Source organism: Bos indicus x Bos taurus, chromosome 5 (genome assembly GCF_003369695.1).
Source record: "Bos indicus x Bos taurus breed Angus x Brahman F1 hybrid chromosome 5, Bos_hybrid_MaternalHap_v2.0, whole genome shotgun sequence".
Lineage (NCBI taxonomy): Eukaryota > Metazoa > Chordata > Mammalia > Artiodactyla > Bovidae > Bos > Bos indicus x Bos taurus.
The window spans coordinates 89336393-89398173 of NC_040080.1; the positions used below are offsets into that span (position 1 = coordinate 89336393).

The 61781-nt window shown below is 50.5% G+C and overlaps 3 protein-coding genes across 8 annotated transcripts; 1 reads left to right on the forward strand and 2 right to left on the reverse strand.

Moving 5' to 3' along the window:
- The first annotated feature begins 282 nt into the window (after positions 1 to 282).
- CACNB3 (calcium voltage-gated channel auxiliary subunit beta 3) lies at positions 283 to 12614 on the forward strand. 5 transcript variants are annotated; one of them, XM_027542718.1, is made up of 14 exons: positions 3046 to 3785; positions 5046 to 5081; positions 7413 to 7535; positions 7727 to 7849; positions 8291 to 8406; positions 8708 to 8772; positions 8971 to 8990; positions 9188 to 9268; positions 9469 to 9527; positions 9695 to 9804; positions 10108 to 10259; positions 10466 to 10561; positions 10660 to 10809; positions 11260 to 12614. In XM_027542718.1, exons 1-14 carry the CDS (start codon positions 3741 to 3743, stop codon positions 11572 to 11574), a joined length of 1491 nt encoding a protein of 496 aa, XP_027398519.1. In that variant the 5' UTR covers positions 3046 to 3740; the 3' UTR covers positions 11575 to 12614. The 5 variants fall into 5 exon arrangements, with proteins under 5 accessions (XP_027398521.1, XP_027398523.1, XP_027398519.1 ...); XM_027542720.1 differs by lacking the exons at positions 3046 to 3785; positions 5046 to 5081 and adding an exon at positions 283 to 422; XM_027542722.1 differs by lacking the exons at positions 3046 to 3785; positions 5046 to 5081 and adding an exon at positions 775 to 1295.
- An 884-nt stretch (positions 12615 to 13498) lies between these two features.
- On the reverse strand, positions 13499 to 28112 carry DDX23 (DEAD-box helicase 23). 2 transcript variants are annotated; one of them, XM_027542717.1, is made up of 18 exons: positions 28008 to 28094; positions 27463 to 27530; positions 22902 to 23110; positions 22383 to 22493; positions 20789 to 20882; positions 20607 to 20672; positions 19926 to 20064; positions 19515 to 19648; positions 19287 to 19399; positions 18915 to 19058; positions 18593 to 18818; positions 18145 to 18290; positions 17607 to 17784; positions 16669 to 16911; positions 16096 to 16247; positions 15760 to 15868; positions 14829 to 15003; positions 13499 to 14397 (listed from the first exon to the last, which is right to left on the reverse strand). In XM_027542717.1, exons 3-18 carry the CDS (start codon positions 23108 to 23110, stop codon positions 14174 to 14176), a joined length of 2463 nt encoding a protein of 820 aa, XP_027398518.1. In that variant the 5' UTR covers positions 27463 to 27530; positions 28008 to 28094; the 3' UTR covers positions 13499 to 14173. The 2 variants fall into 2 exon arrangements, with proteins under 2 accessions (XP_027398518.1, XP_027398517.1); XM_027542716.1 differs by lacking the exon at positions 27463 to 27530 and having other exon boundaries at positions 28008 to 28112.
- Positions 28113 to 32021: 3909 nt separating this feature from the next.
- On the reverse strand, positions 32022 to 39030 carry RND1 (Rho family GTPase 1). The gene is made up of 5 exons (XM_027542724.1): positions 38808 to 39030; positions 37959 to 38046; positions 35292 to 35401; positions 34080 to 34214; positions 32022 to 33134 (listed from the first exon to the last, which is right to left on the reverse strand). The coding sequence occupies exons 1-5, from the start codon at positions 38925 to 38927 to the stop codon at positions 32889 to 32891; spliced, it is 699 nt and encodes a 232-aa protein (XP_027398525.1). The 5' UTR covers positions 38928 to 39030; the 3' UTR covers positions 32022 to 32888.
- Between the last annotated feature and the right edge of the window lie 22751 nt (positions 39031 to 61781).

The window sequence follows — 61781 nt, forward strand, 5'->3', positions numbered from 1 at the left end:
AAGGCGAGATATGTGGATGGAAGGACAGCGGCAGGCCCCCAGATAAACAGAGAACTGGGATCGTAGAGGGGGTAAGAGACGGAAATGGAGAAAGCTGGGCTGAAAAGCGACAGGGGAGGGAGAGAGTGACAGAGGCGACGAGAAAGGAAGAGAGAGGGAGGAAGAGAGGAGGGAGGGAGGGAGGGAGGGAGGGAGGGAGGGAGGGAGGGAGGAGGGAAGAGGGAGGGAGCCCGGAGAGAGGGAAGAGAGCGCCGTGGGAGCCGGGCGTGGGGCGAGGCCAGGCGTGCAGGCGGGAGCCAGTGTGCAGAGCAGCTGCCCGGTCCTGCTCCCGCCTCGGAGCCCCTGGCCCGGGGGAAGGGGAGAGGCCACCAGCCCAGTCTATGTCTTTTTCTGACTCCAGTGCAACCTTCCTGCTGAATGAGGTAAACGCGAGGGCCCCTTCCCCAGTGGGTGGGAGGAGAGCCCACTCCGAGCTAGGGAGAGGGCTGGCATTTGGGGGAAGACTGCAGTGATGGGGAGGGAGGCGGAGTAGGTGAGGCTAAGGGTAGAGGTGGCAGGTAGGAAAGGACGGAGCGCCAGTGCTGGCAGCCTCTGAGCACTGGGACTGGAATGGGTGGGGAGGACTGTGTGGGGGCCAGAAAGGGGTCTAGATGTGAGGACTGAGGGGAGGACTCTGCAAAGCTCCCCTGGTGCTCCTGCCTGCATTCCCTGGGAGCAGCCCAGCAGCTAGAATCCTAGAGGCTTTGGCTTTCTCCAGATCTTAAATACTGCTGGGAAGGACTTCCTAGAGGTCCTAGCTTCTGCCTCAGTTTCCTCTCTTCAACACTCTGTGACTGGGATCCACCCAGGTTCCTGGTGCACTTATAGGAGAAGCTAGAATGTATTCTGGAGATTGCCAAGAATTCCAACTCCCAAACCTGGTTATTCAGGCTTCCCCCCAGCCCCGACCCCATGTCCTGCTTCCATGCCTTGGGTATCTGCCAGCTGCCAGTCTAATGACGCTCTCCTAGAAAGAGGAAGGCAGGAGGAATCCTGTCCATGAATCCTCCTCCCACCCCAACCCCCAGCTCGCTCTCCTTATGCTTAGCCAGAGAAAAGAAAATGGATAAGGGACCACGTGGATAGTGACCGGCACATGTCTTGTTATAGGACAGGAAGCACTAGGCTGGCATGAGAACTAGAGCAGGCAGGTGTGGGTGAGGTGAGAAATGGAAGAGAGCAGTGAGTAGCAACTCGGAGAGAAGTGAACCAGGGAGAGGCTCTGAAGCTCCTGCAGGACCCAGGAGATGGCCCAGGTATGAGGAACTTGAATACATCTCCTGGGGGTGGTTGGCATGGCAATTCATGCTTCATGAGCAGACTTAAGACACCACTGTCCCAGATGGGGATGAAGACAAGGTGTGTAAGACAAGAGTGAGGTTGATAGCAGATCCACTGTTACCTACAGTCCCCTGGACACTCCGGTAGTGGGTAGAGTCCCAAAAGGAGGGGCCACGAGAGTAAATTTAGGGATGGAGAGAGAAGCAGATGCCCCGGTAGCTGTCATCTTCATTAGAACCATCTCCCAGGAAAGAGCACCTTAAGGTCTTATTGTGTCACATTTAATGCCCCCTTTCTGCCCCTCTGGAAGGACAGAAGAGACAGAGAATAAAAGAGGCTATGAGAAATACTGAGCAACTGGGAGAGGGCACAAAGCAAGAAGACAGTGTCTGGGAACTTCCGATACAGAAGAATCCAACATATAACCAAGCCCCAAATGGTGCTGGACTCAGGAGTGGGAGCTGTGAAAGTACACTGCCTCCCCCAATAGTGGGCCACAGGGGCTCCAAGAAAGTTGTTCGCCAAATCCCTGCGGGAGGTAGATGCTGAGCAGGGCTGGACTGCACCATTCACAGGGTGGTGAGAGACTAAAGGCAGACCAAGACAGTCTTAAGATGAGACCCCCTTCTCTTTTTCTTGTTAAGGAACACGAACAAGTGACCTAAGTGGGAAGCCAGTTGGTTTGGGTGGTCTTCCTCTCTCTCCCAGGCACAGTGTTTCCTACCACAGATCTCACCCAACCCTGTCAGACTTTTGGTTTTCTAACTCCCCTGAAGCCCAGGAAGAAAAGGGATGAGCAAATATCAGATTCACCCTCCTGGGTGTGAGACTCTGGGAGAGGACAAGGACTGAGACCCAGAAGCTGTCCAAGAGCACCCCTCTATCTCACATTCCTCATCCCCGCCACCGGCCCCAATCTCTGGGAGGAGGCAGAGAGGGGAGGAAAGGGTAGGGAGGCAATCAAAATTCAAAGGAATAACTTTTCTCTGGAGTTCAAATGGGTGGATCTTTGAGGAAGTTTCCTCAAGAGAAGGGCTGCTCCTCGGGTCTCTAACCTCAAATCTTAGTGCCCCTTTGAAGGAGACTGACTGGAAGAGTGGTAAATGTGGCTCCAACCCACACACTGGCCACCCGGACCACCCTCATCCTTTTGCTAAGGAGAGTATCTGGCCTTAGACTAGTGACTCTGAGGAGACTTGCTCCCCACGCCAACCCCGGTGTGGCCAGGCTCCCTCCTTCAGTCCCAGCCACAACCGTCCCCCTATCTCCACTCTCTGGCTTCTTTCCCCCTCCCTTTAGGTTCTCCTAAAGCAGCCCCTCCCTACGCCAGTTCCCACGATGCCTTGGCAATGCCTGGCACAGTCCTTGGCAAGGAAGTGAGGAAGGGAACCCCCATCCTGGCCAGACTAGGATGAAATCTGCCCGCGCAACAGGTGTAGTAGGGTGGCCGGGCCCCAATCCGCCCGGGTTGGGCAACCACCGAGGCCCTTTGCTGCGAGAGAGTCCCAGCACTAAAGGGGCCGAGCGTCTGGCGTGAGGGGGTTGGGGAGGCGGGGGACAGGGGCTACTTTTCGGCATTTGGCCGGGGGTCGCTAAAGCCACTCCCCCCCAGGACCCCTGCGGGTTTGCTTTTGGAGTCTCCCGGGCCTCCGGGGCGCAGACACGCCGCCCTCTCACCTGCCGCCCGCCCCCGCCCCCGCCCCGCCTCCTCTGTCTCTCCAGGCTCCCACTACCCTGCCTCCCCTCTTCCTCTCTCGGCCTCTGCCCCTGCACTGTCTCCCTCTCTCCGGCCTCCCCTTAACCTGCGCCCGCTCCTCGCTAGCAGGGTCTCGGCTCCGCGGCGGTCTCCACCCCGCCCCTCCCCCGCGCCAGCCCTTTGTTTCCCGGCGGAACATTTCCTGGGTTGCCGAGCGTCTCGGTCTCCGCGTCCCTCCTCGGCCCGCCTCCTCCACGCCGGGATCCGCCCCGCCCGCAGTCTCTCCTCCCCTTCCTCCCCGCCGCCCCTCTGCCCCGTAGGTGCTCGGGGACCCACCTTCTACCCCGCTGGCGTCGGCCACCCCCGGAGGCCGGGCCTCGGGCTCTCCCGGCGGCCGGCGCCCCCCGCCGCCGCCCCCTCGCCCGCTCCCGGGGAGGGGGGTCAGGTGGGCGGGCGCTATTGTTGTAGGAGCCGGCGCCAGATTTCCTCAGCCGCGCTCGGGGTGGGACCGGCAGGGTTTTGGGGGGTGGGGGGAGCGGTGATTTGAGCTCGGAGCAGCTGGTCTTCGCGGCTCGCTCCCTCCTTCGCTCTCTCGCTCTCCGCCGCCGCCCGCAGGGCTGCGGGGCTCGGTGGCATCTCCCGGGCGCGGCCCGCTGTCATCGCCCCTGCCTCCGGGCCGCTCCCGCCCCCGGCGCCGCTCGCTTCCCCCCACCCGGACTCCCCCATGTATGACGACTCCTACGTGCCCGGGTTTGAGGACTCGGAGGCGGTGAGTGCCCACGGGGAGGGTGGGGGTGGGGACGTTGGGGTGACACCTCCTGTCCCTCGGACCCTTCCCCCAGTTCAGGACTTTGAGGAACGCCTCTGTGGCGGGGCAGGGCATGTCGTGGGGGGTGGGGGGGGGGGGTGGCGCTCCAGCAAAGTGGAGCGATGGATGTTCACGCCAGAGGCTTCCCGGTGCCCCCGTCCTAGAGCAGGGCGCATCCGGTGTGTGCCGAGAGGGGCTCGGGTGGAGGGAGGCTCAGAGCAGGTGGCTCCACAGCCCAGGACAGAAGGGTAGAGGGAGGCGGGGCTGGAGACTGAGGGCACGGAGGCATTAGAGAGGCCTCGGGCAACGTCTGGAGTTCCCCGAGGGAGGGTTTCTGTGGTCTGAACTCAGCAGACACAGGAGATGCGGGGGTTCTTACAGAGGGGGACAATCCAGCCCTCCTGTGCCTTAGTAAAGAACAGATTAGGGAACCTGGAGAAGAGCAGAGGATCCCATACCAGCCCCTTCAGACAGAAGGATCATAAAACTTGAGGACCTCCATTATCGCCTTCAGCTGGCTATCCCCGGGCACTGCCTTACCTCCTCTCCCCCCTCAGCCCAGCTTCTCTCCCAGGCTGGAAACTGGGTGCCCAGCACATGGGTGGGCCGGCTGACTGTGCCCCAGCCATCCCACTCCTCCTGCTGAGGCATCCCCAAGCAGGGGGGCATCCTGAGCACCTGCTCAGCAGGGAGGCCGGGAGATGAAGCCAGAGAAGCCCAGGGCCTGGGGATGGAGAGAAAGCTCTTTGCTCAGAGAACCAGGCAACTGATAAATATTTAATTCTCCTCTTTGCTTTTATCTCCTGACCCACTGAGACAAATCAGCTCATTAGGCAGTGATTCCCGGAGCTCAAGAGGGCAGGGAGAGTGCCTGGAAAGATGGGGCAAGGATGGGCAGCACTGTCTCAGTCCCTTCTCTCCAGCATCCTACAAGAAGGCCTCCTTATGAAAGCAGCTGGATGGCTTGAGAGGGGTCTCTGATCTGATATGAAGGGTAGGGTGCTCCAGGGTCAAAGGGGGAGTGTTGGCGTCTTCTCCCGTCTCCTGCTGCCATGCCCAGGATAGATGAGTTCTGGGGCTCAGGAAAGACACCTATCTATCAGTCCTTTTCGGGGACTGGGCCCCTGCTGGGCCCAATTCCCCACTGGGCCTCTGGGGCTAATTACATTGCAGCTAGAGCAGATGATTTTCAAGGCTCTGGTGAACACCTCTTCCTGACAGTTGAAGGGACAGCTGGCCACGGCCCAGGGTGCCAAGGTGAGCTGGAGAATGAACCTCCCTCTGTGGGGCTGGAGGGCCCTAGAAGGTTCTTCCCATCTCTAGTTGAGAAGGCTTGGACTGTTTCAAGGTAAAGCCTGACATAGGGATGGTGTTTGGGGCAGCCTGCTAACCCATTGCTGGTTCCCCACCCCTCTCTGGTTCCTGGATTACCCTCCCCCACTTTCCTTTCTCTTGCCTGGCTCCTTGCTCTCCCTGAGGCCCCCTCTGAAGCAGTAGGAGGGAAATCAGGCTCTAAATAAATCCAACGGCTCATCTCCCTCCTCTCCTTCCCCCGTGCCAGGCAAGAGTAGAGCTGCAGCCTGCCCACACACTCACCAGGCGAGGGGGGCACCACCAGGGCACAGTGCCAACTCCTGGCAGCTCCAAAGCACTGAGCCTCTGGCTGTTTTGGCATAACAGGGGGTGGGGGAGGCAAGACCCCAGGGTCTGCTTGGTGGGGCAGCCCTGGCTTCCCTGAGTCATGGGTGAGCTCTGAGGACCTGGGAAAGATGGAGAGGGGATTGCATTCTGAGCATGACTCACGGAACATTAGGGAGAGACCCTGTCATCCCCGTCTTAGTCCAAGAGGTCAGGTAACCCAGGTGCCCCAGGCAGGAGCACAATGACTCAGGCGAGAGCCTGGAGAACAGAGAGGAAGGGTCAGGCTCCTCTCCCATCTAGGAAGCATCTGGCGTGTACTTACCAATGCATGTGGTCATCCTGCCTCACCTGCCCCCTTGCCTGCTGGCCCCTGTTCACTTCACACAGCTGTTTCCCACAGAGGCATCTCCTGTGCCCCGGGCCCCTGGGACGAGGTCCCCTCCTCAGCTGATAGAGCTAAGGTTCTTCCTGGGGCTCAGCTGCTCTTTATCCTGCTCCCAGGCCGGGCTTATTTAGTTCTCAAGGGAGATGGGGAACGTGCTCTGTGAAATGGAGGCCCGTCCCTCCTCATGCTGTCTTCATGCCTTGGGTCTAGCACGGACGTTGTCGTGAGCTTCCACACTAGGACCTGGGCTGCCCACAGGCTGACCAGCCCTCTTGCCCACGGTGGGCTAGTGTGTGAGTTTGTCTTCCCCACCCAGAATCAGGCCTCCGCTGCCTTCTGTGGTGGTCATGCACAGTGGGTCTGAAGGAATGTTCCTCAGCCTGAGAACATTCTACTACACACGCACACATGTGTACATTCCCACACGGTCCCTTTATCTAGGCTCCTGCCTGATCTCTGCCCCCTGGACCTCAGAACTGATGCAAGTATCCCTTCAGGCTTCTGCTCATAAAGAGGGGAAACTGAAGCAGGAAACAAAAGACTCCCTTTTCCCTAGACTGAGGGGGAAACCCAGACATTCTGACTTCTTCCCTCCTGCCCTGAGGTCCAGCTTCCCTTGTTCATCACCCTCATGGCCTTGAAGGTGAGCTCTGCCACCCTCCTAAGGCCCCTCATTGCTCAGAGGCCCTTCCTCTGAGCAGGACTCAGACACCCTCCTTCCTCAGGTTACCAGAGACCCCTCCCTCCATCCCCAGGGTTGCTCCTGGCTGGGTTGCTGGGCACCAGCACTGCCTTCCTCCAGGGCTGATATCCCCCCCTGGCAAGGGGTGGAGAGATATAGGCCAGGTGGTAGGCATGGCCAGGCTTCATCTGGGCTCAAGGAGGTAGCTTTATGTTGCCTCCTCAGTCTGTGCTGCCCACACCTGGCCAGTTGTCCCAGCAGGTGTGAGAGGAAAGAAAGTAGGGGTAGGGAGAGCAGGAAGGGAGTAACTGCCAGAAGTTGGGAGCCCCATGTCCTCTCCTTCACCAAGGATAAGAGAGGGGATCTAAGGGGGTAGGCAGCTATATCCTGACACTCAGGACCAGCGCCATGCCAACCAGTGTCTCTTGACTGCTCCTGGCTGGCTATACTCCTGCCAGGCATTTTAAGGAAATAGTTTCCAGGCTGCTTTGCATGCTGATGTGAACAAGAGGGTTGGGTCTTCTGGATTCCAAAGATTCCGAATCATCCCTAGTATGTCATCTTCAGTACATCTCACCTCCCTCTGCCTCACAGGACATGGTCAAGGGGAGAAAAGGGAGGAAGGAGGGAAATGAAGGCTCTATTCACGGCTGCAGTATTAATAGGTTTGGGAGGAAGAGCCCAGATCTCAGCACATATGGGTTGGACTGGCTTTCCCGCAGCCCCAGAAGCACTGGTGCCTTTCCTGGGGAAACAGGAGGGACTGACAGGGCCAGCCACCCCCATGGAGCTGGAGAGGCTGAGGTTCATGGGGTTTGGAGGCGCCTTTCTAGTGCCCAGCACTCCTGAGCCCACAGGTCACCGCGTCTCCCCACACCAGGGTTCAGCCGACTCCTATACCAGCCGCCCATCTCTGGACTCAGACGTCTCCCTGGAGGAGGACCGGGAGAGTGCCCGGCGTGAAGTGGAGAGCCAGGCTCAGCAGCAGCTGGAAAGGGCCAAGGTATCCTCTTGCCGGCTGGGGGCACAGTGGGCCAGGGTGGGTGGAAACTGGTGCCAGGTCCTAAGTCTCGAGGGGTCAACAGACAGGATGTGCGAATGAGTATGTGTGTGGTTGGGTGGATGGATGGGCCCTGAGCCTGGAAGGGGTGCTTTGAGGTTCCCCTCATTTGCGCCAACTGTTGCGTTCCCCAGCACAAACCTGTGGCGTTTGCTGTGAGGACCAATGTCAGCTACTGTGGTGTACTGGATGAGGAGTGTCCGGTCCAGGGCTCTGGAGTCAACTTTGAGGCCAAAGACTTTCTGCACATTAAAGAGGTGACTGACCCCCTCCCAACAGAAGCTGCTTGGTTTCTCTGCTCTTACCCAAGTTCCCAGGCCTCTTGCTTCAGTCCTCTTTAATAAACAAGTCCCGAAACTCCAAAACTCATCGTTAACACCCCTCTGTACATACACATACCCCTCATACCCGAGACCTAGTCCTCAGGGTCTCTGTCCTCCTGAGACCTGGGCCTCAGCTCCAATCTGTACAAGTGAGCAGTTAGCTTAGTTGCCTCTGTGGCTCCCTGTGACCAGTGTGAGGCCTCACACACAAATCTTGGGGGTCTCAGACATGGCTGCCCTCCCCTCTGGCACCTTCTCCTGACCCCCTCCCCTTGCGCTGCCTGGCTCTCCCAACGCCTCCTTTTTCGTTGAAGAGCCAGCGCTGAGGCCTGGACCGCCTCCTCTACCACCCCTTCCGCCCCACCCCACCCCTAGAAATACAGCAATGACTGGTGGATCGGGCGGCTAGTGAAAGAGGGCGGAGACATCGCCTTCATCCCCAGCCCCCAGCGCCTCGAGAGCATCCGACTCAAGCAGGAGCAGAAGGCCAGGTGAGAGCAGGGCTGAGACTCAGTAAGTACCTCCCCACGTGTGCTCTTTACCCACAGTCCACATCACCACACAGGCATGCATACCGCCCCCTCTCCGCAATATGCAGTGTGCACACTCAGACCTAACGTGTACATTCACAATGCACAGGTACAAACGCACACGTATTGAAGCTCACACACAAAGGCTCACATCACATGCACTTCTCTCACTAGCAGAAACATAAGGAGATGTATACAGCTATTGAGTACTGTGTAGAGCAGACACACAAAGACTCTCACTGACCTCCCTCTCTGCTCTCAGGAGATCTGGGAACCCATCCAGCCTGAGTGACATTGGCAGCCGACGCTCCCCACCTCCATCTCTAGGTAGCCTCCCCTCCACCCACCTATCTTGGGTAGGTGGGCCACTCAGACACAGGGGGAAGGGAGATTCTCCCAGTGAACAGTGTGGGAAGGGGTTGGAGCTGGGAGAAGCCCAGGGTTTCCCCTGGGGACGGGAACACCGTGCCCTCGGGGTCTTTCCCCCTTCACCAACTTTAATCTTTTATTTCCTTTTCCAAAAAGCCAAGCAGAAGCAAAAGCAGGTGAGTCAAGGAAGGGACTGGGGCTTGGGGGGCTCATGGCTTCTGGCTGTGGGGACAGGTTTCTGGGCAGTCATTGTTGAACGGGCAAGAAAACACAGAGGGGAGGGGGCCCAGATGTCTGCATCTGCCCCACCCCACTCAAGTGAAGGGCAGGCCACATGGCCATGACTTTGCCTGACCTCAGGTCAATTCTGCAGGCGGAACATATTCCTCCATATGACGTGGTACCCTCCATGCGGCCTGTGGTGCTGGTGGGACCCTCTCTGAAAGGTTATGAGGTGAGAGGTCCCTGACCCCAGAGTTGTTTCTACCAAACTTGCCACAAAAACAGTGGGAGGGGATGTTCCCTATGCCCATCCGTCAAGGTCTGTGTGGAGGGGGTGAGCTCCATGGCCGTACCTGGGGATGCTGCCCATCTCCAAGAAGGCTCCAGTCAATTACACGCCTTTCCCTTCACCCTCCCCCCACCCCAACCCAGGTCACAGACATGATGCAGAAGGCGCTCTTTGACTTCCTCAAACATAGGTTTGATGGCAGGTAAGCTACTCTGGCCTGGGGAGGCATGAGAATCAGGGAGAAGTCCTTGCCTCCTTCCAGGTGCTGTAGCCAGGTCTCCTCTAAAGTGAAAGTTGGTGGGACCTGGGTAGGGAGGGCCCTAGGCTTGAAATTTAGAGGCGGGCTGTGCTTCTCCCTGCCCACGCCAGGATCTCTATCACCCGAGTCACCGCAGACCTCTCACTGGCAAAGCGATCCGTGCTCAACAATCCTGGCAAGAGGACCATCATCGAGCGCTCCTCTGCCCGCTCCAGCATTGGTGAGAAGTCACCAGTCCTGCTTCTTTGCCCACTCATGCATTAGTGAAAACCTTCCTCATACCTTCCTCTTTCCTGGCAACTTGCATTCCTGCCCAACCCCTTCTCCACCTCCCCCAGGATTGGCAAGAACCCACCCTAGTCTCAATGCCCCAGTGCCTCTGCCTGCCCAGGCCTTGATGAACATCCTCTCCCTCCACCATCCCTTCCCATCCACCATTTGGGAGACCCCAAAGCCCTGTTGGAGTCGGACGGGGGTGGAGCCACCAGTGAGCATTGCGGCTCCCCTGTCCCTCCCTCCATAGCTGAAGTACAGAGTGAGATTGAGCGCATATTCGAGCTGGCCAAATCCCTGCAGCTAGTAGTGTTGGATGCCGACACCATCAACCACCCGGCACAGCTGGCCAAGACCTCGCTGGCCCCCATCATTGTCTTTGTCAAAGTGTCCTCACCGAAGGTAAGGCAGCTGTGGCGATAGAGGAGGCCTACAGGGCTGCCCTCTTAGAATGCGGTACAGCTCTGCTTGGTCCCTGCCCAGGGGCTCCTCGGCCACTTTTCCTGCTGCTGCTTAACACCGCTCTGAGTCCTCCTTGCCTGCTCCCATGCCATGAGTTGGGGACATGCCCAGTGCTTCCTGGGCCCAGCTCTGCCCTTGCCCCTCAGGTACTCCAGCGTCTCATCCGCTCCCGGGGGAAGTCGCAGATGAAGCACCTGACCGTACAGATGATGGCATACGATAAGCTGGTTCAGTGCCCACCCGTAAGTGGCTGGGGCACCATTCCTGTGCCCACTCTTGCTTTTCCAGGGCTGGGATGGGCTGATAGAGACGGAACATTCCTCCTTTCCCTTCCTTCCAGGAGTCATTTGATGTGATTCTGGATGAAAACCAGCTGGAAGATGCCTGCGAGCACCTGGCTGAGTACCTGGAGGTTTACTGGAGGGCGACCCACCACCCAGCCCCCGGCCCTGGGCTTCTGGGCCCTCCCAGTGCCATCCCCGGACTTCAGGTAACCATTTCCAAGGGCACTGATGCTCAGGCTGAGCCAGCCAAAGCAATGCCCCCTCCCCACCTGGCGGATCATTCCTGACCTCCAATTTGAAGGCCAAAGGATCAGAGAGCAGAGCAAGGGGGTGTGGGTGAAGGCAGTTCCTGATGAGGGAAGAAAGCAATGAGACAGGTAATCAGAGGCCACTTTTCCTAGGATTCCAAAGAAACACGCTCTCCAAACTCTTCTCCTAGTCTGTCTTGAAGGCAGAGTTTGGATTTGGCAGGAGTCAAAAGTTCCAGTTTTCCTTGTCTGAAGTGGAAGAATGCTCCGGGGTGCTTCTCCTTCTGGATCATTTCCTGTACGCAGGGAACAAGAGTTGAGGGCAGGAATCCTCACGCTGCCAGAGTGGGGAGGGAGACTGAGGCGAGGTCCGCATGGCCTCACTTAGAGCTGCTATCTTGTCCCCAGAACCAGCAGCTGCTAGGGGAGCGTGGCGAGGAGCACTCGCCCCTGGAGCGGGACAGCCTGATGCCCTCAGATGAGGCCAGCGAGAGCTCCCGCCAAGCCTGGACGGGATCTTCACAGCGCAGCTCCCGCCACCTGGAGGAGGACTATGCAGATGCCTATCACGACCTGTACCAGCCTCACCGCCAACACACCTCGGGGCTGCCTAGTGCAAACGGGCACGACCCCCAAGACCGCCTCCTGGCCCAGGACTCGGAGCACAACCACAATGAGCGGAACTGGCAACGTAACCGGCCCTGGCCCAAGGACAGCTACTGACACAGCCTCCTGCCGCCCTGCCCCGGCAGGCACAGGCTGGCTGGGGCCCCTGCGCCAGGCAGGTTGGAGTTAGACTGGCATGAGGCTGGCACTAGGCTCAGCCCCCGAAACCCCCTGCCCAGCCCCAGCTCCAGGCCTGCCTGCAGTCCCGAGGTTCTGGGAGAAGAGCAGGGGGCCCCCTCACCTCCTGGGCACAGTGACCCCTCCCCAGGCTCCCATTCCAGGAAATAGCTGTGTGTGCTGCACCCTGGCACCTTTCCTCTCCTCCTGCACAAGAAACTGCCCCACTGGGCAGTGCCCTCAGGCCAGGACCCCCTTAGCAGGGGCCTTCCCACCAGACTCAGGGAAGGAATGCCACTCAAAGTGACAAGAGGGTGGGGCGTGGGCAGCATGGCATAAGGAAGAAACAAGGTCCCTGAGCAGGTACAGTCCTGTCCTAACCTGAGGGACTCAGGGGTTGTGCTTTGGGGTCTGAGGGCCTCTACTCACCTCACTGCCACACATGAGACATGAGACAATCGAAGCCCAGCAAGGTGGCACTCCTGGCATCAGCTGGGGTGGGGCATCCACACAAAGGCTGGAGCATGGACGGCTGGGCTAGGGCCAGCTGAAGCTCCAGAAGGGAAGGGCTCTGCTCACCTGCCAGGAAGCAGCTTAACATCTGAAGGGACCAGGGACTAGGAACACGGTGGACTGCGGGCTGGGGAAGGGAGGGCGAGTGTAGCAGAGAATATATGGACGGCTTGCTTTGGGCGCCTCCTTGCCCCACTCATTCTTTTGCTCTTGCATCCTATCTTTTCTGTTCTTGGTCTTCATGCCTCCCATGCCCATGGGATATGGGCCTCAGACTTTATTCCCTGATCTATAGCTGCTGCTCGTTAAGTTAGGATTAGAGGGGGAGATAGGACCCAGCGGACAGCCCCCAGAGGCCCTGTCAGCCTGGCTACCCTTGTCTTAAGAGGCTCTCGTGTGTGACCTACAGAGCATGCTCCACAAGCCCCTGCCCCACCTGTCATCACTAATAAACACCATGCGCAGACCCTTGGGCTCCTGTTCTGTCTGCTGGCTCAGGGAGCCAAGGCCCTCACTGCATGGCCCAAGTCTGGAGTTGAAGACGTATCCTCGATGTGCTCTCTCAAAAAAGACCCACTGAGTGGGAAGAGAAAAGGACAGAGCTGGGGGAGGCACTAGACTCCCGGGCGCCCCTTTACCCACCCGCTCATGCCCAGGCCCTGGAGGGAGACCGTCAGCAGCACAGAAGGGACTTGTTCAGGGAGGTGGAGAAGAGGCTGAGTCACAGCCTCACACTGTCCCAGCCTCAGGCCAGAAAGGCCCTGAAGGAGCTGCAACTCGAACTCCACGTCCTTGCCCAGCTCTTCGAGGGGTAAGGAAGAGCATGTGAGTAAGACGGGGGAGGACCCAGGCCTTGCAGCCCCCTCCCCACACGGAGACTCAGCCGGGCCCAGCTCATCTCTCCTTGCTGTCTCTGCTGCCCATCTCCTCACCCTCCAGAGCAGCAATCTGGGAGCCACAAACAATGGTCCTGAAGACTTGGGGTCAAGCACACTGTTCCAGGGTGGGAGAACGGTTCTGACTGTGCTGCTCCTGCCAGAGTTTCACAGCTGCTTTCCTTCCTCACCCTTGTGTGAAGACCCCAAGAGGCTGCCCAGGCCAGAGCTACAACTTCTATGAAGCCAGAGCTGAGGAGGGAAGATGCACGACAGTCCCACCGTCACTGCCTTTCCCGTCTCCCCTCAAGTAGTTCCTAGAGACTTAAGGCTAACAGCCTAGACCCAAGGATCTTTTCCGGATGTGACTTTCCTTCATCTCCCAAGTCAACCCACCATGCCCAGTGCTGTCCTTCCGTCTCCTGTGGTACTAGGGAGGACCTGGGAGATGAGTTTAGCCAGAACTAGACACAGCCTTCATATTCGTGTATTTATTCTCAGAACATACAAACTCATCTTCTCAGAGAATAGAAAACAGAAATTTCACTGACTTCAAGATGGACTCAGCCAGCTCACTCTGTCCCCTCATCTACTATAAAAACTCCCTGGGTGAGGGACGTCTCAAGTGCACAACACCCCTTGGCACAGGGGCCGTGCACAACTCTAAACAAGGCTCTCGACTTGTTTTATAATCCAAAAGGGCAAACAGCTGTCAAAATGACGATAAGAGTCCAAGGTCCATAATCCTCAGTACCCGATTCCCTGGGTCATCTAGGGCAATGATGGTGCCGTAGCTTAGGCAGTCAAGTCTGTGCCAAAGAAGTCCCAGCCCAGCAGCCAGGTTTTTGTTCAGTCGGAGGCTATGCCAATTGGCTGCCCCTTTAACTGGCAAGAGCTGATGGCCCAATGCAGTCCCAAAGCCCGCCTGAGGGGCAGAGCTGGGCCAAAACCCTGGTAGTTTGTTCTGCCTGCCTCCTAGAGCAGCTTCCTCCCCTTGGACAGACCTGCACTCAGGCCTCAGACCTGAGGGCCTAGGCCAGGGAGTCTGACTGCTTCCTAAGCCCCTGGAAGAGTGAGGGCCTGGGAAGAGATGTGAGGGTCCTGACGAACAGGCTCCAGAGCACGGCCTTGACCCCGGGGCGAGTGTTGTGTCAGGCAAAGATGGTCTCTTCCCGGCGCTTCTTGGTGAGGATGGTGCCTGGTTTGTGCTGGGCATCAGGGTGGTTGGCCAGCTCTGGGGGGCAGGAGGACACCGGGCTCTCCAGAATGGCTTGCTTCAGCTCATAGAACACAGCAGAGTCCTCTTTGGTGAGGAAGGTGATGGCCACACCACTCTTGCCTGCTCGTCCCGTGCGGCCAATGCGGTGGATGTAATCTGGGGAGGGGAAGAAACATCAGTGCACCAGGCCAGATGCCCTGGTGGGCAGTGTCTGAAGCCTCCACTTCTAAAGGCATCCTCTTCCCTGCCACCCCCACCCAGGGCAGTAAACGCAGCTCATGCTGCCTGACCCTGCAGGGCCCACGGTGCTCTCCCCAGCAGCACTGCTGATGGAGGTCACCCTCTCACACTCGGACAGTGTGGCCCAGCTCCACTCTTCACACCCAGAAGACAAGGGTGCTGTCCCAGGTGCTGAGACAACACACCCAGGTGAGATGAAGGGCAGGGGCTCTTCTCATGGGAACAAGCAACCCCAGGCTCGAGGCTAAGAGAGCTGACAGCAGCGGCCCCCTCGGTGGAGACATTTGAGAAGAAGCAGGCAGGGAATCACCCTTTACCTGGAGTGAAGCTCTTTCCCCCGCACTCACCCTCAATGTTCTTGGCCATGTCATAGTTGACGACCATAGATACATCTTGGATGTCGATACCACGACCCGCCACATCTGTAGCCACCAAAATATCCTTGGCCCCAGCCTTGAGGTTGGACAGTGCAAACTCTCGCTGCTCCTGGCCTTTTCCACCATGCAGCGTACAAGCGTTGTACTGTTGGAAGAATGGTGAGGTGAAGAAAGAGCAATGGGATCACACAGAGACGCAGAAGGTAGGAGGGGGGGACAGGGAGGAAGGGTTGCAGACAGGAGAGGGAGAAGGAAGGGGAAGGAGGCGGGAGAACAAGGGCAAGTGAAGAAGGGAGCAGATGAGCTGAGGAAAGGGATGGGAGAGACGGGGGTGCGGCAGACAGACAGGACAAGGTTAAGGGTAGGGCAATCAGGGTGAGATATGGAGTCAGACAGATGACAAGTAGTGGAAGAGAGAATGAGGGCGAGATGAGGGTGGAAAGCAGGGACCAAGAAATTTAAGGCCGTTTCAGCATTGAGTGGAGAGGACACACCCTTCCCCTCAAACACCAGATTCAGGAGTAAAGGACGCTGATCACTAACATCTCCCTCCTGACCACGCCATTCCCTCTCCCAAAAATACTTCATAACAAAACACTCCAAACCACTCCATTCCACACCCTCAGATCCTGCCAGGATATGTGTCTCCCTGGCCGCAGCCCACCTGGAGGAAAACCCAAGGCAGCTGTGGCTGGCACTGCTGGAACGGACAGGGAGTCATAGCAACTGACCAAGTCCTCTTTATCCCCATCTACCACCCCTTTCCCTCTGACCCTGACTTGTTAAATACTGTAAAGGTTCAAGAATGGGTCGGCATTGAAAGCAGAAGCCCAGGGGGCCTGACTAGCTTCAGAAAGCAGCACCAAAGAGACGAGGCGTTGCCCTCCCCTGCCAGACACACCCCCATCTTCTCCAGGGATTTGGCCAAAACATCACAGCCCTTCTTCTGGTTGACAAAAATGATGATGGGTGGATCAAAGCCTTGCTCCAAGATTGCCAGCAGCTTTTTCCTGGAGAGAAAAGGATGAGAAAAATGACAAACATACTACCCCTCCACTCCAAGTGAAATGCCCAACCCTGATCTACAAACACCAATTCCAGAATCTCCAATGCCCATGGAATTCTGTACAAGAAAACAGAACTCTTCAATGTGGCAGACAATCACCCTCCAGCCACCACTCACACTAAAAAGAGCCCCTTCTCCCTTCTGTTTCCCCTGACTCAGGTGCCCCCATACCTCTTTTCAGACTCTGACATGAGGAAGACTTTCTGTTCCACACGTTCATGGGGCTTGCCTGCAGAACCAATGTATACCACAGCAGGTCGCCGAAGATAGCTCCGGGCCAGACGCTCTACCGCTGGGGGCATGGTGGCCGTGAACATGACTGTCTGTGAAAACAAGAGGTCTAGCCCTGAGCTCAGGCAGACACACCACACATCCCACCATCAGCACAAGCAGCGCAGCCCAAACTAAAGAACAGAAAATGAGCCTGGACAGGAAACAGTGTTTCAGAAAACTGCCCCTCGCCTTCCCACTTCTTTCCTCAGTGGCTACTCAGCAGAGTACTTTCTACCTTATGATAGAAGGAAGGGCTGAGTGATCTGCTAGTACCTGCAGTGGCAGCGGCGTGACTCTCCAGAATCATCTTTCCAGGCTAAGAGGCTACACTGCTAGCACTGTGAGAGGATCATACACGGCCATGCCTCACCATTCTGGAAACATGTACTCTAGCCCACCAAGGGCAAGAAGGGCCCTGGAGCAGGTTTGGCAACTTGCCCAACTTCTCCCGGCCTGGGGAAGCAGCCTTACTTGGCGGTACTTGTGTTTTCCTGACTCAAAGTTGGCCAGCATCTTCTCAGGGTCCTCGGCCTCATCTGTGTCCGGCTTCTGATTGCTGACAGGCATGTGCTCCAGGATCTTCTGGACGTCTGGCTCAAAGCCCATGTCAATCATCCTGTCTGCCTCGTCCAGAACCACATAGGTGCAGCGGCTCAGCACCAAGTAGCGGTTCTCTAGCACGTCGATCAGACGTCCCGGGGTAGCGATCACTATCTGGGGGGCACAGGGGAGTCACGTGTGGCCCCAGCAGGTACCCTTTCCTTCCCCTCCTGTCAAATATCCATCTACTTGGGCAACAGATCCCCAATGCTAAGAAACTTGGCCCCCAAACTCCACTTAGGTTTGCGAGTGAAAATTCCAGAGAACTGCATGAAATCACTTGGATTTTTTTCCTCAGGAGTGAATGGGGTCTCTGGGTAAGGTCCAGGGGTTAAATGGAAGAGGGAACATCAACAGGAACCTTCTTAGGTGGAAGAGAGACTAAGTGATACAGGGGAGGGGGTTGGATAGTAGGATTAGGAAGCCTGCAGAAGCAGACTTCCTTGTAAAAAGCTCTCCTTCTCTACCCTGAGAAGAATGCAAAGCAAAATCAATGATGCAGTCTGGCAGAGTGATTAAGAGCACAGCCTTCAGACATGAATCTCAGTTCTGCCCATCACCAGCTGTGACTCTGAGCAAGTTATTAACTTGATCCTCAGCTTCATCTGCAAAATGGAAGTACCATTATCCATTCTCTTAAGGTGGTTGTGACGGTGATGTGCAAAGTACAATCCCTGGTGCCTAAGTCCTCCATAAATAACAGCATGTATCTATAAACCAGCCCTTTTTTCATTTACTGTACATCTATGGCAGAACTAGAAACAGTTCCGCCCCAAACAGTGGGCTGGCTGCTGGCTAGGTGAACCAACCTCACAACCCATGCGCAGCCTGAAGCCCTGGTCTTCTCTGGAGATGCCGCCAATAACAGCCACAGTGCGGATGCCCAGCGGCTTCCCAAACTTGATGGTCTCTTCCTCAATCTGCTGAGCCAGCTCACGAGTGGGGGCCAGGATGATAGCATAAGGGCCCTGGTCGGACTCTTCGATCCTGTGGTAAATGGGGCAGCCCGCAGTTTCATGAGCTTTGGTTCTCATCCAACCACAAACAGGAGCAAGATAAAGTCACTCTTAAGGGCAGCTATGAGAATGGGGAGGGTGGTGGGAAAAGAATGCAACAAGTGCTCTTAAAAATCAGACTCCAGGACAGCCAAGCACTCCAAGGAGTGATCTGTACCAGCAATAAAATAACCATATGCTTCTTTAATATCATGATCCAATTATTCCCTAATATCTGACCCAGGCTAAATAAAGAAGGGGCCTTCTGATTATAGACTTAAAAAGAAGACCAAATCCTCATCTGCCATTTTCACCTTTCCCACCCCGTGGAACCAATGTCGGCTGTTCTCACCTGTCAATTTTGGGGAGAGTGGTAATCCAGACCAACAACGGGATGAGGAAGGCTGCTGTCTTGCCGCTGCCAGTCTCAGCCACTCCAATGATGTCACGATTCTGTAGCCCAATGGGAATTGCCTGACGCTGGATAGGCGTTGGCTCCTGCAGAGACCCAGAGATAGCAGTGGGTACAGACAATGGGTACAGAGTTATGCTACCTGTGCTACTGCTGTCAGGGTGGGCACAATGGGAAGGAACCAAGCAGAGTGAAAAGGTATGGGACCCAAGAAGAAACACAATCAACAAACAATACTTCAGAAACTGACAACAACATCACCTTGGTGCCCACTGGCAGAGGAGGCACCAAACAGTCAAGGAACAAAGTTTTCTGTTCTCAAATTAAGTATGTACCCCCTAGAATCTGGCAACATGTCAGATCTCTGGGCCAGTCTGCTTGTTCTCACCTTGTAGCCACACTTATCGATGACCTCCAAGATGTGTGGAGGCAGAGAAGAGTCTTTCCAGGATCTGATGGGATTGGGGATCTTGCCACCTTTGGTGGTGATGCTGTAGTCCTCGCGGAAGATCCGCCAGTCCCTGTCCGTCATCTCATCCAACTTTTTCTGGGACCAATGCCGATCATCCCAGCGTTGCTTGGCTTCCTTCTTTCGAAGTTTGCGGAGTCTCGCCCTGGAGCAGGACACAGGGAATAAATGGGGTCCATATCCTCCATCTCCTTCCTGTAGACTCAGCTGTGCCCCCGCACCCACAGCCCTGATCACTCACTCCTCCTGCTCCTTTTCTTCCAGCGTCCGCCTCTTCTCCATTAGGTCTCCATAGAAACGCGACTGCTCTCGTTTCTGCTGCTTCAGGTCAATGCCTGCAATGAAGCCTCGCCCCAACAACTGTACCTGGTGCCGTTCTTTGTACCTGGGATTGAGACAGAGGAAGAGGAAAAGAGAAGAAGCTGCTAAGCACAAGGCTGAAGGTGTACCAGTTCCCCTTTCGGTCAGAGTCTTCCCCACCCAGAGGGCCGGCTGACGACTGTTTTACCCATCTCCCCATCCCAGCCTATCTCACTCCTATTTCTGTATCACTGATTCTCTCTAGCAACTGCCTAGTTTAAAAGACCTAGCACTGAGGCATGAAACCACTCACAAGGGGTTGTAGTCAATGGAAGTGTCCTCAGACGCATCCCACTCAAAGACAAACTTGCGGTCATTGAGATGCCTTGTCCGGCGCCGCTTCTTGATGCCACCGAGGTAACGCTCCTGCCCAGGGACAGAACACAGAGCCCTTCAAGCAGGAGGCCCAAACCTCACATACAGAGATCAGAACGGCCACACAGCTAAACCTCATTTGTGTGTGTGGAGGGTGGGGCCAAACCTTAATGGCATGCAGCTCCTTGCTCTTATCCTTCTCCTCCCGGATCTTCTGCCGCCCTTCCTCATCCTCATTCCCGTTCGTCTCCCTCTCCATCCTCTCCCTGCGCTCCCGACGTTCCCGTTCCTGAGGGTCTTCTGCAGACCAAAGAGAACAAAGCTGCAGAAGAACTCAGTGGAAGAAAAAAGAGGCATGGAGATCATCCAAACGACAGACACCAAATGAGTAAAAAGGAAGGGGGGACATTCGTGATACAAGGGGAATGAAGACCTAACAGAAAGAGATGTCTCTCATGAATGTGCCCCAGCCACCCTCCTCCAAACTCAAACAGGTCTCAAGCCCTTCTGAGTGACACCACAATCCTGTCCCACCCTTTCCTACCCCCATCGAGGGCCACGGGGTAAGAAAACGAACCCAACATTTTCCTGCCCAAGTCTTGGAACTGCTTCCTTTTCTTCCTCTCTTCTTCAAGCATCCTCTGCCGTTCCTCCACCTCCTGTTGTCGTCGCTTCAGGGCTTCAGCCTCTCGTTCTGCTTTGGAGAGGAACTTGGGCTACAAAATAGATTACAACTGTTAACAAGGATCTGGGGACAGGGTAGACTCACGTCACTGATGGCGAGATGGCAAAGGGCCCAGAAATACCTGCTCAGGCATTAAATGTGTGAGGAAAACACAAACAGGCCTGGGACCCTGTTAAAGGCTAAATAAACTATGTCTCTCTCAAAATCTGGATGTTGAAGCCCTTAACTCCCATTCCTCTGAGTAGACTGTATTTAGAGACAGAGCCTTTAGAGAGGTGATTAAGGTAAAATGAGGCTCCAAAGGTAGGCCCCACACAGATCTAACTGTATCTTTATAAGAACACTTGGACACACAGAGACACCAGGGGCCTGTACACAGAGGGAAGAGCATGTGCAGATGGAAAAGCCATCCACCTAAAAGTCAGGGAGAGAAGCCTCAGAACAACCCCATTTGATCTTGAACTTCTGACGTCCATAACTGTAAGAAGATAAATTTCTGTTGTTTAAGTCACTCAGTCCGTATGTTCTGTCATGGGAATCCTAGGCAACTAATACAGACCCTCAAGCTCTTACCTTGGCCTCAGCTTCCTCCTCAGCCTTTTTTTTGGCCAGAAGTTCCTCCAGGGATAATGGCTGGGCCTGAAGATAAAACACAGGACTTCAGTCCATAGAGGCTCTCTCCCTCTGAAGAACAACAAAGTCAGGCTTAAACTGAAGAGGATGATAAAGGGAAAAAAAATTCTTCCTCTTTTTACCTTAGGCTTCTTATCACCATGTTCGTCCTCTTCATCCTTTCTAGAGTCTCTGTCTTTCCGAGATTTAAAATCTTTTCCTCGGCCAGGAGATAAACTTTAATGCAAAGGAACAGGGGAACAGTCCACATCACTATTTTTTGGCTATGCTGTGAAGCATGTGAGATCTTAGTTCCCCAACCAGGGATCCACTACGGTGGAAGTGAGGAGTCTTAACCACTGGACCACCAGCGAACTCCCCATATCACTGTTACTCTAGCCCCTGGATGAGAATCAGACTGAGCCCCCAAAAGAGAATGGAAGTTTTCCCATGACTCAACAAGACTGGCCCATGGTCATCCAACAAGTCCTGAAGTTCCTTTTGCAGGCCTGGTCACTCTGCCTGCTCTGAAATGAATGATGGCCCTGTCTTGGCCCCATGATACCTGAATCTCCTTTTCTGAAACCAATCTCCTCTGGGAAGTGGGTCTTAACTACTGATATCAAAAATATTTTCTCCAAACATTAGTCACAAAAAACAATGAAATATCACCATTTGCAGCAACATGGATGGACACAGATTATCATACTGAGTAAAGTAAGTCAGACAGAGAAAGACAAATACTAGGTAATATCACTTATACATGGAATTGCAAAAATAATCAAATGAATTATTTACAAAACAGAAACAGACTCAGACACAGCAAGCAAACTTATGGTTACCAAAGGGGAAAGTGGGCAGGGAAGGCTAAATTAGGAGTATGGGATTAATAGATACACACTACTATATAGAAAATAAACAACAGGATTTACTTTGTAGCACAGGGAACTACATTCAATATTTCATAGTAACCTATAATGGAAAAGAATTGGAAAATATATACGTGTGTGTACTGAAATCACTTCACTGTACACCTGAAACTAACCCAATATTGTAAATCAACTATATTTCAATTAAAAAAAAATTCCTCCAAATAGCAAATGCACATCAGAAGGAAAAAAAAAGACCCTGCCTTACTTTGTAATGCACAATGAATTCAGCCAGCATGGCCACCACCCACACCCTTCCCAGATACTGCTATATATGTCCTTTGCTCATTTCTCCTTCCTATCGGCCCCAGCAATCTTTTCCCCACATCTGCTATAAGCTTAATATACAAGAGATCTCAAATAACCACAGTGTTTGTTATAAGGATTCTGTCCTTCGCCCTGAATTCTAACCTACATATTCAGGGCCTAATAAAAACTTTGTACAGAAAGTTTCCAGAACAAAGACATCAAGGTATTGGCACATTAAGCTAACCCAACAAGTACATGTTGTATATTCTGGGTAGGAAACTGAATGGTCTGATGGAGCTATAGGAATGTTCTGTTGGCTGGTAACCTTTTCAAACTAACTTCAAAATTCTAAGAACAAGTGGATCCTCAAGGGGCTGTGACTTCACTAACTGGTTATACATTCTAAAGAAGATGTGTGCCTTCTAAAAGACAGCTCTGCAATAACTACCAACAGGATTCACTGTGGAAAATTCACTTTCCCATGCAGCTGGGCGAGCTGAGATGCAGAGAGGAAGCAGTGAGGGCGTCGCCATAAAGCCCAATCCAACCCGTCAGGTACCTGGATCGCTTGCGGTCCTTGTCCCTTCGGTGCCCATCCTTATCCCTGTCTCGGTCCTTCTTATTCCGATCTCGTTCCTTATCCCGCTCTCGCTCTTTGTGCCGGCGATCTCTGAAGACAGAGCAATTAAGAAATCATGTGATATTTCCTGTGGACCTGCAATGCAGCCCTATCTTAGAAGGTTCCCATGCCCTGTTCTTTCCAAAGTAATATTTTACAAATTAGAAAATGTGTTTCCCAAGAAGTTATGAGAGAATTCTATTAATAAGGTCTTATAGCTTCAAGCGTTAACTGCTAAGTATTAATGACAATGATAGGACTGTGTGAAGAGATGAACTATTTTCCTCAGTCACTAGGACCTTCATCTTACAAGTTTCTTCTTTAAGAGCTACTGGGTCCCAGGTGTAGAGAAACCTATTACAGACTCATGTCCCCATATGGAGGCATCAGAGGAACCAAGAATAAAGGAGTCTGAAATGTACACTCCCTTTCCAGGTAACACACAGCAAGTTACTTTACCTTTCCGTAGACTTGGATCGGGAACGGGAGCGAGAACGGCTCACTCCTCTACGCCTATCCCTTGAACGATGCCGTTTCCTATCTTTAGATGGGGAAGACTTCCGGTCTCGGTCTCTATCGCGGTCTCTGTCAGGAGTCCGAGATCGCTTCCTTTCCTCCTTGGAAGGTGATGCATCACGGTCCTTCTTATCAGCCAGCTCTCCTGCCATCTATCGTGCATAAGACGAGTATTTATTATGTATTAGATACTTTTCTGAACTTTTTACAAACAATTTACTTAATCTCAAAACAATGCTCTGAAGTAGATATAGTGGTGTGCTTGCTTTATGGTTAAAGAAACTGAAGCTCAGATATATAAAGTAACTTGCCTAAGGACACCTGGGCGTTAAGTGTCAGAGTTTCAGGCAGTCTGGCTCTAGAGGCCCATTCTTATTCATTAATACTCTCTCTCTGGGATTCCTTTTTGTACATATTTATTTCCAAAAGTGTACAATAAGCATACCTAATTTTTATAATTAGACTGCAAAAGTATTAAAAAAATGTTACCAAATGAATAGTATACTATCTCTAGAAATAACTTATATTGCTTAACTTAGGAATCTACTGTATCTGCCAGCCCACCAGGATCAATAAACTACATCTAAGGGAGATAAGTTCTCTTGAGCGCATAAAGAAAGCTCAAAAGAGAAAAAAGGAGTTTAATTTTGAGATGTAGGATTAAGATCAGCACCTCAAGGAAAACCTAAGTTCAAAGAGAAGAGAAACTCACTTTTACACAGATTAAAAGAAATGTACTTCTAGTTATGGAATGGCAAAAACTTGGGTGACAGGTACATAGGACCTCCATGCACTTTGGTTTTAAAATTTCCTGTGAATCTGTATCTTATGGAAACAGTGAGAGACTTTATTTTTTGGACTCCAAAATCACTGCAGATGGTGACTGCAACCATGAAATTAAAAGATGCTTGCTCCTTGGAAGAAAACCTATGACAAACCTAGACAGCCTATTAAAAAGCAGAGACATTACTTTGACAACAAAGGTCCATCTAGTCAAAACTATGGTTTTTCCAGTAGTCATGTATGGATGTGAGAGTTGGACTATAAAGAAAGCTGAGCACTGAAGAATTGATGCTTTTGAGCTGTGGTGTTGGAGAAGACTCCTGAGAGTCCCTTAGACTACAAGGAGAGCAAACCAATCCATCCTAAAGGAAATCAGTCCTGAATATTCATTGGAAAGACTGATGCTGAAGCTGAAACTCCAATACTTTGGCCACCTGATTCGAACTGACTCATTTGAAAAGACCCTGATGCTGGGAAAGATTGAAGGTGGGCAGAGAAGGGGACGACAGAGGATGAGATGGTTGGATGGCATCACCGACTTAATGGACATGAGTTTGAGCAAGCTCCAGGAGTTGGTGATGGACAAGAAGCCTGGAGTGCTGCAGTCCATGCAGTCACAAAGAGTTGGACACGACTGAGCGACTGAACTGAACTGTGAATCTATGATTATCTTAGAATTAAAAATAAGGGAGGAAGGGATGGAGTAGAGCAAGGAGGGAGGGAGCGAGGAGGGAGGAAGAAGTGTACCAGAAACCAGAGGTCACAGACGTTCTGACATTCCGTACTCAGATTTTCACAGCCTTGATTATGATCCAGTCCCACAAAAGGTCTGAGCAGGAATTGTTCTGTCCCCATCCTGCCTGGGGGACACTGAACACCATACCATACTGTCAACTGCCCTTTAGACTACAAAATCTACTTCAGCGAGGTGCTAAATTCAGACAGCAAGTTTGAATCTGCCTCTATTCTACGACCACCATCATCATTCCTAAGCCTCGGGATATATTTCTCAAAATTTACTTTATCTCCAAATGGTTCCCATGCAATAACAGTTCCCTAAGCTACAACTTACAATCCCCCTTTCCCATGTAATTCCCGCCATGTATCTTTAAGAAGGGAGAATAGGTAAAGAAAAGAAAAATGAACAAGTAGCACTTTAAAAAAGTTGGAGACAACCTATTTTACCTCAGAATTGCCAGTACATCATGCACAGACCATGGACATTATACTTATGTCTCTTTCACTTATAGCCCTCAGAGAACAATCAGAGGAAAGGCAATCCTGGACATCACCATTATTTCAACAAATACTCACTGAGTACCTGAGAGGTGCCAGAAACTATTCCAGTACTAGAGATACAGCAGGAAACAAAACAAAGCCTCTGAACTCATAATGCTTAAATTCCAGTGAAGACAACAGCAGTTCGGCAGAAAATAAGAGAATTTCAAACAGTATAAGTGCTAATAAAGAGAACAAAGCAGGGTGTGTGATGGGGAGCAGCATGAACAAGAGGGCTCTGGAAAGAATTTTTTAAATGACATGTAAGCTTAGATTTGAATGATGGGAAAGAGAGAGTCCATAAAAATCAAGGAAAAGAATTTATTGTGTAGAAGGAACAGCAAGACACTGGGGCAAGAGCTAGCTTAGCATGTTTGCTAACTAACAACAGACACGCGTGGAATTCCCTGGTGGTCCAATAGTTAGGCCCTCACAATGCCAGGGCCAGGTTCAGTCCTTGGTTAGGAAACTAATATCCTGCAAGCTGTGCAGCACTGCCAAAAAAATAGACTCATGTGGTCAGGAGTGGCAATGACCAAGGGGAAAACTGGCTCAAGATGCGTTCAAGAAGGTAGGCAGGAGTCAGATCACGGAAACGTGTTTTAGAGCAGGCTAGAAGAACTTGGATTTTAGTTTAACTGCAGTGGGAACCTTAGAAAGGTGTTAAACCGGAAGTAATATGGTCTTATTCTACATTTTTAAAGAATCACTTTGGTGACTTGCAAAAGGCAAGAATGCACACGGAACCACTGAGAATGCTATTATGGTAGTCTAGACAAAAGATACCCCACTCCAGTACTCTTGCCTGGAAAATCCCATGACGGAAGGGCCTGGTGGGCTGCAGTCCATGGGGTCGCAAAGAGTCAGACATGACTGAGCGACTTCACTTTCACTCTTCACTTTCATGCATTGGAGAAGGAAATGGCAACCCACTCCAGTGTTCTTGCCTGGAGAATCCCAGGGATGGGGGAGCCTGGTGGGCTGCTGTCTATGGGGTCGCACAGAGTCGGACATGACTGAAGTGACTTAGCAGCAGCAGACAAAAGATAACAGCGGGGACCTCTCTGGTGGTTCAGTGGCCAAGAACCACCATCTGCACTCCCAGTGCAAGGGGCCCTCTGATCCTTGGTCAGGGAGCTAGATTCCACATGCCACAACTAAGAGTGTGTATGCCACAACTAAACAATTCCTTGTGTCGCAACTAAGACCGGTACAGCCAAATAAATAAATAGATATTTTTAAAAAGGTAACAGTGGTTTGTTCTAGGAAAGTGAGAATGGAGATGGGACGAAATAGAGAGCCCCAAGGCAGATTCTGAAGACAGAGCTGACAGGACTTACTGATGAAGGGAGGAAGCAAAGAGGAGACACACTCAAACTCCTATATGGCTTGACCAACTTAAATGGCTCACAGCGCCGTTAGCGACTGCAGAAGACTGGGGAAGGAGAAGATGTAGGAAGAAATTTAATGTTTCATTTTGATCACGGTGAATGTAAGATGTCAGTAAGAAAACCAAGTAGCGATTCCAGGAAGGCAGCTGAAAATGCAATTCTGGAACTTAGGAGAGAGTTGGAGACAGTAATGTGAGTTATCAATATACAGATGGCTTTTAAAACCATAGGACGCTAAATGATTATTACCTAAGTAGGCATTCTAGTTAGGAAGAAAACAGAGGAGAGGACCCAGGGACTTCCCTGGTGGCCCAGTGGTTAAGAACTCACCTTTCAATGCAGGGGACACAGGTTGGATATGCTACACAGCAACTAAGCCCACAGGCCACAACTAGAGAGCCCAAGCGCTGGCAAGAAAAACCTACACCACACCGCCCCCGCCCCCCGCCAGGCTAACTGCAACTAAGACCCAACTCAGTCATAAATATATTTTTAAAAAAAGAGGACACAGGATTAAGCTCTGAAACACTGTAACGTTTAGAAGTCAGGCGTAGAAGCCACAGAAGAAAACTAGAAAGAAACAATAGCCAGTGGAAAAGAAGAAAAGATAGTAAAGTATACCATGGAAAGAAGAAAGTAAGGTATGCCATCACAGAAGCCAAAAATGTGTTTCAAGGAGGGAATGCTGATCTGTGTCAAGGGGAGAAAGACTGGAAGATAAAGGAGTCACCCTCGCCTTTGTAAAAACAGAGATGACAAGAGCTGGCATGGTGAGAGTAAAAGCCCGAGTGCAATGAGTTTAGAAGAAAATGAGAAGTGCAAATAAGCAGACAGTAAACACAGGCAACTTTTATTATAGGTTCTACTCATCACAAACCTCCGGATCTTTTGAGTTCCTCAGTGCTTGCAGGACAGTCTTTTTTTTCATTCAATGAAGTATGCATTTATCAAACCACCACCATATGCTAGGCACAGTGTGAGTTACAAAAGGAAATCAGGAAGATCCTGTCCACAGGAAGCTTACAAAACAATAGAGGATATGAGGCACATACCAAGATGCAGGCTCAGATGAATTATTGCAGGAGTTCAAAGAAGTTTCCTTTCACTTGAAAAAGGAGATCTGCAAAGAGTGTAGAGGAAGTGGCTCTTGAGTATTAAAATGAAGGTAGAATTTGAAGATGTGTAATTGAAGGTGCCGGAAAGAAGTCATTCCCGGCAAAAGAAATAATACAGGAGGCGCAGAGGCGGGAAAGCATGACTAGTTATGGGAGAAAAGCCAAAGTTTCAGTTTGGCTGGAGCAAGGGCTACTCCAAACATGAAGGAGTAAGATCGGACTGAGGATATCACGGGTGCTGTGCGCATGGGCAAAGGTCTGACCCGTAACACCGTCCAGGGACCTGCCCTATCCCCGCCGGAGCCAACACTCCCACTGGGGCCCGCGCCCCTTCCCTCCTGCTGGATAGATCTTTCCAAGCTCGTGCCCTTTCCCTATGGCGTTCTTCCTCGCCTCGTCCCAGAGACAGGGTCGACCGCTGTACCCTCATTCTCGCCTTCTCTGCAGGCTCGTGGAAACCGCTTCCATCGCCCGAGACTCACCACTCTTGAGCCCAAACCGCCCAACGCGGCCTCAACGTCGCCGAGTAGTCGCCATCTTTCCCGTTTCCTGGTCGCCGGGCTGCTCCCTCGGCCGCGCGGCAAGCCGGGAAGGCGAGTTCCTGGTCCTGGGCAGCGCAGGCCAACAACGCATGGCCGAGAACTACCAATCCCAGAATGCACGGCGCGAGCGCTGGTCCCGGGACGCGGGGGCCGCTGGGCAATGTGGTTTGTCAAACATTTGAGTCTGTGGGAGCAAGAGTTTTTCATAGGTCGACTTTCATCAGAAGGTTATTCTCTCTGTGGGCGCAGCCCTCCTGGAATATGCTGGTTTTCCTGGAAACTGTAATTAACGACATCATGGCCGGTGGCTTACAACGGAGAAATTTAAGACTTTCCTTACATACGAACTCCGGGAGTTGGTGATGGACCGGGAGGCCTGGCGTGCTGCAATTCATGGGGTTGCAAAGAGTCGGACACGACTGAGCGACTGAACTGGACTGAACTTATACATCAATAGCACGTAGTTATAACTAGCAACTATACTAACAGCAATAAATACTTTACCATTTGTGGAAAAGCCGGTTTTTACAAAAAATCTTTGAGATAGATTATTAGCCCCATTTTACAGATGGACAAATGAAAATTTAAGTTACAGGAGCAGCCTAGTATTTACCAGTGAGGGTGGGACAGTTCATTGTGTGAGACTATCCCAGCTTTGGGAGAACATATTAACAACCCTGGCCCCGTCAGTAACACCGTAGTTACTGTTACAACATTTTGAACATTTTGAAATGAGCTCACACAATGGATTGCACCTCTTGGAAAGACAGTATCTTCTGGGCTGTGGCATCTGGTTTTCTAAACATCCCAGATAGGACCTGCCCTTTTCACATTCTTGCTCTTTGGAATCTCGCCAGTTGTTTGGGTTATCTTAATACTTTTTATTCTTTCTCTCTCTAGTTCCCTTTCTTCAGTCCTCCAATGAGCTTTTTTTCCCCAAAAACTGTACTTTCATTTTGTTTCTCTTTGGTCTTGTGGTTAATAATTCTACCTCCCTTCCTCCCCAAAACAAAAATCTTGACAAGTTCTAGGACGGTTTTGATAGATGCGTTCATGCTAAGTCGCTTCAGTCGTGCCCGACTCTTTGCAGCACCATGGACCAGGAAGTAACTAATGTCTCCTTCCTTTCCTTTTTTCCCATCACAAGCTTTTGGGTTTCAATCCCACATGGCTCTTGGTCTGGTTTTTCTCTCTGAATGTGTTCAGTGCTGCTGAAGCAGAGCCTGGAGTAAGCCCAAATAACCTAAAACTCAGAACCTCACTGCACAAAGTCCCACAGTATCTGGCCACTTGGACCTCAGAAAAGGGAAGGGAAGAGTTGTCCAAGATCAGTTAGGTGTAATTCACCCAGTGAACACTGGAGGGCTCTCCACTCACAGACTGGAACTAACAATCAGACCAAGGGGTAGAGCTGCTGCTGCTCTTTACTAAGTTACCTCCTACTGCCCAACTCTGTGCTGGATACTTAATTACTTTACTTACTTCACTTGTTCTAACACTTTAAGATGGGCATTATCTGCATTTTAGTGATAAGGAGATTTGTGGCCCAGAAAGATTAATTATACCTTTGAAGTCCACATAGTTCAAAGAATGAAGCCAGGATTCAACTCCAAGTTCATTTAACTTCAGCGTAGATGCTGTCCCCATGTTCAGGCTACCATTCTCAATCATCTTTAAGATCAATAAATTGAGGCCCAGAAAACTGATTAAGCTTGTCCAAGTGCATAGAGGCAGAGTTCCCTAGTACTTGCACATAGCTTTCTCATGATACTTGTGAGACATTGAGTTTATTAAAGAATACTTGCAGGACTTCCCTGGCAGTCCTGTGGTTAAGACTCCATATCCAATGCAAACGGCAGGGGTTCTATCCCTGGTCAGGGAATTAAGACCCCACATGCCTAGCAGTGCAGCCAAAAAAAAAAAAAAAACATTTTTTTTTAAAAAGGATACTTGCATGGTTTGTCCTACCCTTGCTAGCTCTTTCACAAATATGCATCTTTGGAGATGGAGACAAAGGGACTACATTCTTTTAGGGTTCGTAAGTATAGTCTCCTATTTCAGTACCACATGGCTAGCAGTAAATGACCCATGGAATTAGTTTAACACTGAGACTGGGTTTAAATCCTGACTCCACTATTTACTAGAGTACCATCTTGTGCAAGTTACATGGCATCTCTGGCTTTTCTATTTCCTCATTTGTAAAATAGGGATAATAAGACCATTTGCCTCACAGGATAGGAGAGCATGGGCTTCCCTGGTGGCTTAGATAGTTAAGAATCTGACTGCGATGCAGGAGACCCAGGTTCAATCCCTGGGTTTGGAAGATCCCCTGGAGAAGGGAATGGCAACCCACTCCAGTATTCTTGCATGGAAAATCCCATGGACAGGGAAGCCTGGCGGGCTATAGTCCATGGGGTCGCAAAGAGTCAGACACAACTGAGCAACTAACACCACTACAACCATAGGATAGCAGACCAGTAAAAAGTCCATGTTCTGTAGAGAAATAAACTACTGGTTACCAGTGGGGAGAGTGAAGGGGCAATATTGGTGTGGGGGGAAGAATATGGGATTATTTGAAATCATGTGTGTGAAACTTAAAAATTGCACAGCACTAAAGAATTTAAAGACATTCAATTTTTTTTAATAAAAAAAAATTAAATGGTTCATTTTTTTAAGTGCATGTTCTACAGCCAGGTTACCTGGATTTGTATCCAGGTTCTAATACTTTCTAGCTGTGTGGCCTTAAGCACATTAATCTCTCTGAACCTCAGTATTCCTGTCTGTAGAATGGCATTAGTACATCATAGGATTATCACAAGAATAAGTAACATAAAGAACTTATAAGCACACCTGACCCATAGTAAAATTTAATAAATGTTAGTTATTTTCATTTATGAGGTGAAATGTGATAATGTAGGGGGAAGAATTGTAAATTTGGGATCAGCATATACAAGCTATTATACATAGGGTGGATAAACAACAAGGCCCTATTGTAAAGCACAGGGAACTATATTTAATATCCTGTGATAAACCATAATGGGCAAGAAAAATAATATATAACTGAATTACCTTGCAGTACACTGGAATACAACATTGTAAATAAACTACCGTAAGATTTTTTTAATACTAAATCAAAAAAAATGTGATAAGGTAAAGCACTCAGCACAATGCTGAGCACATAGTAAGTACGCAATACACAGTAAATTTTTATTTCCAGTACAGTATGAACCTTAGAAAAAAGGAGCTATAGGCAGCTGAAGAGAAGAGATGATAAGGCCCCTGAGCTGCCATCAACAGGCCTTGGAATTAGAAGGTCAAGAAAGCAAAAGGCATCACCTCACCTTGAATTCAGAGGAGACCTGAACCCTTGGAACCTCCCAGCCTTGGCTTCAGCCTGTCCACTTTCTATAGGGGTGCGGTTGGCTCTCCATCTGATGCTTTCACTGGATTTTGTCTCTCTCCTCTAGACTCTCTAGAGCAATGGTTGTCAACCCCAAATGACTTTGCCCTGGGAGACATTTAGCAACATCTGGAGACATTTTGGGCTTCCCTGGTACTCAGATGGTAAAGAGTCTACCTGCAACGCAGGGGACATTTTTGGCTGGGACAACTCGGGTGCTATACACACCTAGCAGGGAGAGGCCGGGGATGTTGTTAGACATCCTCCTGTGCACAAGAGAGCCCCCACCACAAAGCATTAGCTACTCCAAAACGTCATTGGTTCCCAGGTTGAGAAACCCTGCTCCAGAGGTAAGGAGATCATCACTCGATTAGCAGGAAATGGGTGGGGAAAGGGATGAAGCAGGGATGTGGGGAGAGGGAGCAGTTCCTTGCTGGAGGTGCCAGGGAACAGTGGAGGCAGCCCCTCTGCAACGCACAGAAAGGACCCCAGCACCACTTTCTCCTCAGTATCGGAGACCAAAGGAAACCAAGAAAGAAACCAAGACAACGGAGTCAACTTCTTTGTATGTCTTATATATTTAATTAATAAATAGGTTTTCTTCTTTAAACACAGAACATAGAACAGATTGAAATACTCCCCCCTCCCCCCGACTCCAAAGACAAGAGTCTATAAAACAAATGCCAGCTATACTGCCCCAAGGGCAGAAAAAGTCTGGTGATCCCCACCCAGCCCTGCCTCCTGCAGCACCACCACCCCCACACTGCAAGAGAAGGGGGTCTGGGGCTTCTCCCTTGGACCCTGGGGACTCAGGTGAGAAGCATGCGAATGTATGATGTCACCTCTCCATGAGGCATGGGCTATGCAAAGATGAGGTTTCCTTCTCAGTGGCTCTGACCAGCTCCTGCCTTCTGATTTCAGTTACCAGTTATGAAGCACCTGGGCTCAGCTCCCAAGGGAGCTGCCTCTCGGCTTCCCCACTCTCCACTCCTCTGCAGCCTCCTCAGAGGGGAAGGGAAGGGCTCAGGGACCCCTCCCATCCCCTGGCCTGCATGGAAACGCTGTGTGGAAGAGGCATGATGCTGAAGTGAGGCTCCTGTAGGCCCCCAACCAAAGCCGTGAGGCCAGCATGCCCCCCAAACCCCCACACCTTTTCTGCCACTGGAGCAGAGGGCACTGGGGCAGCCGCCCCCTCCACCACCTAGTGCCTGGCTTGGGGTGTGATGGTTCTTTCTCAGTGTCAGGTCCTCAAGCCGGGCCTGGCTCTTTCCTTGTCTCGTTCCTGTCTCCTTCCGAGCCCTCACCGTGGCCATCTGAAAATCTCATGTCCAGAGTCCTAAATTGTCTCCTCCTCCCTCTCCCCGTGCCTCTGCAACCCAAGGGAGGAAGTGGGAGGTTGTCTCCCCTCTCCAACCCCCACTTCACATAATGGAACAGCTTTTGGCCTTTTCCTTCTTGAAGGTGGAAGAGATGAGTTCAGAACGGCTGGGGAGGTGGAGAAGTCGCTTGGAGAGGCTTCGGACAGGGCTCTTCGGGGGCATTGGGCTGGGTTTGTTCAGACACACCATGGATGCTGTCCGGAAGATGCTGTGGATACTCTTCTCTGACGTGAAAGCCGAGCCTTCCAGGTATATTTCTGCACCCAGCTGCTTGGCAATGGCACAGCCCTGCAGGGGGAGTGAGGTCATCCATGCAGTGATCCAAAATGGCTCTGAAACCCTGGTTTCTCAGGGTAGTGGTCCTCCCCAGGGCTGCTCCAAGGGACCCAACTGCCAGGCTCCCACCACCACTCTCTATTGATTATTTTCTGAAGGTGAAGCCTGACTGCACCTTAAAGTCATCTGGAACATTTTTAAACCATACTGATGCCAGAACAAGTAAATCAGAATTTCTGGGGGTAGACCTAGGAATTAGTATTTTTAAGAACTCCTCAGATGATTGTAATGTGAAAGACTGGTTTAAAGAAATGATCTTTACCTTCCCATGTGCATAAGAAATTATCCAGGGACTTAATTTATAATGTAACTCCATACTTTTCTCCCAGAATGACTCTGCAGATAAGGAGTCAGGAATTCTAACAAACACCTCTAGTGATTCTAATGAAGGTGGTCCACACATACACACAAAAAACCACTTGAGAAACACTGGCACACAGGAATGGCTCACCTGAAAAACTATAGTATGTGCCTGCGTGCATGCTAAGTCACTTCAGACGTGTCCAACCCTGTGCAACTCTGGATTGTAGCCCACCAGGCTCCTCTGTCCACAGGGTTCACCAGGCAAGAACACTGGAGAGGGTTAGCCATGCCCTCCTCCAGGGGATCTTCCTGACTCAGAGATGGAACCCATATCACTTACGTCTCCTGCACTGGCAGGCAGGTTCTTTACCACTAGCACCACCTGGGAAGTATGAATCTGAGCAAATTGGTATCCATTACCTCCGTCCAGGTAACTAGTTTGCTGATTACAGATGGCACCCCAGAATACCAATTCTCTCTTGCTATAGTGAAAGAGTGTGAGCAAGAGCCATTTCCCAAGCCCTCTCCTGTAGCCTTCCCCAGCTCAACTCCCAGCCCACACATGGGCCCTCGTGCACACACACACACACCTACCTGCTCATAAGAGATGGGTGCCTGCTTCTGGTGTGACAGCTCCATCAGAGTGCTCAGGTCTGTTCTCAGGTCGGTCTTACAACCAATAAGCAAGACACGGGTGCTGGGACAATAGTCAAGGATTTCCGTCCTCCACTGAAGAGCCACGCAAGAAGATAGGAAGGAGGAAGGAAGGACAGTCGGTGGCTGACGGACACCCGGAGGAACCCAGTTGGCAACATCACATACACCATTCCGCTTATCCCCAGCCCAGCCCTCCCTGTGAGTCACAGCATCGCCACTGCACTAATTACATCATCTTCCTGCCCAGCCTTTGGGGTCACAGGAGTGCTGACCCAAGAGCCTGTCCCCAAATTCAATGGCCCAGTCTCCAAAGAGAGCACAGGGACAAATCTCTCACTCTCCGCCAAGCATATGGGGCATGGGTCCACCCCCTCAACCCAAAGGGCTGCACAAGTCCAGAAAGCCAAGAAGAAGCCAACCAGTCTCTTTCCAAGGGAAGGAGATAATCCCAGAGTCTTCTGGGAAACTGGGCTAGTTACACAAGGCTTCCTGGGACTCCTCAGTATGGGTAGACCTTACTACCATGAATGAGGCATTTCCTACCAACAGTTCAGCTCACGCCTGCCTGGCTAAGTCCCAGAAGGCCTGGGATCAAGGTCTGTAAAGCTGCCACCCAAAGGCCCCTTCTCCAACCCTCAAACCATATCACCAGAAAGTTCCCTACTCTCAACCCTCACTTCCTGAGTCTCCAGCACCACCCTCCCCTGCTGGGCCTCTGGCAGATCAGTGCAGGATAGGGGCAAAGGCAGGATGAAGAGGGACTGGAGATCTGGGTTTAGTTCCAGTGTTTAGTCGCTCAGTTGTGTCTAACTCTTTGCGACCCCATGGACTGTAGCCTGCCAGGCTCCTGTGTCAGTGGGACTGTCCAGTCAAGAATACTGGAGTGGGTTGCCCTGTCCTCCTCCAGGGAATCTTCCTGATCCAGGAATTGAACCCGTGCCCCTGCATTGGTAGGCGGATTCTTTACCACTGAACCACCTGGGAAGCCCCTCTGGTCCCAGAACTGTAGCTAATGGTGTGGCCTCGGGCAAATCTCTTCCTTCCCTGGCCTCAATTTCTTCCTATACAAGAGGGGTTAGATGACAAGGTCCCAAGATTCCTTTTTGTTCTCCAGCTGAGCTAGAGATGGTAGAATTCATTCAGTCTTACCTTCTTGAGTGCACTGTCCACAGTCTCTGGACGGCTGATATCAAAGCACAGTAATACTGCGTCTGAGTCACTGTAGCAGAGTGGACGGACATTGTCATAGTAGGGAGACCCTGGTAGCGGGGAGAGAGAGCTGATGGTAAATCATGGCACTTTCCCTCCCCTAGAGACCTAAACCCAAAGAGCACGCTTGGTCCCTTAAGGGAGAGGGCCCCACCTATCTCCCAGGGGAACGTGCTGCAATGGGAAGCTTGGGACCTGACCACCTGCCAAGAGACAGTGCAAGGTCATCTTCCTTAATCCTGAAAAAGGGAAAGGGGCAAAATAAAAGGGAGGTGAAGTATAATCGGGCCCTGTCTGGGTCTCCTACAGTGGGCTTCATTGAAGGTCCACCAGTTTTCCGAGTCCCTGGGGAAGCGGCTCCTACTCGTGCAGAGAGATCAGGCCTTGTTTAAGGTCTCTTTTCTAGAGTCTGCCTGCTGTCTAACCTCTGCTCCTGGCTTCTGCTTCAGGGTCTCCCCAGTGAAGAAACACATCTGCCTGTTATATAACTGGCTGCCCTGCTTCTTTGCCATGGGGTCAGAACTCTAGGAGGCAGGCAGGGGAGGGAGAGCATCAGGAATTCAGGGTCCCACTGGTCCTCCCACCCAAATCAGCTTACACTGGAAAGAGCAAAAGGAAAGCTGCAGCCCCCTGTCCCAAGATCTCAGGGAGGCATTCTCAAAGACAGCAGCACCAACAGCTGGGATTTAGAGGCTCTCGAATAAGGGTCCATGGCTGGGAGGGGAGTAGGCAGTGCAGACCCAGGTGGTGCAATGTGGGAGAAGGCTGGGGGTTGAACCTGCCCCCCTCCACCCTGGAGAAGGAACAGTAGCAGCTTTGGAACCCAGACAATCCGTGCTCAGAATAGCAAGCAGCCCCTCTCCCTGAACCGCAATCGCCATGGAAACTGGGGGGAATCCAAGCTGAGGCAGGGGGGTGGTTGTTCAAAAAAAGGGAGTAGAGGGGAGTTGGGATAACTGCCTGCTCCTTCAGTAATCAACCCCCATCCCTCTCTGAGGGATAAAGTGGGGTCTCATCACAGTATCACTGAGCAAAAGGAACACTGCAGCACTGGGGAAGGAGGAGAGGAGGCCTCCTTTCTGGCTCTAAGCGATCCCCCTCCTCTAAGACCAGCAAGTGAATAATGGCCCCAGTGCTGGGAAGCCCCATCCCACACACCCCTGCCATTCCTCCTTCCTTACGGGCATCTCATTTGAAAGAGGGAGTTTGAGGCTGAAGGACAGCCGGCATCCTTTTGGAACTTGGGGGGTGAGGATGCGGCACAGGGAACAGAGACCACCTTGCTGATTTTCCATTATCTGAACTGGGATTCAAGGACTGCATTCTGACTGTGGGAGGAGGGGGAGGGGCTCTTTGGGGACGGTGGTAGTGAAAAGAGACGAGCTGCAGGAAGATTCTGGGAAGATTGAGAGGTGGGCAGAGTACAGCAGATGAAAAACCATATATCATGCAGCCAAGCTGCATTCCAGCTCAATCCAGCCAGCATAGCACAGTCCAGATAATCAGAATCCTGGCTCCCAACCCCTGGAACTGCAACAGAGGGAAGCATATCAGGTGGAGGAATTTCTGTCCTGGTTTGGGGAGTGGGGAGCAAGGGGGTGTCTCATTTTCTGATTACCCATATCCTACCTCCAGTCTTTCCAATCCTCAAAATTGGATGATGGGAATAATAGATCTTTGGAGGAGTAGGATGGCATATTTATATGTAACAGGAAACCCCTAGTGATTTATAGTTCCTCTTTAAACTCAGCATTTTTGAAGAGAAATGGATTTTATTTTCTTTCTCATATTTCTGGCTTTCAGTCCTTAATTATGATTCTGAGCTCAGTCTATTTTAAAAGGGCTGGGGTAAAGAGATAATGGAAAGGGGGTCAGAGTGAAAAGCAAAGGATAGCCTAGCACTGAAGGTTTAGGGATGAGAGACTTAAAACATTGCTTTCCACATTCCAGAAAGATAGAGCATCTTCTACCTCAGCCTAGTCAGAGCCAACACCCCCCTGCTATGTACAACATGACCATGACCCATATTGAGCCCCCACCCTCCAAAACACTGACGATGCATCGCTTCATCCCTCAGCCGCAGAGGTATGACAGTGGGGCTGAGCTGCGGCAGGCAGGCAGGCAGCAGTGGCCAGAGACGAAATGCAGAAGAGAAAACTGAGTCAGGAGCAACATTTCCCCCCAAACAGACTTGTCTCCCTGCCACAACCACCACTGCCTCCTGCCTTTTATTTGGCTTTGCTCTGGGGCAGTAAAGGCTGTGAGTGCGTGTGTTGGGTGGCAGAGTGTGGAAATGCAGAAGCCCTAACTGCCTCCTCCAGTAGTCTTCTGGGGTCCATTCACCTCCCCATTCCAGCTCTCTAAAGGATGGAGCCAGACCAAGAAAAGTGATAGCTTCTGGGGTTCATCCATTCTGCACCCCTGGATGAGCCAACTGAGTTAGCCAAGCCCCACCCCCACCAAAGAATCTTCAGGTCTCTTATTTTCAGTTTACAGGCAAGCACCATACTCCTTCTCCCCGTCAGAGAGAAAAACAATTTCTAAGAGACAGCAACTGCAACAGACCAGTGGGGGTGGGAAAGGGGCACTTGGGGTCAGCAGTCTTACCTGAAGTGTCCCAGAGACTGAGCTCCACTCTCTGTTCCTCTGTCTCCAAGCAGGCTGTGTAATTCTCAAACACAGTGGGCACGTACGTCTGTGAAAAGAGAGGAACTATTCACACCTTGGACGTACCAACCCTCAGAACCCTCCAGTTAGTTCTGGCTACACAAGAAGCCACTCACCCTAGTGAGACACTAACATGGCAGGAAAGGAGAGGATACCTGGGGCAGGAGGGACCACATGGGACAGGAGAGATGGGTGTAAAGGCTCAGGCACTTTGCTCCATCAAAGTGAGAAATGTAAAAGACTTCCTGCCAGGGACAATCTCCCCATTGTCGGTCAGGGAGACACCACAGACAGACAGACAGACAGACACACACCACACACACGGATTCCTCTTGTCCCCAGATTTGCCTGTCTTCAAATTTCAGAGCCACACATCAATTCTAGCTCTTTTTCTCCCCACAGGTCCCTTGGACCAGCAGGGCGGCAGAAGCCTGCCTGGGGACAAGCGCACAGAATGGGTGAAGGGACGGCAGGTATTACGTCAAGAAGAAACCCCTGACTCTCAAATGCCTCCAGTTCCCTCTCCCAAAAGCAGACTCCAGGATGGAGAGAGGTAGGAGGGGATTTGATCAGGGACCTATGGGTGAAGAGGTGAGGAGGAGCCAGCTGGGCGGCAGAAGTGGAACAGGTCTCAGGGGAAGCTAAGGCAGGGCGGTCCTCCAGCCAGAAAGCGGCTGAGGATGGGGAGGGTGGGGTGGGATGAAACAGCTCCCCTGGGCAGGTGGGAATCTACCCGCAGCAGCAGGCGGTCAAGAGGAAAGGTGGCCAGCGGGCGGGCGAGCAACTCACCTCGGGATAGCAGTCCTTCGCCAACACCTGTAACATTGCTGTCTTCCCACATTGCACATCCCCCACCAGAACGAGCTTACATCTGGCCACGACTGGCTGGGGGGCCCGTCTCTCCTTCATGGCTGCAGCCTCCGCGGGAGCTGGACTCGGAGAGGGTTATGCCAGGTGCGTCTCAGCACACTACAACCCGGATTCCCTGCCTCTCTCCAACTGAGAAAGAGGCCAGTACGGCCACCTTATATTGCCCTGGCTGAGCCAATCACAAGAGAAGGCGGACTCTGTCACAGCCAATCCCTGAAGTGGGATCCCCTCTAGCAGCCAATGGCAGGAGGATCTGAGTCAGAACCCTCTTCTTCCCTTCCCTTTCTCTTAAAGCTGCACCGTTTCTTGCTTCCTCTGAAAGGGAATTCCCACGTTGTTTTGCGTTTCTATCGGGATTGGGGTGGGGGGAAATCAACCAAACTTTAATGGTCTTGAGTGTCCACCAATTAGTGTCAAAAACAACAAACTAGCCAAGAATGTGGATAGTGAAGTCAAGCTGGAATTGTCCCAGGAGAACAGGACTTGCCTAAATTGAGGACTGGTGGCACTTCCCTGGGGAAGGGGTGGTCCCAGAAATCTCTGACCCCTTTGTTCCATCCAATCCCCACTCGGACCACTTCCCACTTCTGGCTTCTCTTCACAGAAGCTCCTGCTGGACCCCCTCATCAACTCGGTTGGACCCCTTTCAACACCCAAGTCTCTTCCTCAGAAATCACCTTCACTAAAAAGTACATAAATTAAACAACCTTCTTGCGTCATCTGGAAAAAACCCACAGAGCTTCTGACCCAGAGATGGGCACAGAGAAAGGAATGAGGGAGTCTGGCAAGTGGGGAGGGGTATGAAGAGGGCAAAACAAACAAAGTTGCTGTCTGTTTGGCCAGACAACCTCTCACCCCAGGCCTGGCAGGAGCTGCTTTAGGGGTGTTTGTTCTACCTCTTGGGTTCAGCTTCCTGGATGAATCAGGCACAGGTCCAGTTTCAGGTTGACACCTACTGACGCTGCTGTACTGCGTGTGTCAGCTGGTTGAAGTCCAGACTGGAAGAATGGGCCTGGGACTTTGGGATTCGGAAGCTGAAGGGCAAAATGAGGTTGAGATGAGCTACGTAACTGCCTGCCAGCCCTTGGCCCTGAGAGCCCTTCATGTTACCGCCTCTCCACTAGACAGAACCAGCTTGAATAACCTACTGATTATTCAGGAACCTAAACAGTCTAGATCAGGCCTCCTGGGGGATCAGGGATTGAAGTCAGACTGACCCTGGGCAAAAGCGGAGCACTCCAGACTTCTTCTCTAGGTCCCTTCACCTTGTGAAGCCCAGTGCCTCTGGAGCACAGGCTGAGCCATATTCCCTTTGAGCTCTACTCTGACTTGCCATCACTGCTACCCCACTGGGGCAGGGAGGGGGGTGTGTTCCCTGTTACATACGATGTTTAAAATCTTCCCTGGTCCCAAAGGGACAGGATTGCCAACGCCCTCTATAGACAGGAGAATGGAGAGTATTTTGAGACTGTGGCCTAATCAATGTGCGTGCATGCTAAGTAGCTTCAGTCTTCAGCGTCTGACTCTTTGCAATACTGTGGACTGTAGCCCACCAAACTCCTCTGTCCATAGCATTCTCCAAGCAAGAACACTGGAGTGGGCTGCCATGCCTTCCTCTAGGGGATCTTCCTGACCTAGGGATTGAAACTGCATCTCTTATGTCTCCTGCATTGGCAGGCGGCTTCTTTATCACTAGCACCACCTGGGAAGCCCCAACAGAGGTGGTCAATCAGTTGTGTCCAACTCTTTGGGACCTCCCAGACTCCACGGACTGTAGCCAGACAGGCTCTTCTGTCCATGGAATTCCCAGGTAAGAATACTGGGGTTGGTAGTACTCCCTTCTCCAGGGGATCTTCCCCACCTAGGGATCAAACCTAGGTCTCCTGCGTCTAGTCCAAGTTGCCTGGCTGAGGGTCCTGGGGCTAAGTCCTGCATTGTCCTCTGCCCTAAGGCCCCCCTTCCAGGGATCAGGGATCACTTCAGGGAATCTCCAGGGTAGAAAGACAGTTACCGGGTGATACCATTGGCTGGTTACCCTCCTCTCCCAGGCAGGCTCTCTGGAAGCTTCTTTTCCCCTACCATTCCCCAGGTCTCATCCTCAGCCCTAAGATAATGTTCTGTCTATAGAATTTGTCCTCTTTCTGCCCTTTTGCAGCAGCCTGACAGCCTCTCTGAGCTGCCCATAAACATGGTTTGGGAGTGTTCCAGGAACAGCTGTAAGATCACAGACTGCCTCAGCCTGGAGTCCTCTCCCTCAGCATGACTTTTTCCTGGTGTCTCCCTCCCTCCGTCTCATCCGAACTCAGTTCTGGAAGTACAAGTGGGGTTCCCATACAGCCTCTTAACCCTTAACTGGGTTCCCTCCAATGGCAGCCCCAAAGGCTTTATCCCTCTCTCTCCCCATGTTCTCTCCCAGCCTCCCCCTACACGGACCCCCTCCCGAGGCACTCCAAATAATATTCAAATAAGTAAAAACTGTTCTTGCTATGCAAACAACTTCCTCTAACAAGATTGCCACTCCTGAGGTCCACTGAGGTAGAAATTCGGGGAACTGGTGCTAACACTGCTTCTTCCCTGAGCAGTTGCATTTCAGGAGAGGAAAGCAGAAAGCCTGAGCCGTGAGACGGAGCAGCCCCCATCATGGGGCCTCCTGGGGATCAGGGCTGAAGTAAAACTGACCTCGAGCAGAAGGGAGAGCTCTCCAGACTTCTCTAGGTCCCTCCACCGTGTCAAGATGTGTCTCCGAAGATATTTTGTGGGTCACATGTTTATGAATTATGGTGGGACATGTGGGGGGTGTGTGTATTCAGAAGGCAGTGTGGCAACATGAAAGGAGGATGGAACCAAAATTCAGCTGGTCTAGATGTTGGACCAGCTCTGTCCTTAACAAACTATGTGTGTTTGGGTTAGTCTCTCTGGGCCCCTAATTCCTTGAATGTAAGGTGAAAGGTTTGGACTAACGAAGGGGTTTTCAGCCTTTTTTTTTTTTTAAGCAGTTAGACTACCTCCCCCAAGTTTGTTTAAACCTCTTCCATGTATCTTTATTTAAAAATCCAAAGCCAGAGTAATAATTGTATAATGTTTTTTCCTATAAGACCGACTCTTTGCAACCATGTGGACTGTAGCCCGCCAGGCTCCTCTGTCTGTGGAACTCTCTAGGCAAGAATATTAGAGTGGGTTGCCATTCCCTTCTCCAGGGGATCTTCCTGACCCAAGACTCAAATCCAGGTCTCCTGCACTGGCAGGCAGATTCTTTACCACTGAACCACCAAGGAAGCCCTCCTATAAGAGCAGGAAAATTTAAAACAAGGTTATACTTGAAAACATTATCCTAAGGTGAAAGAAGCTAGTCACAAAAGGCCATATATTACATGATTTCACTTGTATGAAGCATCCAAAACAAATCCAAAGACACAGAAAGGAGATTAGTAGTTGTCTAGGGCTTGGAGAAGGAAATGGCAGCCCACTCCAGTGTTCTTGCCTGGAGAATCCCAGGGACGGGAAGCCTGGTTGGCTGCCGTTTATGGGGTCACAGAGTCGGACACGACTGAAGCGACGCAGCAGCAGCAGGGCTGTAAAAGCTGTGGGGGAATGTAGAATGTCTGCCAATAGGTGTGAGGTTTCTTTCTGAGGTGACAAAACTCTTCTAAACTTGATTATGGTGATGGTTGTACAACTCTGTGAATATACTAAAAACCACTGAATTGTTTAAATTGGTGAGTTGTATGGTATGTGAATTAAATCTTGATAAAGCTGTTACTTTTTCTGACATTTTATTTATTTATTTATTTTTGGCTGTGCTGGGTCTCTGTTGCTGTGCGGGCTGCTCTCTAGTTGCGATGAGCAGGCTTCTTATTGCAGTGGCTTCCCTCGTGTCAGAGCACGGGCTCTAGAGCACAGGGTCGGTAGTTGTGGTCACGGGCTCAGCTGCTCCTCGGCATGTAGGATCTTTCCAGACCGGGGCTGGAACCATGTCTCCTGCATTGGCAGGTAGATTCTTTACCACTGAGCCACCAGGGAAGTCCAAAGCGGTTACCTAAAAAATAAATAAGTAAGTTTATAATTTCAAATTTTCTTTACAATCTCCTTTAACTTGTTTTTTTTTTCCTTAAAAAAAACTTATTGTGTGGAGATGTTCAAACATTTAAAGAAATACAAAAATACAACGAACCCATCTGTAACCATCACCCAGCTCCAACAATCATCCTCACAACCCTACTTCATCTCTACCCCACCCAGCTTCTCCCTGTACACCTCCTCACTGGACAACTGTAAGACAAATTTTGGATGTCATATCATTTAATCCATAGAGATTTCAGTACTTATCTGAAAAATAAAAAGATTCTTACATTAACATAATCAAAATACCATTATTCCCACTAAAAATAAATAATTCCTTAAAAATCACCAAATAGTCAGTCAGTGCTAAAATTTCCCCAATTGTGTCATTCATTGATTTAGTTAAATTGGAATCTAAACAAAGTCCACTCACTGAATGTCATTGGTATGGCTCTTAAGCATCTTTTATTTCATAGGTTCCATTTCCTTTTTTTCCCCTATAGTTTACCTGATGAAGAAACCACATTGTTTATTCTACAGTGTCTTCCATATTCTGGATTTTGCTGATTGCATCTCCATGGTATTGTTAACATACATTAAACACTTTTACAAATTACATCTCATGCAGTATCCCCAAACACAAAAAGATGAAAAACAAAACTTCAGTGGTTAAATCAGAATTAGGGACTTGGGATGGGACTCACTCAGCCTCCCAGGGTACTTCTAGGGGACAAACTCCAGGGAACACAATTTAAAAGCCACTAGCCTGGATATCGTGTGCATGCGTGTGTGTGTATGTGTTTGTGCGTGTGTGTGTGTATGTGTGTGTGTACCACACCTTCAAAGCTCAGGGCTGTCCTATCTTTTTTTGACTCTGATTACTCTGATAAGGTCCTTATCTAGGACAGTGACGTAATACACCAAGGTGTTCAGGGTGGTAGAAAATTCAAATCCACTCTGACTCTTAGCACAGAGTACACAAACCCAGGACTTTCTCTGCCCTCGGGATCCTTACAAAGAGCTCCCAGGGACACTGCCACCTGTGTCCCCCAGGAGTCTAGAAGGCAAGGCCCACTCACCCCTCCTTAATACAACTCAGGCGCTCCACTTCTCAGTTCTAAACCATAACTTCTCATGATCTCAGGGATCTCTGGCTCCTAGCCATGGGAATACCTGACCCTTTGACGGGGCCTTTTAGCTGGAGCACTCACTAGAGTGCTAAACAAGATTTTAAGACTCAGTCCCCATCTTCATGGAGTTTACATGAGGAGGAGATAAAACAAGAGCCTGGCAGGTAACTGAAACAAGCGCAGTAGGAGTGCTGAGAAGGGAGAGGTCAGATCTGGTTAGGTGATCTTGGAAGCCTGATCTAAGAGAGTGGTTTCTCCTGGGCCTCAATTTTAATACAAGACTGGAGACGGCAAGACTTCCCTGCTCCAGTGGTTAAGAGTCCTCCTGACAATGCAGGGGATGTGGGTTCAATCCCTGCTCTGGAAACTAGCATACCCATATGCTGTGAAGCAACTAAACCAGAGCACTGTGACTACTGAAGCAAGTGCTACCGAGAGCTGCAACTAAGACCCAAGGTGGTCAAATACATAAACAGACAACATTATTTTTTTAAAAAATACTGGAGAGGAGAGATGCAGGAAAATTCTCAGCTCGCCCAAGGACTGAAGAATCAATGTAACCAGCTGAAGCAGATGATTCAGGGGGTGGGGCAGTTTGCCTGAGAACATAATTAGGAAAGGGAATGTGGTACTAAAATATCATAAAATACACTTAAAAACCAAAACGTAGGAGTTCAGAGTTTTAAAAAATACGCACAAGTATACTTGTATGTTTTTTCTTGATTGTCAGTGCCCTCCAGCCGAAGACTACCAGCAGACACTTACAGTCAAACAGAATTGGGTTTGTGAACTCATTTCATCAAGGAGAAGAACACACAACAACTGTGGGGCATCCAGGAAAAGGCTTAGGATTTGGACTTCAATTTGCAGATTTGGGGAGAGGTCAGGGAAGCAGCAGAGAAGGCAATGGCACCCCACTCCAGTACTCTTGCCTGGAGAATCCCATGGACGGAGGAGCCTGGTAGGCTGCAGTCCATGGGGTCCGAAGAGTCGGACTCGACTGAGCGACTTCACTTTCACTTTTCACTTTCATGCATTGGAGAAGGAAATGGCAACCCACTCCAGTGTTCTTGCCTGGAGAATCCCAGGAATAGGGGAGCCTGGTGGGCTGCCGTCTACGGGGTCGCACAGAGTCAGACACAACTGAAGGGACTTAGCAGCAGCAGCAGTAGCAGCAGGGAAGCAAGGTTGCCCTGGGTTAGAGGTTGTCAGGAAGCTGGTGGATTCTACAATTGGGTACCTTTTTTTTTTTATTAGTTCTATTTTTTTGGCTGTGCCGCACTGGCATGGAGGATCTTAGTTCCCCAACCGGGACCTAATCCATACCCCCTGCAGTGGAAGCACAGAGTCTTGACCTCTGGACCGCCAGGGAAGTCCCTACCTTCTCAGTTCTAAACCATAGTGGTACCTTAGTAAATAAGAATGAAGCAAGACTAACGCTGTGACTGGTAAAGGAGCATCAGCCACTCGTATGAGCTAGAACAGGGGGATGTTTGTTCATTTTTATGGGTTGGACAATTTCTTGTTTTTGTCTGTGTTTGGATGTGACTACAGCGAGGTCTTGTTCTTGATCTATTTAGGTCATTGGGTAGCCTTGCTTGATGTTGATATTCTGTGAAAGTGTTATATTCCATAGGAGAAAACCAAAGATTAGCTGTGAAGGCCAGGCCCACTCCTGTGGCTTTTCTCTTTCTTGGGCTCTTCTGCTCCTCTTCCCGAGAGCTGAGTGTTGTATGAGTCTAGTGAGCGATTAGAAGCAGAAACAAAAGGAAAATGGAGAATTTTCTTGGAAAACTTCCTAGAGGAAGTAGCATTGAGCTATGGTTAAAATAAGAATAAGATGCTGAGAGGTTGGTAGTATGTAGGGAATGATCTAGGGAATTGGGATGATGTGGAAGCAAGAGATGGAAAAAGAGGACCAGTGAATGCATGTGTGTGTGTGTGTGTGTGTGTGTGTATAAAGGCCTATACAGGAAGAGACAGAAATAAAAGCTACCTGAACTAGACTAAGAATTAGGAGGGAAAAGATGGCTGAGGATGGGGCAGGAAGGGAAACAGGGACCCAGTAAAGACAGTGGTCCTGGGGAAACCTTGTTCTGCCTGGTCTGGACTGAGCTGTGGCCTGGAAGTGGGGGACAGAGGAGCAGTGTGTGGCCAGAGTGTAGCCACCATTCCTGAAACAGGTACCTGGATCAGAGGACCCTGGTAAGACTGCAGCAGGTAGGGCTTCCTGCCTTCTTTTGCCACCACCAAGGCTTGGTCAGGGCCAAGGTGCTAGGGGCCGTCATGCTGGGGGAAGTCTAAGGAAGGAGAGGCGCTCAGGAACATGGGAGTGAGCCGGGAAGCGATGAGAACGCTGAGCCACACATATCCCCTTTCCAGTTTCCCAGGTCCAGCCACTTCCTCATCCGCTAGTGTAGCAACTCCCCCGCCCTCCTCTGGGCCTCCTTCTGCAACCCTTCATTACAGCCTCCCGGGGATCTTTGTGTGCCCCCTCTCCTGGGTCCCTCCAGGAGGTCCTTCTTGATCTGGCAAGGTGGACAGAAGTATAACTTTCCTCTGCCTCCCCCCAACCCAATTTCTTGCCAGCAAAAGCAAGGCAAATCTGTTTTGGTGGAAGAGTAACTATAAGGAGATTCAGTTTATCTATTTCTAAAAGGCAAGATTAAAAACAAAACCAAGAAACTACATGGGTCATGTCCAGTCTCCGCTTAAGTCTTATGGGGTCAGGTTCATTTTGAATAACATCCAGTTGCTTTCAGAACCATGCATGACTTGTCTTGCCCTTGTATTCTTCCCCTCTCCCACTGTGCTCCAGCCATGCTGAACCTTTGCTTCCTCCAATCAGGGCTCTCAAATTTTCTATCACATGTCATAGTCAGAAATCTGTTACGGGAATTTTTCTGGTGGTCCAGTGGCTAAGAGTCCATGTTCCCAATGCAGGGGACATGGGTTCAATCCCTGGTCAGGGAACTAGATCCCACGTGCTTCAACTAAGAGTTTGCCTGCTGCAGCGAAAATTGAAAACACCATATACCACAACTAACGGGATCTTCCCAACTCAGAGATCGAACCGGGGTCTCCTGCATTGCAGGCAGATTCTTTACCACCTGAGCCACCAGGGAAGCCCCAACTAAAATCCAGCACAGCCAAATAAATAATAATAATAATAAACACTTTTAAAAAAGAAACACGTTACATCACAGCCCAAAACATAGACACATTCACACTTTATCTACACATACAGTTACATATAAATATATATTTATCGCACACACACACACACACACACATACTACACTAGCGGATGAGGAAGTGGCCGGACCTGGGAAACTGGAAAGGGAGTATGTGTGGCTCAGCCTTCACATCATTTCCAAGCTCACTCCCATGTTCCTGAGTGCCTTTCCTCCCTTAGACTGCCCCCAGCATGACAGCTCCCTATGAAATTAAAGTTCCTGGGGAAAAAAAAAAAGAACATTAAAGTTCCCCAAACAGTCACCTTTACCAAGTACCATGTACTCTGCTTGTACCTGGGAACCTTTAGCTGCATTCCATCTTCCGGAGCACCCTGCTCCTTGATGGTCCCCACTGGTATCCCTTCATCCCTTAGATCTGGGGTTTTAGTGTCATCTGCCCAGAGAACTCACCTTGACTGAAGTAACCACTTGACAATTCCCTTTCATGTTCTCTGGCATTGGTCACCACGATCTTTTTCTGGCATGTGTTTTTTGTGTACCTATTTTTGTTGTCTTTCTCCTCCACTCTGGTATGGCAGACTCGAACGTGTGCTTGCTGAGCCGCTGCAGTCACATCCAGCTCTTTTCGAGCCTATGGGCTGCAGCCCGCCAGGCTCCTCTGTCCGTGGGATTCCCCAGGCAAGAATACTGGAGTGGGTTGCCATGCCCTCCTCCAGGGGACCTTCCTGACCCAGGAATCGAACCTGCATCTCTTACGTTGCCTCTTGGTGGGGTCTTTTCAGTACCATTTCCTGCCATATCCCCAATGTCTAGAACAGTATCTGGAACCCAGCAGGGGCTCAGTGAATGTGGACAGATGGAAGGAATGACCCTGACCCGGACTCTCTCTCTTTGGGCCTCAGCATCCTTATACAAAATATGAGTCTGGACTTGCTCTCTGGGAGCCTCCCGGCTCACCCCCAGTCCAGTCTTCCAGGGCACGCCAGGGGATGCGCCCCAGACAACCAGAGTCTGGCATGGGTGGGACTGCGAGGGTCAGGCAGTCACCCCTTAACCCACAATCCTGTTTACTGACGAGGACAAACACGGAGGAAGGACAGATATTTGCTTCCAGGTTAGTGAAGGCCAAGGGCATAAACCCCGGCACAGAGCAAATAGTGGAAAGGCAGACCCGAAGCCAGCCAGACATAGAGGAGAGCCGCCACGGCTGTCCTGTGTGCTGGGCTCCACCTGCACTGTCTCACTCAGTCCTCGGTCCTCCGAGGGTCCAAGAGGTGCTATGGGACTTCATTAGCATCTCTGCTCCGGAGTCAGCCCCGCTAGCTTGAGAACCAGACTCCACACATCCAGAGGCCACACAGGTAGAGAGCCCAGGCTCAGATCATGAGGCCCGGGTTCGAATCCTGGTGCCAGCCATTCCCAGTTATGTGAACTGGGTGAATTACTCCATCTTTCACTGAGCTTTGGTTTTTCTGAAATGGGGGTGGCAATACTGCATTACCTTGTGTTCTTTCCACCACTTCCTGGGGATGGGACTCTTAAGCAAATCAGGAGTCTCCACTGGGTTTGCCAACCCATCTGACCCCCTGGGCCTCCGGGCCTCTGGCCGCAGCGCGTGGGTTGAAAGCCTTGGCCCACGTTCAGTGGGCTGTGGTCTGCGTCCATGTCCAGGGCCCAGCACCGACTGCCTTGTGACCTTAGGCAACCTCTGTGAGCCTTGGCAGAGATTTCGAATTTCTTGAGCCAGGGTTTCACGCACAGCTGGGACATGCTTCTGCTCGCCAGTTCCTAGACGCTCCAACCCCAGCACTTCCTCTTCCCTGAGGGAGAGAAAACAGAATGTGACACAGAGAGCCCTGAAGTCTGTTATTATTATTAAAAGCCTTTCCTTCCCTCTTCCAGTTTTCTCCAGACTGGATAATCCAAATCCTTGTCTCTTGCCTTCACAAGAGAAAACCCTGAGCCCTCCCCCGGCACCTCTCCTGCGCCACCTCTGGACGTCACCTGTGTCTTCAGGCGGCAGTGAGTCCAGCTCAGGGCTCTGATTGGCAGGGGACAGGGTTGAATGAAAGAGGCCTGAGAAACAGCCCTGCGTCCTGGAGGACCCTCAGGTCCATTATTAAGGCCTTTGCCACCTGCAAGGCACCTGAGCTCCGCACTCTCCTTGCATTATTTCACTTCAACCTCGCTACAACTCTGGTTGTTTAGTCGCTCAGTTGTGTCTGACTCTTTTGTGACCCCATGGACTATAGCCTGCCAGGCTCCTCTGTCCATGGAATTCTCCAGGCAAGAATACTGGAGTGGATTGCCATTCCCTTCTCAAGAGGATCTTCCCAACCCAGGGATCGAACCCACGTCTCTAATGTCTACCGCATTGGCAGTCAGGTTCTTTACCACTAGTGCCACCTGGGAAGCCCACTGAGCCTTAGGTAAGTGCTATTTTATTGATGATGAAGCCTAAACCTAATTGGTGGGGTGTGGGCTCCTAGATTCACTGGACTCCCCAGCTCCTCCTTTGAATCAGGTGCTGTCACAGTGGGATGAGCCCTGAACCACAGAAATAGAGTGGCTCTTCTGAAGGGAGGGAAAAGAATGCCACAGTGGGGAAGCTTCCCACTGTGGGAAAACAAGAGGGAAACAAGACAAAAGTATAGAAAGGATGTAAGACCCAGAAGGTTCACATTACAGTCAACATTTACCAGTGTTGAGGGGATGGGAGAGGCGGTAATGCGAGATGGATGGGATAAGGCTGGAAATTCTCAACAGAAGGTAAGGATGGGTGGGGTGGGGCAGGGTTGAAGAATGGTCACGGTCATGGAAAGAATTGCCCTCACCCCCACGCCTATGAAGATCCGAAAGATCAGGAAGGTGCTAGTGTGTGAGCTGTGTTTATTTTTTCCGAAGTCTAAAAATACAGCGAAAAGGAAACACACACACACACACACACAAACTAACCTAACCAGAAATGGGAAAAAGTGGTCACAGCAACAGCTGAGAAATCGGAGTCAGGAATTTCAGGAACCCGGATAACTCGGTTACTGGAGCTTGGAAATTCCACCTCATGACGAGCTCCTGAAAGCTGCCAACTTCCGATCAGAGTCTGGAGCACTTTCCAGCAGTCTGGGGTGGGGCGGACAGGGAGGAGAGAGGAGGAGGTGAAAGCCTTCTACCGAGGGCTGACCTGTCATCTTGAGGGGCTGTGGGTGTGGAACGAATAAGGGGTAGGGTCCTCCATTTAGCCCCCTCTCATAGTAATAATAACTGTAACAAGAATAACCCCTTACCAAGTGTTCATCATCTTTCAAAGTAAGAATTATGAACCCTACTCTACAGATGAGGACTTAGAGGCACAGAGAGGTTAAGTAATTTGCCAAAGGTCTCAAGCTAGCAAATGACAGATGTAGGGAAATTTTTGAGATCACAGATCCCTTTGTGGAGTTGATGAAAGCACACAGGAGATGAGAGTTCAATCCCTAGGTTGGGAAGATCCCCTGGAGAAGGAAATGGCAACTCACTGCAGTATTCTTGTCTGGGAAACCCCATGGACAGAGGAGACTGGCAGGCTACAGTCCATGGGGTCGCCAAAGAGTTGGTCACAACTTAGTGACTAGACAACAAGAGTTGCAGCTTATAAGAATTTATATACAACATTTTACATTCAATTCCAGGGGTTTCAAAGAGCAATTAGATGGTAGGGCCAGTGTTGAATTAGCTCCCACCCCCATCCCATCTCACCAGGGGCTTCCCTGGTGGCTCAGACAGTAAAGAATCTGTCTGTGATACAGGAAACTTGTGGTCAATCCCTGGGTCGGGAAGATCCCCTGAAGAAGGGAATGGCTACCCACTCCAGTATTCTTGCCTGGAGAATTCCATGGACAGAGGAGCCTGGCGGGCTACTGTGCAGGGAGTCACAAAGTCAGACACAACTGACTAACAACACTTTTTTCACCACCCCATCCCATCTCCAATCCACTAGTGCAGTAAACAAAGCCAGAAGAGGGGGTGGCTTACAGAAATTACCTACTCCCCCGACCCAGAACCCTGCTATTCTGGGACCTGGGGTTTGCCCTGGCTGGTCTGTGAGGTTTCCCCAGCCTGCTCTGGTGTGGTGGGGAGACGGCTGGCAGGTGGGAGGGGATGGGCTGGGAAAGCTATACTGGGTGCTGTGGAGAAGCCAGAATTGTGCTATACTAGAGGACAATGCTTTTCCCTCACCCCCTCAGGGTATCCTTTTCGGGCAGAGATTTGGAACTGCCCGGACTAGAAGAGATGAAGGCCTCCTCCTTTAATTAAATGCCCAGGGGTTGCTATGGAAACCAGAGCTTCCAAATCCTGGTCAGACAATGGGGAGAGGAGCTGCCTCCAGCCCATGCAAGTGAAGCTTCAGAGGCCTCACTGGGGACAGGAATGGGGCTAGAGGGTGAGAAAAAGGGGGATGCTGACCAAGGTGTCCAGCCTCGTCTCTCCATGGAACTGTGGGAAGGAACCTCTCAGAACCAAGGGGTCTGCTTGAGACGGGAAGGGGGAGTGGGGGGCAACGCTCCAGGGGAGAGGGGAAGGGAGTGGGGGCGGGGAGCTGGAGCCAGGCACTGCCCAGAACTGAACACCTCCTTTGTTCCCAGAGGAGAAAGCGAGCCAAGCTGGTAAACAAAGGGAAGAGGCCAGAGGGCAGACAGCTAAGCGATAAGAGCGGGACTGCCGAGAGCTGAGTAATGGAGCCTGAGAGAAGGAGGGGAGTCTCTTGAGTCCCATTGACTGGCAGAACGCCGGCATGCACAGTCACCACGCCTCACAGGGCCCACACAGACACACACCTCTACAGAAACGGTGTGCACTGACGCACCTGTTCGGGGGGACACTCAGACCCTCAATGCCTTTGTCACCCAACTTCTTTCTGAAACCCCCTTTACCCCCACCAGGCTTTGGAACATCTCCTTATGGACAGTCCTCTGTAATCAGCTGGTGTTCCTGCATGAACATGTGAGCCAGCTGCGTATTGGGGTCAGGGTCTTAGTAAGTCATGGATCGTGACACCTCACCTCAAGGGAAAAGACTTACACTTTGAAAGCCTGACAATACCTACCATTCATCAACACTTGTCAGGCAACTCTGCAATGGTTGTCTTTCTAGACACAGGAACCCGAAGGAAAGTTAGGTGACCACAGCTGGGCCTCCCCCAGTAGGAATGGCAAAGCTGTGACTTGAACTCAAGTTTGTCTGGCTCTGAAGCCTGTGTGCCTTTCCACTTTCCCTGCCTTTGCTTTGAAAACCTCTTGGAAACTTTTCTGAACAAACCCACTCTGTTCTCGTCCCTTCACTCTCCCACTCGGTGTTACCTAAATACTGCTCTAGAAGCAGTTCCCAATTTGTAAGCTGGTTATCTAAAGGGTTTATATATAACTTGGTTGTTTGGAACCTAAACACATTTTCCCCAAAGAAAAGGGTCCAGAAAGGCCCCTTGACCCAGAATGCAGCTAACAGCCATACATCTGGTTCAGAACTAGCCTGGGGCCCCAACCATCATTAATAATATTGTTTCCTGGAGAATCACATCCCTGCTTACACCGGAGAGAAAGAAACAGCTTTCTTTTCTCACTTTCTCCTCCATCATCCCGCTGCACCTATGCCATGTGGCTGAGAGTAGGGGCTAATAATTCATAAATGAGGCTACATTCTGAGTGCTGACCAAAGTGGGTGTTTCTTGAGAAAAGAGCCCAGGGTGGAGAGGGTTAAGAAACCAAGGCTTCCAAAGCTGAAAGAACTGTTTAGGTGGCACAGCAAAGGCTTGAGGGTGGAGGGGGCGAGGAGGATGGCTGTCTGTAAGTGCTTAAAGGACTGTCTTGATTGCATGTAGCTCCAGAGGGCCAAACTAGGACAAAGAAATAACAGGGAATCTGTTTTTTTTTTTTTTTTTTTTTAATAAGAAAGAACTATTCTTTTACCTGTGCTGTGCTTACTCGTGTTGACTCTTTGTGACCCCATGGACTGTAGCCCCCCAGCCTCCTCTGTCCATGAGATTCTCCAGGCAAGAATACTGGAGTGGGTTGCCATTTCCTCCTCCAGGAGATCTTTCTGACCCAGGGATTGAATCCAAGTCTCCTGCGTCACTTAAATTGCAGGCAGATTCTTTACCTGCTAAACCATCATGATGCTATTTTTTTTTTCCCTTTTTTCTATTAAATCTCTTCAAAACTGGAATGGGCATCTTGTGAAGTAGTGAGTTATCTGACACTAGGCATATTCAAAGAGAAAGTAAATGACTGCCTACTGGGCATATGATAGAGGGAAACAAGCATTGGACCAGTAGACCTCTGAAATCCTCCTAAATTTATATACTCATTTTACTCATTTAGCAAAATGTTATGGAGTGTCTATATGTGTCTAGCACTATGCCAAGAGCAAGGTTTCATTTTGTATGTGTTTTGAGGAGCTGCACTGGGTCTTCATTGCTTTGTGTGGGCTTTCTCTAGTTGTGGAGAGCGGGTGCTACTCTTCGTTGCGTTGCATGGGCTTCTCATTGCCGGGACTTCTCTTGTGGTGGAGCATGGGCTATAGCGCACTTGGGCTTCAGTAGAAGTGGGGCACAGGCTTAGTTGCTTAGTTGCATGTGGAACCTTCCCAGACCAGGATTGAACCTAAGTCCCCTGCATCGGCAGGCAGATTCTTATCCACTGCGCCAACAGGGAAGTCCATAAGCAAAGTTCAAAGTGGAGAATAGAGTGGGGCCCTTGCCCTCAGGTGGAGAAGGCAATGGCAACCCACTCCAGTACTCTTGCCCATGGACAGAGGAGCCTGGAAGGCTACAGTCCATGGGGTCGCTAACAGTAGGACACGACTGAGCGACTTCACTTTCACTTTTCACTTTCATGCATTGGAGAAGGAAATGGCAACCCACTCCAGTGTTCTTGCCTGGAGAATCCCAGGGACGGGGGAGCCTGGTGGGCTGCCGTCTATGGGGTCGCACAGAGTCGGACACGACTGCTGCGACTTAGCAGCAGCAGCAGCAGCTTGTCCTCAGGAAGCTTGTGGTCTAACAGGAGAATCAAGCATCAAGCACAATTGGATCTATAACTTCAAATTATAATATAGGTTATAAAGGGAAGTAATAGGTTACTACTATGAAAGTATAACAGAATAACCTAATCCAGAGATGGGATCCAGGATGGCCTCTCTGAAAAACCCACAGTGAGGCTGAGAAAACATGAGGAGGGTGTATCTGTGTGCAGGGGGTGGGGTGGTTCAGGGCAGAGGCCACAGCAAGTACGAAGACCCTGGGGGCAGGAAAGAACAGCAAGATGAAAACGTTGTGAATGAGGGGAGAATGGCTAGAGATGACAGTGCTAAGGGAGGAAGGGGCTGGCGCTCAGGGACCGCAGTAGGAGAGTCCACTTTACTCTGCCCCTGACCTTCTTACTTAGCTTGTCACCCCTCTCCAGTCCTGGATCCTCAGCCTTAGTCTAGCAGATGTCCAAGGCCTCACCATTCCCTGTGTTCCTCCCACTGCCCTAGGACCTCCTGCAGAGCAAGTCTCCAAGTGCTGTATCAGTGTCTTGGGAGGTGGACTGGTAGAATTCTCAGCTCTCGTGTGGGAGGCCCAGGCTCAATTCTTAGCTCTTGCAACTGCCTTCCTTTCCAGAGGTAGCCTCACTCAGTGGTGAAGAGCCCAGACTGCCTGGGTCCCGATGGTGGCTTTGTCCCTTGCTAGTTGATTTTGCCAAGGCACTTAACTGCTCTGTGCCTCATTTTCCCCGGGTGTAAAATGACATTGAAGATCATGCCTATTTCCTAGAAGTGTTATGAATGAAAATTGATTAAGTGTTTAGGACAGTGCCTGGCATGCAGTAAGTCCTAGGTGAGTGTTTGTTAAAATAAATCACTGACAACAAGTCACTGCAATACCTGCTTGCCTGTCTCATCCGGTGCTCTTCCTGTTCCACCCCTAAACCTACAGCAAGGGCTGGGGACGGCAGGTCTATTGCTGTCTCTCCTCACCCACTTTTCTAGCCAAGGCTGCTTCTGGCCTCAACTCTGAAGTTAAAAAGTAGGCAGAGCTGAGCTGAGCCCTCTACACCCCCAGCATAAAAGGTGTTCCTAACGATAGGATGCAGTCAAACCGAGGTGCCCTTGTGATTGCTCCCTCCCCATTAATCCTCTGGCTGTTTTCAGAGGCTGAGGGTATTCTGGATATATACCATATGTATCACTGAGCCTCACGTCCTGGGCCCTGGGCCGATCCCCAAGACTGGGTATACAGCTCCTCCTGCACACTCCCACAGCATGCTCTGCTCACTCCTGGTGCTGAACTCGCCCCTCTACAGCAGAACCACCAGCTTGCTTGCCAGTGTCCTTGAGGGCGGCAGCTGTCTCCTGTTACCTGTCGCATCCCAGGGGCTGCATATGGCACTCACCCTCTAGCCCCATTTCTCATGCGTTCTCCACCTGGCACTTCTGAGCCCGCTGCACGGGCCTCCTGTTGGCGTCTCAGGTTTGCTGTCCCCTCTTCTCAGAGGGTTTCCCTGTGCTTTCCTTCCTGCCCAATGCGTTCTCCCTCAAGCCTTTGCCTGACCAGCTCCTGCTCCATCTTCAGGTCTCAGCTTTCTGTAAGGGCCCTGGTCTAGGTCCTGGTGGGTCTCCTGAATTTCCCCACTGTATTTTAAGCATTTCTTTACTGTCCTGTGTCAGTGAAAAATAATCAATAAACGATCTGTAATAGCAATAGAAAAAAGTTTTCTCTGAGCCAAACTGAGGATTACAGCCAGGAAGACAGCCTCTCAGGTAACTCTGAGGAGCTGTTCAGAAAAGCACAGCTTTCAGCACAGAACAAAGAACATCGAAAGAGTCAGGGATATCTTCCTTCAAGGTTTCAAAAGAAAAACCAGACCGGCACTGTACAGAGTGAGTCAGTATGGCCTTGGCACCTGGGAAGGGAGTCTTATCATTGAAGGAGTACTCAGCACTGGTTTCTCAGGAAGGGAGGTATTTAATCTTTATTTTTAACATGGACATTCTTTTACTTCTGGTCAGTGTGCCCTTTTCCTTAATAATTAAAGCAGATGTACAATGTATGTTTGATAGGCCACAAACACGCTGTTCTAATTAGCATCAAATTCAAGTTAACTCACGCATAAACCATAATGACTTCCCCATACCTCAACATGTAAAAGTGTCTTTAATCATCTGTGTCTCCCACTAGCCTCTGAAGCTCAGACAGGGTGGGGATATGTGTACCTCATTTGTCTTGTACCCTCAAAGCCCAGCACAGGGCTCACAGTAAACCAGGAGTTTAAGTCCTGAGGCCCGTGGGTGAACTCCCAGGAGTTTATGGGATTCCCCAAACCACACAACAGCATTTCTAGATTTGCAGTGCCTTCTTTCTGGGAGACAGTCTGTATTTTTTTTATCATAATCTCAAAGGATATGTGACTTCCCCTCCTCTGCCCGCCACCCCCCCCCCCCACCCCGGAAAGGTTAAGGACATTCCGCAAACACTCGATTTGATTGGATGCATCCATCCGTGAATATAATCGTTGACACTCGATAAACAGTTATTGAGTGGATGACTAAGCCTCCTCCTCAGGGTTAGGGTGTTTCAACGGATCAAAATAAACCTCAGAGGAAATCTTTGCCAGTAGAAGTTAAAGTGTCCTTGCTTCGGCCCCTGACTCGGGGCCCTAAGCACTCCCTCTCCCCAGCCGAGCGCACAGTCTAAAGACTAAAGCATCAGCCGCTCACAGCCCCTGCCAGAACCCTTCTTCTGTCCTGAAATCCACCTACTGCGCCTTTGCAGCCTGTCAGCTGAAAATAATCGTGGTGAGAACAGGGGTGGCGGGAGCAGAGAGGATGGAGGCCGGCAGAAGCTTTGACGGAGGGAGACTCTGCCCCCTGCTGGCCGCCGGGCTCCCCTTCAGCGACCCGGCAGCGGTTCAAAGAACGAGGTCAGAGCAGGCAGAGAAGAGTGTGGCAGAGGGGTCAGGGGAGAAGGGGGCCCCCAACTGGGTAGCCTCTCCCAAGATTACGCTTTGTTTTCAAACAAGTCAAAGCCCCCACCTCGTCCGTTCCCCTGGGCTCCTATGGTCTACACCCAAATTAGGAGTTTGAGGAGGGCAGGGGTGTGGTGGGGGTGGAAATCCTTCTGGAGCTCCAAGGGAGGTCCAGCCACTCAGACTCGGCTTTCTCATCGATCTCTTTTCCCGGAGCCTGGCTACTGCCGACTCCTTTGGATCCTGAGCCAATTCTCTGCATCGCCTACCCTTGGCGTGTGTGGTACCAGCCTCCGCACATCACCATGGAAACAGGAGCCTCTGCAAGCATCCCAGAACTGATTTGTGAAGCTATGAGAAGAATCTGAATTTCAGGGTGGGGTGCATAGGAAGGGCAAAAAGGAGACATTCACAGAAATTATGGGGAGAGGGCCAGAGACGTCAGGGTTGGGGAGAGATTGCTTTTTAAGGGTTACCGGAGTAACCTGCACCCTGTGAAGAGGAGCAGCTTTCTGGACAGACCATAAAGGCCGTCCTCTCATGGGCTTACTGGTCAGCTCAGACAGACCAGCCCCTCCCCATGTGCTGTCCTTTTAACTCTATAACCTTGAGTGAGTTGTTTAATCCCTCCAAGCATCACTTTTCTCATCTGTAAAATAAGAATAATAACAGCACTTACTTCACAGGGTTATTGTAAGAATCCAGTGAGGTAATGCATACACAGCACTTAATATAGTGCTTAGCACACAGCGAGTGCTCAAAAATGTATTGTTGCCCATGCTTATATTTCTATATTGTTTATGTCTCCTTAGCTAAATTGCCAGCCCATCAATAATACCTGAAGTAAGCGAAAGGTGAAAATGTTAGTTGCTCAGTCATGTCTGACTCTATGTGACCTGATGGACTATAGCCCACCAGGCTCCTCTGTCCATAGAATTCTCCAGGCAAGAATACTGGAGTGGGTAGCCATTCCTTTCTACAGGGGATCTTCCCCACCCGGAGAATTGAACCTGGTCTCCTGCATTGCAGGCAGATTCTTTACATCTGAACCACCAGAGAAGCCCTCAATAATACTGGAATACCTCACAATTTTCAAAGTGATTTCACACACATTTCTCTAATTTCTTTTCTTTTAAATTGCTCAGTCGTGTCCAACTCTTTGCAGCCCCATGGACTATACAGTCCATGGAATTCTCCAGGCCAGAATACTGGAGTGGGTAGTCTTTCCCTTCTCCAGGGCACCTTCCCAACCCAGGGATCAAACCCAAGTCTCCTGCATTGCAGGCAGATTCTTTACCGGCTGAGCCACAAGGGAAGCCCAAGAATACTGGAGTGGGTTTCTCTTATTTGTCCCACCCCAATCATGAAAAATAGAAAGGAGATTACTCTCCCTACTTGATAGGCAAAGATGCAGATTCAGAATTTAAGCTTGGGACTTTCCTAGTTGTCCAGACTTCCCTAGTGGTCCAGACTTCCCTGGCAATCCAGTGATTAAGACTCCATGATGCCAATGCAGGGAGTGTGAGTTTGATTCCTGATTGAGGAACTAAGATCCTACATGCCTCATGATGCAACCAAAGCGGGTAGGGGAGAATTGAAGCTTGTTCAAAGGCTGAGCTCTAACCTGGTGCTAAAACTCAGGTTTCTAAAGAACCTGGGTTTATTGCCCTGTTCACTCATGTCCTCTCTGCATCCCAGCCCAGTGCCACAGATGCTAAGTGCCTCATCATTTGCTGACATTGATCCTGGAGCAGGAGTCTCTGGGAAAAGCTAGTCCTGAAGTTTGAGTCTTGGGTTTGACCATGAAGGAAGCATAAAACTCTTAATTGAATCTATAATGAAAAACATTGCCACAAAAGGGGAATGACTGCTAATGGTTTGGAGTTTCTCTCTGGAGTTGTGAAAGTGTTCTAAAATTGATTGTGGCAATGATTGCACAACTCTGTGAATGTACTAAACACACCATTGAACTGTACATTTTAAGGGGATGAATGTATGGTATGAGTTATATCTCAATAAAGCTCTTGTTTTAAAAACTCCCACGAATCAAATACTAGGCTCAGATGTGGCACTAGTAAATTCTGCCAAACATTTAAGGAAGTAATAAAGCCAACTGGACACAAATCTTTCCAAATAATAGAAAGAAAAACTGTTCTTCCCAATGCATTTTTTTACTTTAAGTTTTATTTTATTTTTAATTGGAGGATAATTCATTACTTTGCTGACAAAGGTCCATCTAGTCAAATCTATGGTTTTTCCAGTAGTCATGTATGGATGTGAGAGTTGGACTATAAAGAAGGCTGAGTGCTGAAGAATTGATGCTTTTGAATTGTGGTGTTTGAGAAGACTCTTGAGAGTCCCTCAGATAGCAAGGAGATCAAACCAGTCAATCCTAAAGGAAATTAACCCTGAATATTCATTGGAAGGATCATTGATGAAGCTGATGCTCCAATACTTTGGTTACCTGATTTGAAGAGCCAACTCATTGGAAAAGACCCTGAAGCTGGGCAACCCAGAAGCTGAAAAAGATTGAGGGCAGGAGGAGAAGGGGGCAGCAGAGGATGAGGTGGTTAGATAGCACCACCAACTCAATGGACATGAATTTGAGCAAACTCTGGGAGGTAGTGAAGGATAGGGAAGACTGGCATACTGCAGTACATGCTCTTGATCAGTCACTTCAGTCATGTCCAACTCTTTGCAACCCTATGGACTGTAGCGTGCCAGGCTATGAAGTCTATCTCAGTGGGTTAATGAGTCCCTGAACCCATTCTATGGGTATTTTCCCAGTTCTGCAATGCACAATTGGAATATACTCAGCAGCTGGCAGAATACCAACACTGGTTCCCTGACTTGTGGATTGAGGGCTTTTATGATGGGAAAGACCAAGTGGAAGCCACTAGAACTGATTCTGCCTAGGAAAATAGTGAACCAAAGCAATACCACATTCCTGAAGGGATTACACATAGATTACTACCATCCTAAAGTTCTTGAAAGACGCAGGAGTGGTCATTTCCACCACATCACAATTCAACTCACCTCTCTGGCTTGTGCAGAAGATGGATGGATCTTGGAGAATGACAGTGGATTATTGCAAGCTTAACCAGGTGGTGACTAATTGCCAGATGTGCTTTCATTGCATGACCAAAATTAACACATCCTTTGGTACCTGATGTGCGTGCTCGGTCGCTTCAGCCACGTCCAACTCTTTGTGATCCTATGGACTGTAACCCACCAGGCTCCTCTGTCCATGGGATTATCTAGGCAAGAACACTGGAGTAAGTTGCCATTTCCTCCTCCAGGGGATCTTCCTGACCCAGGGATCGAATCTGCATCTCCTGTATTGGTAGACAGATTCTTTACCACTGAGCCACCTGGGAAGCCCTTAGTACCTGACATGGAACTCTTGATCTGGAAAGTGCCTTTTTCTCCATCTTTGCCAATTTGGACCACCAGAAGCAGCTGGCTTTCAGCTGGCAAGGCCAGTGATACATCTTCACAATTCTACCTCAGGGGTATATCACCTCTGCAGCCCTGTGTCATCATTTAGTTCACAGGGATCTCGATCACCTTTTGCTGAAAAAGCCAACACTTACAACCTTTCAACTCCCAATCCGCAATGTAAGAATGGACGCTGGGCCTGGAACACTTCCTTCTTGTTTGTTGTTGTTCAGTTGCTCAGTCGTATCCAACTCTTTGAGACCCCATGGGCTGCAGCACATCTGTCTTCCCTGTCCTTCACTATTTCCCAGAGTTTCTCAAACTCATGTCCATTGAGTTGATGATGTTATCTAACCATCTCATCCTCATCCTTTTCCAATGAGTTGACTCTTTGCATGAGGTGGCTAAAGTATTGGAGCTTTGGCTTCAGCATCAGTCCTTCCAATGAATATTCAGGGTTGATTTCCTTTAGGACTGACTGGTTTGATCTCCTTGCTGGCCAAGGGACTCTCAATAATCTTCTCTAGTTTTCTCTAGAGAAACTTTCTCTAGTTTTCAAACTTCACAGTTTGAAAGCATCAATTCTTCAGCTCTCAGCCTTCTTTGTAGTCCAACTCTCACATCCATACATGACTACTGGAAAAACCATAGCTTTGACTAGATGGACTTTTGTCAGCAAAGTGATGTCTTTGCTTTTTAATAATACAGTGTCCGGGTTTGTCATAGCTTTTCTTCTAAGGAGCAAGCATCTTTTAATTTCATGGCTGCAATCACCATCCTCAGTGATTTTGGAGCCCAAGAAAATAAAGTCTGTCACTGTTTTCACTTTTCCCCCTTCTATTTGCCATGAAGTGATGTGATCAGATGCCATGACTTTAGTTTTTTGAATGTTGAGTTTTAAGCCAGCTTTTCCACTCTGCTTTTTCACCTTCATCAAGAGGCTCTTTAGTTCCTGTTCACTTTCTGCCAGGTGTGGCATCATCTGCATATCTGAGGTTATTGATATTTCTCCCAGAAACCTTGATTCCAGCTTGTGATTCATCCAGCCTGATAGGAGGTAAAGAGCCCACACAGCCTGAATGAGCTTAT

Bases quoted from the DNA above. Each gene is read 5' to 3' on its own strand.
- DDX23 (XM_027542716.1), bottom strand. From the start codon at position 23,110: ATGGCAGGAGAGCTGGCTGATAAGAAGGACCGTGATGCATCACCTTCC. The intron at 19,400-19,514 runs GTTTGGCCCCAC...GTCCCTGGGCAG, and splicing joins AGGAGCTGCATGCCATTAAG to GAGCGTTACCTCGGTGGCAT. The intron at 17,785-18,144 runs GTGAGAACAGCC...CATTTACCACAG, and splicing joins ACTCTCCCCAAAATTGACAG to GATCGAAGAGTCCGACCAGG.
- RND1 (XM_027542724.1), bottom strand. From the start codon at position 38,927: ATGAAGGAGAGACGGGCCCCCCAGCCAGTCGTGGCCAGATGTAAGCTC. The intron at 35,402-37,958 runs GTAAGACTGCTG...CCCCGCTACCAG, and splicing joins CAGTCTCTGGGACACTTCAG to GGTCTCCCTACTATGACAAT. The intron at 34,215-35,291 runs GTAAGACTGAAT...GTGGCTCTTCAG, and splicing joins TGGACAGTGCACTCAAGAAG to TGGAGGACGGAAATCCTTGA.
- CACNB3 (XM_027542718.1), top strand. From the start codon at position 3,741: ATGTATGACGACTCCTACGTGCCCGGGTTTGAGGACTCGGAGGCG. The intron at 9,805-10,107 runs GTGAGAAGTCAC...CTCCCTCCATAG, and splicing joins CTCTGCCCGCTCCAGCATTG to CTGAAGTACAGAGTGAGATT. The intron at 10,260-10,465 runs GTAAGGCAGCTG...CTTGCCCCTCAG, and splicing joins TCAAAGTGTCCTCACCGAAG to GTACTCCAGCGTCTCATCCG.